Genomic DNA, 72,089 nt, shown 5'->3' on the forward strand with positions numbered 1-72,089 from the left:
TTTAAATTCCAAAACTTGAGGGCAAGTTTTGAAACATTTCAAAACATTAGGGTTTAGAATTTAAATATACATCAAAATTAATCTATTAATTCAAAATTTTAATTCCAAAACTTGAGGGCAAGTTTTGAAACCTTTTTCAAAACATTAGGGTTTCAACTATTTAAATTTCAAAACAACAAAACTTTTGGGTTCATATTTAAACTATAAAACCTAAAGGGGAAAATATGAGACTTTTCATAACAACAAGGATCAAATAACAAATAATCTAAATTAACATTTAATCACATAATTATCCATATTTGATTAATTTAAATGATTTCTTGCAAAACAATTTACCAATTTAATCAAAATAATTAATCAATTATCATATAAGGAAACAATTATCTTATTAATTGATAAGTATATATCTTCAATTAGATCCAGAATATAGTCAAATATATCATAAAATCGGATTAATATTGATCTAATATGATAAGGCAACTATCTTTAAGAAAAAACAACAAGAAATCCCGGTTTTCCCTCCGTCTGACCAGCCGACTCGCCGAGTCAGGCATGGACTCATCGAGTCACCTTGGACTCGGCGAGTTCATCTATGGACTCGGCGAGTTCATCTATGGACTCGGCGAGTCCAGCCTCCAGAACCACAAAAATCGAATTTTTCAATCACATAATGCATCAATACAATAGAAACCAGTCTAGGCTCTGATACCACTGATGTGTTTTGGTCCTAAGAACATCCTATGTGATCATACAAACCCTAATGCTTGGATCTAGGTTTCTCTATTGTACATGCAAGTTATCCAAGACTATAAACCCTAATTCTAGCATTCAAGTAATCATATTAACATGAAAATAGGTTTAAGATGTTACCTTGATTGTTATGTAGCAATAACAATCCCAAATCTCCTTTGTATTGACTTTAGAAAGCTTAGAGTCACAACTGTCACTCCTCTAATGGTTCACAAACACCATAAGCAAGAGGATGAAGAGGAGAGAGGATGGAGGCTACCCAAAAATGTCTACAAACCCTAGAGGAGTCTTTTCCACGTTTTGGTCCTTAAGGGATCTATATATAGTGAGGCTATTAGGGTTATCTAACAAGGAAACCCTAATTTGGATGCTTAAGCCCTAAGCAACCCATGGACCCCTTTCCTTAAGGCCTTGGACGATTTCCTTATGGGTTTCCCCATAGAATTCGTCCATCCCTTAATACAAGGCAATTTATGGCCCAAATTGCAATTATCTTATAATTACAATTCCAATCCCTTAAGTTTAATTAATCTCTTTTAGTCAAAACTAATTACTAATTAATTCTTGACTAATATTAATTAAACAATATGATTTCTCCTTTAATATATTACTCTCATAATATATTAATAAATCATATTTAATCATTTCTCTCTATAATTCATCCTATCAAGTTGCTTTGGTGAAGACATCCCAAAAGGACCATGCACCATCGGGTCAAGTACATACCAAAATAGTTATGGACTTAGATACTAATCCAACATGAACTCCTATTTGTTGGGGGTAAAGTGGGACAGAGGGTCATGGGGAGCACTAAAGTCGTGCTCAAGACGACAGGGCTTATACAATAAGTTCGACAATAGCTTTTGACTACGTAGAGCCGTCAAAAGAGTTATGCGGATCGGAGGCACTCAGAGCTAGAGTTCCATGTGGGTAATTTTGTGCTTCTGAAGGTGTCGCCCCGGAAGGGTGTTATCCGCTTCAGGAAGCGGGGCTAGTTGGGCCCCATATTCATTGGCCATTTTCGAGTATTGTCCTGTGTGGGCAAGGTGGCTTACAAGTTGGAGCTACTGGAGTAGTTGAGTCAAATCCATGATACTTTCCATGTATCCCAGCCGAGGAAGTGTGTAGCCAATGAGGCAACTGTGGTTCCCTTACAGGACATTTAGGTCGATGATCGCCTGGATTATGTGGAGAAGCCTGTAGCCATCTTGGATCATAAAGTGAAGACCTTTGTAACATTTATAAAATTCTCAAAATTTTAAAATTTTAAAGTTCACTCAAAAACCATCATTGTTTACAAATTGTTCTCAAGATAGATTCAACATCAGATAAATCCCAAAATTGTGAAACAAAACATGAGGAGGTGCACAATCACGCCTTCTCCTTCCCGCGATCCTCTGAAGTACCTGAAACACAATCCAAAATTGTAAGCCCAAAGCTCAGTGAGTTCACCCCAAAATACCAATACATAACAAACAACACAAATATAATAACAACATACTATAGGCCCAATCAACCATCGAGTTAAAATACCCTAGGCCCCTCAACTATCGGGTTGGAATGACAGCATGCTATCGGTCCAATCATCCTCGGGATGGAATACCCTATGCCCTCAACCATCGGGTTGGAATGCCCCTGCCTGTTGTCTTACGCACAAAGCAGTGAAGCCTCAGGCACTAACCAATCACGTGGACATAATACAGATAATCATACTATGAACCAGTCAGCAAACATACAGACAGGTCTTACAGGTCACTAAGAATAGCAACATCCTAAATACCAGGATACCGATCTAACCGATCACAACAATAATCAATCATGCAATAATGAGGATAACAATCTAAAAGGGTCGGCCTTGGTGCCTTCGACCCAACAAGTACAGTGATGAATACTTACCTCTCAAGTAATACATAAATGATAAGATCTGACTTCGAATCTCAGCTCCCGACTCAAATGTCTACAACCACCATGCGACCAATTCCATCAAAATCCTAAAATACCCATAATGCCCTAAAAAGTCAAACTTGGTCAACCATAGTCAAAGTCAAAGTCAACAGTCAAGGTAAATAGTCCATGTTGACCCAAATCGCCGAGTGCACCAATAAAATCGTCGATTTCCTACAGTAATCAGAAGTTCGGGAAAATCCCATCCAACACGCCGAGTTGGCTTGCAAACTCATCGAGTTTGCCCGAGCTTACTACATTCAGTTGATCCTATGATTTCAGGGACTCCAAGACTCAGATCGAACCTCAAATGCTATTAAAAAGGATAAAATTTCCAACTTTATCCTTTAGGTTTACTCCAAGTGCTCAAAAATCCATCCACAAGGCTTGAAGATTTAAGGGCTTAACCAATAAGCACAAAATCCTTGAGATCTGGAACCCAACCTTTCCAGAAGAGATTCTAGCCTCAAAATCGACCTAAAGGTTGGTGTTTTATAGACATGAATGTCCCATGCATTTCTTGTACCCAAAATGGGTAAAAAAGGGGAAATATGACTTAAACTCCATGCATGGCATCAAAACTTGACAAAAGGCCACATCCAAGCTACTACAAGGTTACCTTGACCTGGAGATTCATAAAGTTGCAAGCTTTATGAGGTCCATCCATTGCAATATCCAATAATAAGGAGAAAAGGGGACAAAACTCAAGATCTAGCTACATAGAGGAATAAAAATCAGATCTTGGACACTTACAAAGGTCCAGAAGAGTGCCAAACTAAAAATGAGAGCTTTTCTTGCTAGATCCTTGTTTCCTTCTTCCAACTCTCTTCTTCTTTTGCTCCAAAAACCACACTAGTTCACAAAATGAGAGGGAATGATGATTAGGGTTCACAAGGGCCGATATGACGGTTTGGAGGCTGATAAAAGATCATCCCTACGGACTTAAGGGGATTATATAGGGTTCAAAACCCTAAAATTTAGGATTTCTCATCCAGCCACCAACACGTCGAGTTTCCCCTCACCAACTCGTCGTGTTGGTCCATAAAAATATGCATCCCAAAAGTCCTTCAACACGCCGTGTTGAGGCTACCAACACGCCGAGTTCAAATGCAAAAACATGCTTAAGGAAATAAATCTCATACGTGGGAATCAGGATGTTTCAACCTTGAGGAACAAGGTAGTGTGACCAGTGTAGTCCGTTGAACGAGTCGGTTTGGAATTATTTTTGTAACAAGATTAAATCCTTAAATCTAAAAAAAATAGATCTTATGGAAAGAAGTTGTTGGATAAGGTGTCTAAGTCCACAACCATATTTAGTATGTACTTGACCCGGTTTGGCATGGTCCATTTGGGTTGCATGACATCATAATAATTGGATAGACAAAATGAGAAAAAATGACACTTATGGTTTGTTAATATATTATAAGTTCTAATATATTATTTAATTAGTTTTGATCAAGAATTATTTTGGATTTAATTTTGTGATCAAAAAGAGACTGATTAAATATATGGGGATTGATTTTTAAATCATTCATCATTACTTAGTAGGCTTATGGTTCATGATTCACTAGATTGGGCTAGGACCCATTGGCTGCTCCATGGATGCTCCATGGAGGTTAAAACCCATGATCATGGGGGAAATGAAAAGTCATGCACATTAGGGTTTACATGGTGTAACCCTACATGTGGAACACTATATGGCAAGAAAAATCGGTACTAAGACAAAAAGGGTGAGGGCTAGCCGATTTTGTGATCAAGTGCTCTTCTCTCAAGTTATTCCAAGAGTTGTGGTACTAAGACCAAAAGGATTAAATCCCATGAATTTATGGAACAAGAGACATTGTTTAGCTCAGATGTATAGTTGGAGTACTTGTCTTAATGGATTAAGACCAAAAGAAGTGAAGAATGGGAGTCCAAGGAGTACGTCGTGCGTACTCCCATTTATGCACTATGTAGAGCTGAAGACCCTCGTTGCATGCATGGCCAGCAGTACCCCCAACGTAGGGAGTTGTACGCCCAGTGTACTCGCTGGGTGTTGACTTCGGTTGACTTTTGTTGACCTTTAATGATTTTGACTTTTAGGTCAAAATTTAGGGTATGGACCTAGGGAGGGGCAATATGGTCCTTTTTGCCCATAGTGGGCTTAGCTGTGGACTTGGACTCGTGATATGGTTATGGGCCTTAATTATTAATTAAGGGTAATTTATTTGGACTCGTGATATTGCATAATTCTTAAGATATGACGTTTTGAGCATCACAAAATTACGATGATTCGAGAGTGGAATATGGGAGTTAGTTTTGGGGAATGAAATGTGGATATTGTGGGTGTGGATTAAAACCATACTGATATTGAGAAAGCCGAAATTGGTTATAAGAATATTGCATAGGAAGCTAACTATATTGGTGTTGATATTGTGGGTATTGAGGACGATTTGGGATGTAGGTTTCAGAACGTAAAATAAGAAATCTTGTGATCCGTTCTGCTTTTGTTTTGACGGTTTAGTCTTTGGCTTAACTTTTTTTTTCCTACTTTCCATAACTAGAATCCTAATAAAATGAAGTATATAAGATTATGTAACAGAAATATTAGAATGAAAATGGAGAGAGTTAGAATGAAATTGGAGAAAATTGAAATGAAATTGAAGATAAGGTTTGGTTTTTAAAGTGGTTTATATAGTTGGGAAAATTAAAAAAAACTAATATATATATATATATATATATATATATATATATATATATATATATAGAGAGAGAGAGAGAGAGAGAGAGAGAGAGATAGGTTCAAATGTTTCTAGCAACTATTGTGTGCCTAAATGCACCAATGAGAATTCAAGAAATAATAAATAATTAAATAAATCATTAAAGGGTATTTTGGACAATTTTTTACTTTTAATTAAGGAAATCATTTAATTGAAATCATTCAATTAAGGAAATAAAGTAAATATATTTGACCTAGTTATGTTTGTGGCCGAACACGTTCATCATCGGCATCAACACCATCACCATCGCTGATTCTGCTTCTTCTTCTACAATCGACGGATCCAAAAAGGAGCACATACTCTCGTCTCGCAATCGATGATGGACTCTAGGGTCGATGAGGCTGAAGAAGAGGATGCGGAGGAGCAGTGGCGCTGCTGTGGGGTCCGTGAACGCGAATAAGAAGCGAGGAGCGAACAGTGAGGAAATCCCAACGATTGCAGGTACGTGGACGGAGGTATGCTTCGACAGCCTCCTGTTCTTCTTTCTCTGGTCCGGTAATCCAACAACTAGGGGATATAACTGGAAATTATTTACGTCAATCGAGATTGACTTTATCTCGATTTTGATTCAAGATCGAGATTGTGTTCATCATCTTATTAAATTCGATTTCTTCAATGTTATATATTTGTTCGATTAAAGAAATATTCCGATACAACTTGCACTTCACAATCATAAGTTGGATTTTGTTTCGAAAAAGTCAAAATTGGTGTTCATATTTCTAAATCAATATTGTAAATGTGTGTTTGTTTCTTGAATTCATGATTGAGAATGAATGCAGATGTGTGTTGATGATTCAATCACAACTCTTGAATTATGTATTCAATCACAACTCTTGAATTCTGTATTCAATCATAGCTCTTGAATTATGTAATGTATTCTATTAGAATTTATTTATATAAATGTATTATGTTAGAATGTTTAAGGATAATTATCAACAACAAGTATATTTGTGTAAATGGTAATGAATTTGTGATACTTTATGGTTGACTTTATAGTCTCAACTACATTCTGTCAGAATTTATAGTTTTTATTTTATACTATATTCTGTCAAAATTTATAGTCTTTAATACATTCTATCAGAATTTATTGTTTTTATTCTCTTAGAATGCATTGAATTTTTTAATTTTTGAAACTTGATTATGTTTTCTTTATGAATTTAGGTTTTAAAGAGGCTAACATTGATGTGAAGAAGGAAGAAAACATAGAGAACAAGAGTGTATTATACCAGAATGTGTTATGCTACAATGTATAAAGTGTTGCTAAAAAATAATATTCTCTCAGAATAGATTAGTGTTTATGTTAGATTTTGATGTTTCTTTTCTTTTAGAATGTTGTTATTATTTAATGAATCACAATCATACAATGTAATTATTTGGTATATTATTAGTTCAATAATTAATTTTGTGTATTCTTTTCAAAATGTATTTACTAGTTTATGGTTGGCATTCTGTCATTCTGACAGAATAAAATCGAAAAATATATTTACTAGTTTATGGTTAACATTCTATCATTTCGACAGAATAAAATCGGATTTTTAATTTTGAATTAATTTAAAATATTCAGATTTTTAAAAATAAAGGAATTAATTATCCTTAAAAATCCGAGAATTTCCTTTTTTAGTATAGGTTAATTGACTAAAATGTCCTTATGCTAAAATTTGTGTGATTATATGGTATATGTTATCCTATTCAACTATCATAAACCCTCAGATCATGACCTTTGATTATATTCCATCTGATGGTCCAGATCTATGCATTCTGACACACAATAGTTACTAGAAACAAAATAACCTAACCCTATATATATATATATATATATATATATATATATATATATATATATATATATATATATATATATATATATATATATATATATATGGAAAAGTGAATATACCCTTAAGGGTATATAAGCTTAGGTACCCAAACACACCATAATACGAAGTTTTGTTTGATATATTTATTATAATGTTCTTAAACTTCAACCCCTAACTTGATTTACTTTCAAGTTTTTCGAAATTTCACTATTATCTTTCTCTTATATCACATCTTGTTGTCGAACATCTACTAGGCTATATATATTGTAGATGAAAATGAAAATTATGTAAAAGGAAGATAAATGTGTAATTTATAAAAATCAGGGAAGTAAATTAAGTTAGATGTTAAATTATAAGAACATTGGATAATTAGAATATATTATATGATACAAAACGATGTAGTATAGTGAGTGTGGATAAAGCTTATATATCCTCAAGGGTATATTCACTTATATATATATATATATATATATATATATATATATATATATATATATATATACATATATATATATATATATATATATATATATATATATATATATATATATATATATATATATATATATATATATAGAGAGAGAGAGAGAGAGAGAGAGAGAAAACTGCAATAAAGTCCCTAAATATTGGCCTCATAATCGATTTAATCCCTATATTTATTTTTTATTCAACTAAGTCCCAAATACCGGTAATTGTATTCAATTTAACCCTTTGACCGGTCAACAGGTCATCCAACTTTCAAAAATTACATTTTTGGCTCAAATTTCAAAATTTATTACAAATTTGGTCCAAATTTTACACTTTTGGCTCAAATTTTAAATTTTGTTACAAATTTGGTCCAAACTTTACCCTTTTTGTCCAAATTTTAGAGTTTTATTATGAATTCATCCTAACTTTAGCTTTTTTTACAACTTTTTTTTTTTCTCAAAAAATTGTTTCTAATATGTTTTTTCTTTATAAAATCATATTTATACAAAAAAAATGTATTTTCACATAAAAATCTTATATTTCCTATATAAAAACTTATTTGTATATGAAGTATCTAGTTATAAAAATATATATTTCTTAAGTATATAAATATATACAAAACCTTTTTTATAAAAAAATGTATAGAAAAATGTATTTTACAAAAAAAAAATGTATACAAACACCTAACACCTTTGTGTGTGTTTATATATATATATATATATATATATATATATATATATATATATATATGTGTGTGTGTGTGTGTGTGTGTGTATATATATATATGCACACAAATAGGTGTGTATCTATTTTTTTTTTATAAAATCGCGTTTGTTTATATATATTTTTATAAAAACGTGTTTGGCTAATTTTTTATATAATACGTGTTTGTATACATTTTATAAAATTGTGTTTGTATAAATTTTATAAAAATGTGTTTAAATAATGTTTTATATAATACGTGCTTGTATATATTTTATAAAATCGTGTTTGTATACATTTTATAAAATGTATACAAACACGTATTATATAAAAAATTATTCAAACAAGTTTTTATAAAATAAATGTAAACAAACAAAATTTTATAAAAAAAAATATAGATAAAATAGGTGTTTGTATACGTTTGTTTTTGTAAAATACATTTTTGTATACGTTTTTTTTATAAAAACATATTTGTATATATTTATATACTTAATAAATATTTATTTTTATAACTAGATATTTCATATAAAAACTTTTTAAAAAAGGTTTTTATATAGAAAATATAAGACTTTTAAGTGAAAATACGTTTTTTTTTTTTTTTTTTTGTATAAATATGATTTTATAAAGAAAAAGCATTTTAGAAACAATTATTTGAGAAAAAAAGTTGTAAAAAAACTAAATTTCGGATGAATTCATAATAAAATTCTAAAACTTGGACAAAAAGGGTAAAGTTTTGACCAAATTTGTAACAAAATTTAAAATCTTGGCCAAAAGTGTAAATTTGACCAAATTTGTAATAAATTATGAAATCTGGGCCAAAAATGTAATTTTTGAAAGTTGGATGACCTGTTCACCGGTTCAAAATGATTAAATTGAATACGATTACCGGTATTTGGGACTTAATTGAATAAAAAATATATATAGAGACTAAATCGATTAGAGGCCAATATATATATATATATATATATATATATATATATATATATATATATATATATATATATATATATATATATATATCAAATAAAAATAGTAAATAATGTGAAAACGTAAAAACACTATTTTTATGTTATTATTCTACAATGAATTTTTTATGCACAACTTTACGTCATTATTCAGCAATGAATAAATAAATAGTCACATGTTAAAATTAAAATTAGAATTTACTACAAAAATGCACATATATAAATTTATAATAGAATAATAACATTCTAATGAATATATGAATAATCAAACGTTAGTATTCATATTAGAATTACTTCAACAATACACATATACAACATTCATTACGAAATAACAACATAAAGATATTGTTTTTACGTTCTCACACTATTTACTGTTTTTATTTGAACTTTTATATATATATATGGGAAAAGTGAATATACCCTTAAGGGTATATAAGCTTAGGTACCCAAACCCACCATAATTAGTAGTTTTGTTAGATATATTCATTATAATGTTCTTAAACTTCAACTCCTAACTTAATTTACTTTGAAGATTTTCGAAATTTCAATATTATCTTCCTCTTATATCATATCTTTTTGCCAAACACCAACTAGGCTATATATATTATGGTTGAAAATGAAAAGTATGTAAGAGGAAGATAAATGTGAAATTTATAAAAATCTTAGAAGTAATCAAGTTATAAGTTGAATTATAAGAACAATTAGACAATTACAATTTAAATATATAATACAAAATGATGTAGTATAGTGAGTTCGGGTACCTAAGCATATATACCCTTAAGGGTATATTCACTTTTCCCTATATATATATATATATATATATATATATATATATATATATATATATATATATATATATATATATAGTTTGACCATTGGTGAACGGCCGTGAGAGAGAGAGAGAGAGAGAGAGAGAGAGAGAGAGAGAGCGAATGTGTAGACTTGTTGGAATCATCAACCTGTTCGTGCCACGATATTTTGGTACCACTTGGTGATGGATTGGTGGCTCTGATAGTAAACCCCAACCTATGCTCCAGCTGCCTAGACTCGTGCGCTCTTAGGGCTTCATTTTTTATTGCGATTTTTGTCGAAATTCTGTTGAAAATTTCCAAAAACTTTGTGATATTAGGTTATCAAGTTAGGGGCGGAACACGAGCAATATACTTAGGAGGGACCAAAACATAAAAATAAAAGTGTTTAAAAACAACTTGTAACATCCTAATTTTTACCATATTTTTTTTTTATTTTTAATATAGAAAAACCTCGAGTATTATACAAAACCAAGTCAATAAAATCTTAGGTGTATCAAATACAGTCATCCTAAATAAGAGTATCAAAATGCAAAAACCTTAAAAATTTGCAAGATGGAGTGTACAATCAATCATTCACCTTCCTGCGATCATCAGAAGTACCTGAAACGCATTTAATCCACAACTGTAAGCACAAAGCTTAGTGAGTTTACCAAAATACTACATAATGCACAACATAATAAATAACTATGGGTTATAAGCAACCCAAGGGACTATCAACAATCCCAATGGGCTAATAGCACACCCTGTGGATTAACAACATGTTTCAGGGGTTATCAGCAACCCTGGGGACTATCAGTAGTCCCTTGGACTCACAACTGTCCAAGAGTTATAAGCAACTCAATTTCACTTATAACAACAATAAACAATTAAGACCCAACTGATCAATACGCATACACTACCACAAATAAATATATTGAGAAGACCTACCTTGCGGATAACAGCTAAAACACAACTCACATACAGGGTAGACAGGTACAACGAGCCACCTAACAACAATAGAGAAGTACCCTCTCAGTCTACACCCTAAAACCCTAATTTAACCCGAAGTCAACCATGATCAAAAGTCAACGGTCAAAGTCAGCCCCAACTGATTGTCACATTGTGGCCACCCATTGGTCACGTCATGACAGAGTTAGGAAAAAACAATCGCGGAAATGCCAGTCGTCACGTTGTGATACATAACCCGTCACATTGTGAGAACCGATCTGGACAACTTACAACATTAAGTTGTTAGTCCTTCCAGCCAAACCTTCAAAATTTATAGAAGGCATTCTCCAACCCAAAAGACCATAAAAATCATATCTTTTTAGATTTGCATGAACTTGAGGACTTACAAAGGTCGTAAAGCAAATCAAGATGATGATGGAGAGGCTTTCTAGCTGAGATGATGCACCAAAGCTTCTTTATTTCTTCTTCTTCTTCTTCTTCTTCTTCTTCTAAGCTTGAAATCACCGAAAGAAGCTCACAATCAACAATGGAGGATTAAGGTTTCGTTGAGGGTGAATGGAGGAGGTGGAGGCTGTGGGTGTGCAAACCCTAACCCCTCACTTCCCTTTAATATGGTGTAAAACATGAAATTAGGGTTAACCCTAGGTGATCGTTACGTCGTGACCACTTACTCATCACATCGTGGCTCACGGAAAATCCATTTGATGTAAAAATTGTTATTGACCTTTTGTATGCCACGGAAAAAAACTAATACTAACAAAATATTTATTTTTCATCTTAAATTTTTTCATTAGTATATATAATAATAATGAAACATTGAAATTTTCTATAATTTTATGATTCTTAACGATTTAAGGTTAATTGCCCAAGATAATTATTGATAAATTACAAGTGATTTTAAAGTTAAGCATGATTAAGATGTCCATAATATTCAATAAAAAGTTTGTTACGTCAAAATTCAATAATAACATATAATATTTTATTTTATTTATACAATCGATCAACCTAAACCAAATCTATATCATTATTGAAGCTTAGGCTCGAGTTCGGCTTGAGCTTATTAAACTTGATCTCAAGTTGCCATATTAAACAATCGATCCTAGTAGTTTGACTCGCTTATATCTCTACGTCTAGTGTTCTTATTACTGAGTTTTGGAATGACTCGGTAATTTTATACGTCGATAGAGATTTGCCAAAAAGATTAGTTTAGATGAAATTGTCCAAGACTTAAAAAAACACAACAGGTCGACAAGTTCCACTTTGCTAAGCAATGTAAGAATATTTAAAGTTGTGTAACACTTATTTAAAGTAAATGGTTTAGAGTTTTGAGTTTAGGATGATCATTTATACTTTTGGTCTAAGAATATTTATATTGCATGGAAAATAAATACAAAGTAGGAAATAAGATAAAAAAAATAAAGTTAAAATGAAAAAGTAGTCTAACAAAAGAGGTTGAAAGTGATACATCCATTTTGTTTAACTAATAAGAATATACTATCTTAGCTTCAAAAATATCTTCTTTGGTTTGCATATTAAGTTAGAGTTAAAAATTTAAGAGAGTAAAGAAATTTAGTTTTTTTTTCATATTTAGATAATCATGTTTTTTTTTTTCATATACATTTGATTAATAAATTTGTTTCACCTGTTTAATATATGTTAATATCACTGGTTACATGTGATATTATCTTATTATGAACATATCAAACAAATTTCCTGGTCAAACATGTACGAAAAAAAAATTACCTAAATGTAGACAAAAATCAAAGTTTGTTACCCATTTTGGTAACATTTAGTTCTTTATGTGATGTGCAAGTAGAAAAAATCATATCTTCGGAATGCAAAGAAATATTAATGAATGTGTGCGTTTTAGAGGTTTGTGTACTTTATTATTATATTTATATTATTAGTGTGTTTTTGTGGGTGATTATGTTAGGTCCTTTGACATAACATAAACTGAATGACAACACTACTTGACAATACCACACGACTACACATCGTGGTGTGACAACACCGCCTGACAACATTGTCTGACAGCACATCTTAGCCCTTGACTAGCTAGGCTTCAACTGGGCTAGCCTAAAGTCTGACCTAATTGTCCATTGACCTTGATCTATAAATAGAACTTCTCCTCCTCCATGAGGAGGATCTCTTATTCTCATATATGAGCCTTCATTATGTACATACACTCTTCCGACCAAGATGGTTCTCTCCATCTAGGAGAAACCATCTCCTCATATAAATTGATCTATATAATTTGATCATTAGATATGCTCCTAGGGCACAGGGAGAGTCCCTGTGATGGTTCTAACTGTTTTGTGCTATGATGGCAGTTAAGAATCAAATCGGGAAATCATTAACGACACGTACTCCCGACCTATGATCCAGATCTGACACCAAGACCTGATCGTCCGATTCTATGCCACATTAGTGGGTCATATGCCTACTTGCACTTAGCATAAATAACCAAATATTATGAAAATGGATAACGAACTTTTGTTTTTGTCCACATTTAGATAACCATGTTTTTCTTGTATATGGTTGACAGTAAATTTTTTTAACATGTTCATAATAAGGTAATATCACTGATAATTACTAGTAATATTACCATATTTTAAACAGTTCAAACAAGTTTACTGATTAAACGTGTATAAAAAACATTGTTACATAAATATGGACAAAAACCAAAGTTCGTTACCATCTTAGGCCATTAACCCTTAAAGTTAATAATTAGAAAGCAAAAAAATGGGGAGTCTATGGCCCCCTTTGGCATCTGTTGAGTTCCGCCGCTGCATCAACATTAGGTATATTACTGACAACACATCACACAAAAAATGTTACCACCTCAATGTCATATTAACACTACACTTACAATATCACTATAGAATACCCATCCATCCACATCACTATATTTCTTTTATTTTTTTAATTATCTAATAAAAAAATTTAATTAACTAAATGTTACAAGTGTGAAGAAAACATGATTGGACAAAAGATGCTAGACCTCATGTGGTGCATACCATATTCCACTGCATGGTGTGGTGGTACATCAAGACCAGGGTGGTCTGTACACCCATTGACGGCCAGGGACGCATCTTTGTTAGGGTCAGGAGGGGTCTTCCCCCCCCCCCCCCCCCCCTGAATTTTGGGTTAGAAGTAGTCCAACTAAGAATAATTTTTTGAGATATAAGCGCAGGTGTATGTAAATTGGGCTTTGGCCCCTCCTGCCCAATCTAAATGACGTGAATTGAAGTATCAAACCCCAAATCGGCAAATCCCAATCCTCATCTTCTGTCAATCTGTTGAATCCGTTCTTCATTGGTCGTTGTTCTAGTCGTCGGACGCCTCAGTGCCTTACGCCTCAGTCCGCTCCGCCTCCGGCCTCCACAGACCACCGCAGTCCGCAGACGCAGCACGCCAACACAGTAGGCGACAACAACTAGCAGACTTTCAAATTCCAATCTTCAGTCTTCTCTTAATCTCTTCTGTAACTCTGTAAGTTCTATTCTTCCTTCGTGCAATCTGGAAGAAAAATCAGATAGTTAACTAGTCAAGAACTTAGAATCTCAAACAAATGAAACAATGTTATATGTTCCTTCGTGTAATCTTGTTCTGTTGTTTACTGTTTAGTCTCCATTTGCAAATTTGGTTAATTGATTGTTGTGGCCTTGTGGGAATTTCACAGTTCACACAGTTAAATGATTTCACACACTGTTGTTCCTTACTTCTTGTTTGTCCAAAACTCCAAATAAGCTAGGATTGTTGATTTGTTCCTTTAATTGTTTGTTGTTTGTCTTAAATGAGCTGAGATTGTTAATTAATTTGAATTGTTCCTCCATTTTATTGTTGTTGGAATTTAGGAATCAAGAAATTAGAATCTCAAACAATGTTATATGTTTTTTTTGCAGAAATTAAAGTTAATCGGTAGATTTTGAATGAATTGATCATACATTTTGATTTTTTTTATAGATACAATCATGGACAAGATGAAAACGGTAACTCTAGGTATTTTGGTGTTTAAATGCTGAATTTTTTTTTGATTTTTTGTGTAATAACATTTATTTTAGATTTTTTAACTTCCAGCCTCCCTAGTTATATGTTCAGGCTCCGTCACTGTTGACGGCCTTGTGGCCGTACGGTCATATGATCCTCCAATCGTAAGAGACTTCAAATTGAGAATTTTCTTTAATATTACATTACTAAAAAATTATAAGAAAATAATAATAATATGCTAATTAAAGTATAATTGCATTTTACAAATCTCATTTATATTATTAACATTAAAAAGTATGATCGTTAAAGTAGTGGACTTTTTTTGTTTTTAACGATAAAATTTTTTCTTAATAATATTTTTTCTAATAAATGAAAATAATTTTGTTACATGTCATTTTTTCCTTTAATTTGCCAAATGTCAATTTGTACTAATTTTGAGATATATATTTTCCACTTGTCACTTGTCATTTACTTTATTTTTTATTTTCTAATATATTATAAATTAAGTTTTCATAAATCAAATATATTATCATGACTATATTAAGTTCAAATTTCAATTTTCAATTTCAATTTCTAATAAATTACTGTTTAAACCATTATATTTAACATTTTATTATAATTAAGTTGTTTATTACTTGGGTTTGTCAAGTAAACAATTAATTTTAATTTATTTATTTTTCACATGTTTATTTTTTTAAACTTTTTTATCATAATTTTCAAATATTTCAAATTTCAAATATAAATAAACTTCTCCTTACTTTTTTTATATTTAACATCTTGTTTTAATCAATCCCCATACCTATAGTTTTACATAAAACATATGAAGATTTAATTGAGGATTTAATTTAATTTTTGCACGTATACCTCCACCACATTGCCATCTCTCATCTTATGTGGTGATGACCAAAAGCATGCAAGAGATTTGATAAAGCGGGATTCCTGTGAAAAGAATATAACATGGCATATACCTTTGTCCGAAAGTCCAAACACCATCTCCATCTTATAAATAAAAGCATCTTCTTCTATCCATTCTACAGAACACATCGAATTGCTTCCCAAGAATCAAACTTACAGGAATATCCAAGGCATAAACCCATCAAATTATTTCTCTTTATTTCTATAACTTGAGGAGCCACTGAACTGCAGTCTAGTGAGTCATAAGCGAACTAATTGCAGGGCGTCTCTCCTCTGGCAGAAAACCCTAATTAATTTTCCCATTGTCGAATGATTTTGGATATATGGAAGATTTAGAACGCTATTTGCCAAAGGAGAGTTGCCCTGTATCTGGTTTGCTTAATCGAGTCAAGAAAATGAATGAAGGTGTGGATAAGTTCATAAAGGTATGATCTATAATCGTAGACTAAAATGGTGTGGATTAACTCCTTTTTCAGTTAATTAACTCTCATCTTAACATACAACACGACTTCTGTTTATCCACCGTATCTAAGGATTATAGCTACAACCAACATGCACCAGAAACCCATGTCAAATCACATGATAATTAATAATAGATATAGACTACTAGCTTGTAGCTCCAACATAATCTAGACTGATTTAGTTGCTTGGATCATAAGCGGCGTTAGCTGAAAATAGTCGGGTTTTTTAATTATCAAGTTGTATATATCACCCCCTTCACTTGGTTGAGATATGTTATTGGATATTCAATCAGGGTATGTAATAAAATTTCTGCAAGGATGCAGCATATATAGATTTATTTTCTTATATATATACATCACAAGACACTTTATAAGTAATTTTCAGGGTATACATGATCAGGTCTTTTGTTTCAGGGAAAACCAAGCATACTATATAGAACATGGTACGCATTGTGGTGTGGCAACTCATGCACGATCAACAGATAAATATTGTCTCTAAAACCAGAATCATAACAATGTGGCAAAACAATTGCCACATTGTTTTTTTGGAGCCACAACCTAATTGTTGAATGCGTTAGCACGTCTTACTTATTCAAATAGTGGAATCTTTCTTAAGAGAATCATAAATTGTAACTTCGAACTTTAGGGTTGGATTTTAATTTGAGTTTGACATATATAATTTTTAGTTTGTACAAAACTACGTGTGTGATTTTGTCTATATGATGCACACATTATCATTGTTTTGAACTTTTTGATTATATCAATTTGTCTAAGACGAGAGAAATGGTTGTAGGTCTCGATCTTTTATTACATATAAAAGATATGTAATTAGAAAAATTGGCATCTAGCCAAATAATACTATCTATAATCAAAGATGTTTGATTAGATTCTGCCTTAGATTACTATTAGATATATGTGTATGCCCGGAGTTTGAAAATAACACAACTATTATTATATAATGGTTAAATTTATTCCGGTCTGAGAAATTTTTATATTCATTCTTATGTTCAGAAAAAACCGAGAAACGGTTAAACCAAAAAATAATTTTGAAAATTATGTGTCGACCAGTTGTGATAATAAATCCAATTTTGTATATTAATTATCAAGATTTTCCAGAAACTAGATCGATCATGTACTTATGATTATAAGAAATGTAGAAGGAAGATTGTGCTGTTGTCAAACGAAATTAAAAGCCTGAACCGTAATTAAAACCATCATTGTAGTTGTTGATCTTGACTAGTGTAAGACTGCATGTAAGAAGCTCTTATCCTTAAAAGTTTTTTCATCATTTTAAGGTTGTAAGCTTCAACATAAAACCTAGGATTTAATAAAGAATATCCTTCGTTCCACCAACTATGAAGGAATAGATAGACGCAAATCGATTACTCAATTAAACAAGAACACAAAAAATGAGAGAGAGAGAGAGAGAGACGAGAGAGACGAGAGTAGAAGGCTGTGTTTTTCAGGTGTGCAATAAATGAAACATCAGAGGGCCTATTTATATTAATATGAAATAAATTGAACCCCCAAAAAATGGAAATGATGACGTTATCTAGTATCTCATTTGATTCAACCTGGAGTTTATCTCGTCTTTCTTGAGGCTCCTACGATGTTCCTTCTGCTTATCCTTAAAGTCAACGGCGTGCCAATGTGTTAATCGAGTTGGTTCAACTGACTCGACTAGGACTCGCCAAAAATAAAGATCTCATTTGATTTAACCTAGAGTTTCTCCAATCTTCCTGGAGGCTTCCACAATGTTCTTTCTGCTTATCCATGAAGTCAATACAGGTCAACGTGTTGAATGGGTCTGTCCAACCGACTCCACTCAAACTTGCCAAAAATAAAAGTTCCTTAGCTCCTAATGATCGATGTGTCGTATGAGGATCCAAGTGCACTTCAATTGTGTCACTTCATGCACTCACATCTATGGCTATGCCATGTTCATGTGTGTGGGCTTAACCCATCTCTTGTCTCGACTAAATCTTTGAATTCCTATAAACATAGAAAAAACTTATAAACTCACACAAGGTTTCTTCCCCCTCCAATATGGGATAACGAAAAATTACCAACTTGTTTATTCCTTTAATTTCCAAAATCTTATTGATGCAAATATATGAGGAATGTCAATCTAATTGAGTACTCCGGTCGTAGAGATCGAAAGAGGGTGAATAGTTTTGGCAACAACATGTTGACGTACAAAGTGTTAGTCGATCACAATAAGTTTGGTAAAATATATCATTGTGGGAGATCTTAATAACACTGTGTGTCACATCCCCAAACCAGAACGGCGGAAACGTTCGGGGGCAGAGGACGTCATATTTAGTATCATAACAGTTCATAGAAAGGAAAGTACACACCACCATATATATTAAGGTTTCCAAAATGTTTACATAATTGTATTCGTTACATGTTCAAAAGATAAATACATAAACATTTATCAAAAGAAGTAATTAACGTCAGCACGTTTAATCCCCAAAAGTTGAATTCCAAACCTGCTTAGCGGTTCCCTGAGAATACAAGTTATTTCAAAGAGAAAGTGTCACAATTAAGTTGGTGAGTTCATAAGTAGTGTTTTGAGAAATGTACGCCATTCGAAAGTTCGTGTACGTTTTCCAGAAAACGCGGCATTTTCAAATGAAAAGAGTTATGATTTGTTGTGTTGAAAATGAATATATTAGATCCAGAAAATCCCATATTTTCCCTAATAGTTGAGATGTGATTTGTTGTGTTTTCCAAGAAAAACCCTTATTTTCTTATAAAAGTATCATATGAATGTTCGTGTTATAAGTTGTAAACAATTGCACCAGGAAAATCTCTTATTTTCCTATTAGTTGTTTGTTCTAGATGCGGGAAAACCCCTTATTTTCCTAAAGTAACTGGCAGTCTCTAAGACCGAAAATCGCAAGCAACCGACGTGCTTAAAAGGTGTGGCATAGTTTTATATAATAAAGCTATACGAAGATCGCACTTATTAGGTGAAGAATAGTTTTAGTAACTACTTGTTCATAAAAGCATAATACCATAATAATTGTATATCCAATGAGTTTTATAACCATACTGAACATAATATGCCTGTAGCGACGTTCTTCAGGCGTCGTAGCGTTATGACAAACTGTCACCCCAAAGGACGTACTGTAGCTAACAGTCAGGGCGCGGGATCATAACTTCCCGTATAGATCTATACACATTTGACACGTTCTCCGAACGGGAGACTCTGGTTATAGACAGGACTTGAAGCGGTACCTTTTAGCAAAAAGGTATGATTTGAAGATGTACACGTCTCACGGATTCTCAACTAAGTCTGTATTAAAGTAGTAGTTTTGTATGCAAAGTTTATACTTTTTCACAATGTTTGACAAGCATAAATCATAAGTTCTTTGAATGCATAAAATGATTTATTAAAGGATGTTACCCTTGATAAGATGTATTTGTATGTAAATGTATAAATAAAACATTATTTCTATTTATCAAAACATATTGTATCCCAAGAGGGTAAAGCTGTGTTGTGAGGTGTTTTGCATGATGATGATTTCATAAGATAGTTAAAACAACAGTATGAAAAGTATAGCAAAAGATCGATGTTTCACACGATTTTAGTCGTGTGTTTACTTGTAATCCCCCCCCCCCACCTTAAAAGTGTTTAAAAAGCATTTAAAGTGTGGTTGTAGGGGTATGAACTCACCTGATAGCTTGAAGAAAGCGAGACGAAAACCGAGCAGAACTTCTACTCGAGAAAGCGGATTTCTCGGGATTCTCGGGAGCGTAAAACTTCATTTCAAACTTGGATATGAAAACCGGGCCCTTGGGATGACTCCGAGGGTTGAAACGCAGAGCTTCGGTGCGAGAAAGGAAGGAAATTAGCAAATATGGTTGGCACCTTCGCATCCCTTTTATAGGGTCTGGAAGCCTCGCGTACGCGGGGCGTACGAGACGTCATGGCTTACCGCATCCTCGGAAGAAGCATCGAAGCGACGTGGACAATCCGGAGCCTAGCATCCGAGTACGCGGGGCGTACGACGGTACGCTGGGCGTACGAGGGATCGGACCGCTGACTCGTTCTTCGGATAATACCGGGGTTTAATTAAATTTATATTTTTATTATATAGCAAACTTCTAAAATTCATATCTTCGTCATAAGAACTCCGTTTTCGATGTTCTTTATATCCACGTGAATGTGAGACTACGATCTACAACTTTTGTTTAGACTCCGTCGGCAAATTTCGAAATTATTTTTATTATTTATTTTTAAAATGTCGTGATTAAGTAATTTATTTATAAATTCATAACTTCTTTATCTGACGTCGGTTTTTGCCAGACTTTTTACCGTTGAATTACCATTGTCGAGACCTTCGATTCTCGTTTAGGTCATTCCGGCAAAAAGTCGCTCGATCTCCGATTCGAGTTTTTAGCTGCCTACTGCTATATTCGTAACTTAGAATGGTCATAACTTCTTCGTTATAACTCGGATTTGTGTGTTCTTTATATGTATGAAAACCTTGTTACGATATCTTCCACTTAGTATACTTAATTACGGTTTAAAAAAAGTTTAAATTTTGACCTGAATTTTGCTGTTGTTACATTATCCCCCCGTTAGAGAGAATTTCGTCCCGAAATTCGCATTTTGACTGGGACTCCAACTCTTGCGGGCAGGCGTGAGTGCTTCTGGTCCATTTGTTCCTCTTGTTCCTTTATGAATCTAGATCCTAATGTGCGTGTTTCAGTGGTCCTTCATTACTCCGCCTATCACCTCGATTGATCAGGATTGTGTGGTTTTGGGTTTATTTACTTATGTTCTTCTAAATGTTAGCTTATTCACTCGATGCATTAGGGCAGCTACGTTTTCCAGCTAATGGTTGAATTCATTCCTAATTTCTGAGCTTGAATTTGTCTTGTTGTATGCGTGGTATTTCAATCTGTCGGATGCGAACTGTGTTGACTCCAGTGTTCGCATCATTCTCCTCAGTTCGATGGATGGTCGTCCGTCCTTGTTCACCAATGCGAGAAATCCGACGAACCAATATAGGGAGGGCTCTGTCTACTGAGCCTCCCTCGCTTAGATTGTAGAAGCTTCGGTCTTCGTTGAATGGAAAGGGGTTGATCTTGTTCGCAGCTCCACCTATTCAGGTTAGTTGCCCAAAGGGGCGTCGAGCCATGAAATTCCGGTCGAGGATTAGGATTTTGAATTGGAGCCGCTAAGGGTAGGTTATCGTCCTCGGGATCTGAGTCTGATTCTTCTTGCATTCCTTCTTCAGGATCATTCTCTATCCTTTCTCCATTATCTTGGTTGGGGTAGTAGGGGTCACCGGGGTGATGGAATCCGGCCATTTGAGTCTATACGAGAATAGGGTTAAGAATTGACTGTAAGCTAAAGCACATGGAATTTACCCTTAAGTTTAATGGTTGTAGGTATTCGAATACTCCCTTAGTATTCTTTAACGATATGTGTTTGGTAAGTTTTAAATTTTTTGTCCATTGCAGACACTCCTTGGCATACGTTAGACGGCTCTCGGACAAATATAGTTGATCATGCTATATTCTTCCCAGTTCTGATTACATGTCCCAAGGCATACCTGCACTGCACAACTTATTTATAATACTTCTATATTGCTTTAATTATGATACTGACCCTGTTGTAAATATGAAATGAATGCATGCCTACTTTACAAAAACTAAATAAATTTAATTTTTAAAAGTATGACTCTTACTCAGAGTGTTTTTGCCCGATTGTGTTTATAGTTGTATACCAAAAATGGTTTTGATATACTTAATTCACTATAAACCTGGCTCTGATACCAATCTGTCACACCCCCAAACCAGAACGGCGGAAACGTTCGGGGGCGGAGGACATCATATTCAGTATCATAACAGTTCATAGAAAGGAAAGTACACACCACCATATATATTAAGGTTTCCAAAATGTTTACATAATTGTATTCGTTACATGTTCAAAAGATAAATACATAAACATCTATCAAAAGAAGTAATTAACGTCAGCACGTTTAATCCCCAAAAGTTGAATTCCAAACCTGCTTAGCGGTTCCCTGAGAATACAAGTTATTTCAAAGAGAAAGTGTCAACAATTAAGTTGGTGAGTTCATAAGTAGTGTTTTGAGAAATGTACGCCATTCGAAAGTTCATGTACGTTTTCCAGAAAACGCGGCATTTTCAAATGAAAAGAGTTATGATTTGTTGTGTTGAAAATGAATGTATTAGATCCAGAAAATCCCATATTTTCCCTAATAGTTGAGATATGATTTGTTGTGTTTTCCAAGAAAAACCTTTATTTTCTTATAAAAGTATGAAACGCATATGAATGTTCGTGTTATAAGTTGTAAACAATTGCACCAGGAAAATCCCTTATTTTCCTATTAGTTGTTTGTTCTAGATGTGGGAAAAACCCTTATTTTCCTAAAGTAACTGGCAGTCTCTAAGACCAAAAATCGCAAGCAACCGACGTGCTTAAAAGGTGTGGCATAGTTTTATATAATAAAGCTATACGAAGATCGCACTTATTAGGTGAAGAATAGTTTTAGTAACTACTTGTTCATAAAAGCATAATACCATAATAATTGTATATCCAATGAGTTTTATAACCATACTGAACATAATATGCCTGTAGCGACGTTCTTCAGGCATCGTAGCGTTATGACAAACTGTCACCCCAAAGGACGGACTGTAGCTAACAGTCAGGGCGCGGGATCATGACTTCCCGTATAGATCTATACACATTTGACACGTTCTCCGATCGGGAGACTCTGGTTATAGACAGGACTTAAAGCGGTACCTTTTAGCAAAAAGGTATGATTTGAAGATGTACACGTCTCACGGATTCTCAACTAAGTCTGTATTAAAGTAGTAGTTTTGTATGCAAAGTTTATCCTCTTTCACAATGTTTGACAAGCATAAATCATAAGTTCTTTGAATGCATAAAATGATTTATTAAAGGATGTTACCCTTGATAAGATGTATTTGTATGTAAACGTATAAATAAAACATTATTTCTATTTATCAAAACATATTGTATCCCAAGAGGGTAAAGCTGTGTTGTGAGGTGTTTTGCATGATGATGATTTCATAAGATAGTTAAAACAACAGTATGAAAAGTATAGCAAAAGATCGATGTTTCACACGATTTTAGTCGTGTGTTTACTTGTAATCCCCCCCCCTCCCACCTTAAAAGTGTTTAAAAAGCATTTAAAGTGTGGTTGTAGGGGTATGAACTCACCTGATAGCTTGAAGAAAGCGAGACGAAAACCGAGCAGAACTTCTACTCGAGAAAGCGGATTTCTCGGGATTCTCGGGAGCGTAAAACTTCATTTCAAACTTGGATATGAAAACCGGGCCCTTGGGATGACTCCGAGGGTTGAAACGCAGAGTTTCGGTGCGAGAAAGGAAGGAAATTAGCAAATATGGGCGGCACCTTCGCATCCCTTTTATAGGGTCTGGAAGCCTCGTGTACGTGGGGCGTACGAGATGTCATGGCTTACCGCATCCTCGGAAGAAGCATCGAAGCGACGTGGACAATCCGGAGCCTAGCATCCGAGTACACGGGGCGTACGACGGTACGCTGGGCGTACGAGGGATCGGACCGCTGACTCGTTCTTCGGATAATACCAGGGTTTAGTTAAATTTATATTTTTATTATTTAGCAAACTTCTAAAATTCATATCTTCGTCATACGAACTCCGTTTTCGATGTTCTTTATATCCACACGAAGGTGAGACTACGATCTACAACTTTTGTTTAAACTCCGTCGGCAAATTTTGAAATTATTTTTATTATTTATTTTTAAAATATCGTGATTAAGGAATTTCTTTAGAAATTCATAACTTCTTTATCTGACGTCGGTTTTTGCCAGACTTTTTACCGTTGAATTACCATTGTCGAGACCTTCGATTCTCGTTTAGGTCATTCCGGCAAAAAGTCGCTCGATCTCCAATTCGAGTTTTTAGCTGCCTACTGCTATATTCGTAACTTAGAATGGTCATAACTTCTTCGTTATAACTCGGATTTGTGTGTTCTTTATATGTATGAAAACCTTGTTACGATATCTTCCACTTAGTATACTTAATTACGGTTTAAAAAAAGTTTAAATTTTGACCTAAATTTTGCTGTTGATACACTGTGTAGTCACACCATAGTGATGTAGGACGAGTTTAAGGAGCACCACCATGTTAGCCAAAAGCTAATGGATCCAACTAATTCTTGTTCATTCGTATCAGTAAGAACTCAATATTCAACTTTTGTATTTGAGTGAGCTATAAGATATTGTTTCTTACTCCTCCAAGATATTGAGTATCCTAAGATAAAGTAACATTAGAAAGTAGTCGATCATCGGTTAGGTCACCATTTTATTTTACTTTGGAGAATGCCTTTAGTAATATAGAGGAGTCGGGTTAAAAATGACTCCCATGAAGCATATAGTACATTTAAGGTGTCAAAGAATCTAAACGACAACTACATAGTGATCAAGATAAGTTGTAAGAACCCTCACATAGGCTATTTTAAATAATATTTTAGAAATACGAATTTCAAATTTAAGGGAGTTTATTTTGCGGCTCAAACCATGTTTTTAATAAAGCTAGTTAGTTTCAAGGTTATAACAATCAATACAAACCAAAATGTTAATGTAACATCCATAAATTTCATGAAAATTTTGAACTTTTAAAACCAACCCACAAATCATCATTGTTTACAATTTAGTTTTCAAAACATGTTTAATACCAGAGTTTTTCCCAAAATCATAAATCAAAACACGAGAAGGTGCATGATCACGCCCGTGCCTTCCCGCGATCATCTAAGGTACCTGAAACATGACCCAAAACGGTAAGCCCAAAGCTTAGTGAGTTCCCCCAAAGTACCAACACAACACATAATCATAATAATAATAGCAAACAACATGCATATAGAGCCTTCCATTTGACTGGAACGCCCCCACTGGCCTACAATCTATCTGGTATGCACACAGAACCTTCAGCATGACTGGTACGCCTCACCGGGCCTTCAGCCTATCTGGAACGTTCTCCAGGCCTTCGGCCTGACTGGTACGCCCCACTGTCCAACAGTCTATCTAGGACGCCTTGGGTCTCTTGGCCTTGAGCACATAGCAGGATCGACTCAACCCAACTTACCATCACATATAAACATATACCATATCAAACCCTAACTAGCATATACAGACAGTCATACAGATCTAACAGATCACTAAGCATAACATCATCATATATACCATGATACAGATCACCACAACATACAAGCATGTGATACACCAGAATAACAATCCAAAGGGGCCGACCTTGGTGCCTTCGACCCAAAAGTACAGTGAGGAAAACTCACCTCGCAAACTGAACAGAACTGATGAGGTCCGACTCCAAATCTCAGATCTCTAACCGATACCTATTTCCACCAAGTGACCAATTCCATTAAAATCCTAAATACCCAAAATACCCTCAAGGCAAACTTGGTCAAAGTCAAAGTCAACTGGTCAACCCACTAAGTCAACTGAGTCAACCCAGCCGAGTCAACTCAACGAGGCTGACCCTTGCGAGTACGCAAGGCGTACTACAGAGGTACGCTTAGCGTATGGAGAAGCCTTACAAAAGACCACCATCGGGGTGATTGACCGAGCATGTGGGGCGTACTCCCATGTACACGCAGGCGTACCCTCGCAGCCTCCAAACTTCATTTAGTGCTTAATGTCTTAAGCACTTAAGCCCATATTTCAGATCCATGACCAAAACACACCCTAGAGTCATAAAGTTTCCAAATTTATGACTTTACACGCCTAATAAGAGCTTAACACAAGGTCTTAATCCATTAAGACCTCATATAAGATGCATGGAGCAAATCCAACCAAAGGGACTTCATTTTTATGGCTAAGAACCCTTCAAAGGGTATGAAAGGACAACTCAAAATGACAAGAACAAACCATGCACAAAATGGAGCCATTGGGACAAGAAAAGCAACATAAAACACCCAAAAGTAGGATCTAACAACCAAGATGTCAATGTATTGACTTTATACCTTCTGGAGCTTCTCAAGAAGGCAAAGATCATAGATCCAGAAGCTTGCTTCCACTTCAAGGCTCCTTGATGCAACTTCTTCCTCCTTCAACACACAAAAAACACTCTCTTGAGCTCAAAACACACACACACTAGGAGGGCTATAGTTTGCAAAAACCTCTCAAAGGATGTGGAGGCTGAAAAGGTGAGGAGAAATAAGACATAATGTTGCTTAATACCAGTGAAACCCTAAAAATTTAGGTTACCTCCTGAAGCTAGTATGCCTCGCGTATATAGGTGTACGCCCAACATACACACATGTACGCATGATGTACTCCTCCTGCCATAATTATGAAATTTCCACTAGGGATCAAAGCATAACTTCTTGAACTTAAGGACCAAAATGACATGAAATAGAATTATAGGGATGAATTTAGAAGTACTCGAACATCGAGATGTTACAATTCTCCCCCACTTGAACTAGACTTCGTCCTCAAAGTCTGTTGTAGTGAATAACTCTGTATAATGCTCCCACATCTCATCCTCTGGCTCCAAGTCCACTCGGAGCCTCTCTGATGTTGCCATTGTACCTTTACCAAAGGTACCTCCTTGTTACGCAAGACCTTCATCCATCTTTCTAGAATAGCCACCAGCTTCTCAACATAGTTCAGGCGCTCATCAACCTGAATATCATCCATGGAAACCAATGCATCCTCGTCCAATACGCACTTTCGCAGCTGCAAAACATGGAAAGTGCTGTGAATCTGACTGAGCTCCCTAGAAAGATCCAATCTGTAAGCAACCTTGTTAACGCTAGCAATCACCCGAAAAGGCCCAATATAACGAGGGTCCAACTTCCCCCTCTTCCTGAAGCGTACCACACATTTCCAAGGTGAGACCTTCAGTGATACCATGTCGCCGACTTGAAACTCCAACTCGGATCGACGCCGGTCGGCATAGCTCTTCTGTCGACTCTGAGCGGTCCACAGCCTATGCCAGATCTTTTGAATCAGCTATGTGGTCTGAAGGACCACTTCGGTCTGTCACATAACCCTGTGGCCAACCTCGCCCCAACAAACAGGGGTACGACACCTCCACCCATACAAGAGCTCGAAAGGCGGAGCACCAATGCTGGAGTGATAACTGTTGTTGTAGGAAAACTCTGCAAGAGGAAGGTAGGAGTCCCAGCTCCCACCGAAATCGATAATACATGCCCGCAACATATCCTCAATGGTCTGTATCATCCGCTCACTCTAGCCGTCAGCCTGCGGATGATAAGCAGTGCTGAAGTGCAACCTCGTGCGTAATTCCTCAAGGAATGTAACATTCACAAAATTCATGAAAATTTTAAACTTTTATAACAACCCGAAAATCATCATTGTTCAAAAATAGTTTTCCAAAACATGTCAATATCAGAGTAATCCCAAAATCATGAAAAAAACATGAGGAGGTGCACGATCACGCCTTCGCCTTCCCGAGATCCTCTGAGGTACCTGAAACATAATCCAAAACTGTAAGCCCAAAACTTAGTGAATTCCCCCCAAATTACCAATACATAAGCAAATAGCACATAACATAATAACAACATGTAATGGCTCCACAACTAATAGACTGAATTACCCCTAAGCCCACAACATAAGTCTGGCTTGCCCCTAGGCCCACAACTTATGTTTGGCTTGCTCCCCGACCTGATCAGTCCTCGGGCTAACTACCACTAAGCCCTCAATACGAGTTTGGCATGCCCTTCCCGACCCTCAGCTCGTATTTGGAATGCTCATGAGCCCTCAGTATGAGTCTGGCATGTCGTCCCTGGCCCTCGACTCATAATTGGTATACTCCAGGGTTTGTTGGCTACAACACGGAGCAGTAAAACCTCAACCCAACCCACATAATATATCGACATATAAAATATAATATCATATACAGATAACAGACAGTATCACAGGTAGTCCTACAAATCTACCAGACTAGCATATCAAATCTAGCATGCATATCTATCTCATACTCCTCATATCAACAATATCAGGTCATTAAACCAATGGGTTAGCCTTGGTGCCTTCAAACCGAAAGTACAATGAGGAAACTCACCTCACAAGCAACACGGAACTGATACGGACCGACTCCAAATCTCATCTCTCTACTTAAATGCCTATAACCACCAAGTGACCAATTCCATCCAAACCCAATATTACCCAAAATACCCTTAAAAGTCAAACTTGGTCAAAATGGTTAAACTTGGTTAACTGAAAGTCAACTTGTTAAAATTATTTAACCCACTAAGTCAACCCAGCTGAGTCAACCCAACTGAGTCAACCCAACCGAGTCAACCCAGTCGAGTTAACTCAAAAGTGGTTGAACCATGCGAGTACGCAGGGGGGTACTCTGTACATACGCACATCATACATAAGCTTCGCATTTACTAACAAATGAGAACGTTGACCGCTTACGCTTAGCGTACTCCCTTCTACGCGGGGTGTACCCTCGCAGAGCCCAAAACCTCATTTAGTGCTTAATGGCTTGAGCATTTAAGCCCAAATTTCAGATCCATTGTCCAAATGCACCCCAGAGTCATAAAGTATCCAAATTTATGACTTTAGATGTCCAAAAAGTCCTTAATACATGGTATTAATCCATTAAAACCTTCTACAAGAAGCATGAAGCCAAACTAGCTAAAGGGATCTCACTTTTATGACTTAGAACCTTTCCTAGGGTCTGAAAGGATAGCCTAAAAATGTCCAAAACCAAACGTGCATATCAATGGGAATTTTGGGACAAGAAGAACATCATAAAGCTACCACGATGATATCCAAGCAAACAAAGCATAAAGGTAGCAACTTTTTACCTTCTGGAGCTTCCCAAGAAGGTGATGATCCCAGATTCACAAGCTTGCTTCAAGTTCTAATATCCTTGATGCAACTCCTTCTTCCTTAAGAACATAAATAACACACTTTTAGCTCAAAACAATCTCTTATGGGGTTAGGTTTTGCCAAAACGACTTAAGGGCTTGGAGGCTGAAAGGATGAGGCCAAAAGGTCCATAAATGTGTTTAAATACTCCACAAACCCTAAAAATTAGGGTTTCACTCGGACTTAAGTATGCCCAATGTACATATGTGTACACCCAGTGTACTACGGCGTGCCTTACTATGCTTAGTATACTCAAATGTACGCTCAACGTACAACCCCAGCTCCTAAAAATTATCACTTTGCCACTAGGGCTAGTTAGGCCTACATCTTTTACAACCCAAGGACCAAAATGATAAAACTTTAAAACCAAAGGAAGGATTTAAAATTACTTGAAACCTGGTATGTTACAACTCTCCCCCACTTGAACTAGACTTCACCCTCGAAGTCTGCTGAAGTGAGGAAATCTGGATAATGCTCCCGCATCTCGGCTTCCGGCTCCTAGGTCCACTCGGAGGCCCTCCGATGCTGCCATCGTACCTTTAATAAAGGTACTTCCTTACTACACAAAACCTTTACTTTCCTCTCCAGAATAGCTATTGGTTTCTCAACATAGTTCAGACGCTCATTGACCTGAATATCATATAATGACACCATGACATCCTCATCCAATACACACTTTTGCAGCTGCGAAACATGGAAAGTGTTATGGATTTAACTGATCTCCTCAGGAAGATCCAATCTTTAGGCGACCTTGCCAACCCTGGCAACAATTTGGAATAGTCCAATATACCGGGGACCTAATTTCCCCCTATTCCTGAAGCGAATCACAGCTTTCCAAGGCGAGACTTTCAAAAACACCATGTCGCCGACCTAAAACTCCAACTCGAATTGGTGCCAGTCGGCATAGCTCTTCTGTTGACTCTGAGCAGTGTGCAATCTCTTCCTGATATGTTGAATCATCTCCGTAATCTGAAGGACCACCTCGGTCTGCCCCATAACCGTGTGACCAACCTCGCCCCAGCAGACCGGGGGACAACATCTCTACCCATATAAGAGCTCAAAAGGCGGAGAACTAATGCTAGAGTGAAAACTGTTGTTGAAAGAGAACTCCGCAAGAGGTAGGTATGAGTCCCACATCCCATCAAAATCAATGACACATGCCCACAAAATATCCTCAAGGATCTTATTGTCCGCTCACTCTGGTCGTCGTTCTGCGGATGATAAGTTGTGCTGAAGTGCAACCTCGTGCCCAGTTCCTTATGGAACTTCTGCCAAAAACGGAATGTGAACAAAACATCATGGTCTGAAACAATAGAGACCAGAACCCCATGGCGAGCAACGATCTCGCGAATATAAACATTGGCCAACTTCCCGGTCGAAGAAATCTCTCGAATCGCCAGGAAACGGACACTCTTGGTCAATCGATCCACAATGACCCAAATATCATCGAAACCCTTTGTCGTCCTTGGCAGCTTGGTGATTAATTCCATCGAAATCTGCTCCCATTTCCACATAGGAATCTCTAGAGGCTATAGCTTGCCATGCGGCCTCTGATGCTCAGCTTTGACCATCCTGCAGGTCAAGCACCTCTCCACGTACTAGGCAATCTCCTTCTTCATACACGACCACCAATAACTCAATCTCAGATCCCGATACATCTTGGTGGACCCCGGATAGATAGAAAAGTGAGACTTATGAGCCTCCTCCAACACAATCTGTCTAACCCCACCAGACATAGGAACCCATACACGACCACAACGGGTCAACAATCCCCGGCTATCCGGAATAAATCTGGTGATCTCACCCCTGATCCTCTCAATCTTCTAGTTCTCTTCCTGAACACCCTCGACATGAGCCTCCTAATCAATCCTAACAACCGGTAATCCACTGATATCCTCATACACGATGCCCCATCTGAAGATCCAACTGACTTGCAGCTCAAGGCATCCGCCACCACATTTGCTTTACTCAGATGGCAACGGATCTCGCAGTCATAATCCTTGACTATGTCTAGCCACCTGAGCCGCCTCAAGTTTAGGTTCGGTTGAACCATAATGTGCCTCAAGCTCTTGTGATCTGTGTAGATAGTACAGCGGACCCCATAAAGATAATGCCTCCAAATCTTGAGGACAAAAACCACCGCCCCTAACTCCAGATCATGCGTGGGATACCTCATCTCGTGCAGATTCAGCTGCTATGAAGCATATGCTATCACCTGTCCTCTCTGCATGAGGACCACCTCCAAACTAGTGATGGAAGCATCACAGAAAACCACGAAATCCTCAATTCCCTCTGGAAGGGTCAAAATAGGGGCCTCGAATAGCCTCTACAGAAGGTTCTCAAATATCGACTGCTACTCAGGGCCCCATCGGATATCCACCCCCTTCCTCGTCAGACGAGTGAGGGGTACTGCAATCTTGGAGAAATCCTGAATGAATCTCCGACAGTACCCTTCCAATCCCAAGAAGCTCCTGATATCTGAGGGAGACCTCGGAACCTCCCACTACATTACGGCCTCGATCTTGGACGGATCGACCAAAATCCCATCCTGGTTAATGAGGTGCCCAAGGAATTAGACCTCTCGTAACCAGAACTCGCACTTCGAGAACTTGGCATAGAGCCGTTCTCGTCTCAAAACCCCCATAAGCTCACGAAGATGCTCCTCATGCTGCTCTCTGGTCTTGGAATACACCAAGATATCATCGATAAACACAATAACGAAACGATCGAGCATCGGCCTGTATACCCGATTCATCAAATCTATAAACACCGCAGGGGCATTGGTGAGCCCAAATGGCATCACCACGAACTCGTAATGCCCATAACAAGTACGGAACGTGGTATTTTCCATGTTCTCCTCCCTCACTCTAACATGATGTGTGACATCCCCAAAATCACGGCCAGAAAAGACCGGTTTGTTTATGCTTTGTTTAAAAATCAGAGTAACATTTTAAATAAAAGTGTTGCGGAATTTGTCCCAAAACAAAATATGATAAAGATTTATCAAAAGCATTTCCATAGAAATGTATTTCATTAAAAGACTTGGGATGTCATGTTCGTACAGATCAAAAGCATAAACAGTACAATATAAGCCTTACTACATTATTTCATATCTACAGGCCTATATCCGTAATCCCTCGTCCAAACATCATAACTATGCTCAAGCGCCACTACCTGTAATACATAAAACTGAGTGGGCCAGGCTTGGGAGCCTGGTGAGCACATAGGGTTTTCAACCCACAATAAATAAGTTTATTAACTTCATTAAATTAAACAAACCCGATTACCCGTTCCCATTATCCTCACATTACGTCCCTAAGCATCTATCATAAGGGACCTATCCTAAGGATTATCATCGGGACGGACACTACTGCTAAGGGGATTCCTCAGCAATAAATGTCCTTAAGGCAACCATGTGGGGGATGGAGTACATCTGGTGAGCACACAGTTCAAATAAACACACAGTTCGAATAAACACCTACAAGTTGCGAGCCTGCTAGTATTCCACTGGACTGTCTAGAATAGTCTGTGGTCGTTATCTATACTCTGCTAGATGAATGGATCATCAATAACATCTATAACGAGGCCTCTCATCGTTTTATCTTGTCACACAGCAACTATTACATCTACCCATGTTTTACCCAACACATTTTGTAGATATAAAATACATATACAGTTTAAATCATTGAAAACATGTATAAAACGTTCATCCAGCATAGATAGCAAGTATTCAGATAATATGCACACATAGCACGTAATTTATATAAAATATTTCATATCTATGTGTAAGCTGAAAGTAACTATGCACTCACTTGTTAAAGTGATGATTCCAAAATCGGGCAGCGCTTGCTTCTAACGATTCTATTTTCCGTCGACGAAACCTAGCATTATTATCGCTAAATTTTAGTCTAATATTTACCGTGACCAACTATTAGTCTTAGTATTATTATTATTATTATTATTATTATTATTATTATTATTATTATATAAGCGTTAAACAATATTTTCCAACCACTATGTACAGACAAGGGCCAGACATAAAACACCGGAGGGCAGGACCATTTTGGCATATAGCACTTCTGAAATCCAACAACCCTATGCGGCCCTTTAAACCAGATTCCCCGTACCGCGAGTAGTTAAAAAAAATATTATAACGACACTTATATAAGTTATAATAATAGCTCAAATATTTATTATAAGTTCATAATAACAATACTAATTTTAAATATAAGCTATATTAAAATAAGGTAAGCATAACTTACTTACAAGGAGGTTTTAGCTAGGAGTCGGGCTCTGCAGCGGCAGAACTTCGTCGTTGAATCTTTCTAAGAAAGATTCGTGCAGCGCTGAAGCGCTCACCTTACTATACTAAACTACAGAAAGAGAAGTCGAATCACGAGGGACCGAAATGCTCGGGGGATAAGGAGAGAAAGACTCTTGAATCAAGAGAATGGTGCAAGAAATATGAGAGCCCAAGGCTCTTATTTATACTAATTGAATTTTCAAAAACTACCCTCCATAATTACTTAATGACCTTTTAGTTATATAAACAACTAAATACCCCTCTATAATACTATTTTAAATGGATTTAATGATATTTATACTAAACTAACGTCGAAAGAACTCAACATTAGTCTTATAATGACCGCATCGTCGATACCTTTCTAATGATATATACATATGTATATATATGTGTACGTATACATGATTTATACTTTATTTTAATACGTAAATATGCTATTATAATTTGTAACTCGTTCATACGAACTCCGTTTTTGACGTTCTTTATATCCACGCGTAGGTGGAGATGTACTCTACAACTTTCGTTTAGACTCTGTCGGCTAATTTTGACTTTATTTTTTAAAGTTATATTTTTAACAGGCCGGGACAGGATTGGTCCATTAAAATCTCATAACTTCTTTATCCGATGTCCATTTTCGTCTGTCTTTTTATCGTTACGCTACTAATAACGAGATCTTCGATTCTCGTTTAGGTTGTGTCGGCTAAAAATCAATCGATCTAAAATTCGAATTTCGGGTTGTACACCGCTAATCCGAAACTTCGAAAAATCATAACTTCTTCATACGAAGTCAGATTTGGGCGTTCTTTTTATCGATGTTCTTAGTTTAACATATTCTACGACTTTCGTTTAGAGCACTAAGGCTAAATCTCGCTCTATCATAAATTTACTATTTATGCTTCCCGGTGCCGTGCCGGTTCCGACGCGAAACTTCGACGGGTCATAACTTCTTCGTTATAACTCGGATTTCGGCGTTCTTTATATGTACGGAAACCTTGTGACATATTCTACAACTTGGTTAAGATTATTTACTCTAAATAATCTTTTTGTCGAAAAGTTGTTTTCGACCTCTATTGCCTCTAAATTGACTAGCCCGGATCTACGGGCGTTACATGATGATACCGAGACCTCATATCTATCTTGGAGAACCAAGATGCCCCCTGCAACTGATTGAAGAGATCATCAATCGCGGGAGGGGATAAGGGTTCTTCACTGTTAACTTGTTCAACTCACGATAATCAATGCACATTCGGTGTAAACCATCCTTCTTCTTGACAAACATTATCGGTTTTCCCCACAAAAAACTGCTCGGTTTGATGAACTGCTTGTTAGATAAGGTGTCTAAGTCCATAACTATATTTGGTATGTACTTGACCCGACCCAGCATGGTCCATTTGGGTTGCATGGCATCATGCATTTGGATAGACTAAATGAGAGAAATAACACTTGTGGTTTATTAATATATGATAAGTTCTAATATATTAATAGTATTATTTAATTAGTATTGATCAAGAATTAATTTGGAATTAATTAAGTGATCAAAAGATACCTAATTAGATATATGGGTTGATTATGTAAATCATCCATAACTTGTATAATGGGCTAAAGGATCCATGAATTATCAAGTTGGGTTAAACCCATAGGATGCTCCATGGGAGTTACAAACCCATGGGTCATGGAAATGAAGAGTCATGTCACATTAGGGTTTACATGGTGTAACCCTAGATGTGACACACTATATAAGGAACATAATACTCACCAAAATCAGCTACACTAAGAACAAGAGAGGACAAGCCGATTTATACAAGTGTTATACATACTCTAAAGTTGTTCTAAAGCATTTGGTGTTGTGTGAAGCATTTGAGGCATCACACTTGGGGTGCTAGGCTCTCAAGGTTTTCAAGGAATCAAATCAACTATAAGGTATGTAATTCTAGTCATCTTTTAGATTAAAAGTTCCCTATGTGTGGTAGATAGGATTATCTTGGAAATCATATTTTGCATGTATTTTAGACAAACATAGATCCAAGGTTTTCTGGGGTTGCATGTACACTTAGGAGTGTTAGAATGCTCAAAACCCATCACTGCTTGCCTAGCAGCTCCTACAGCTGAGATGAAAACTCCTGCATCTCAAGCGGTGCCAAATGGTACGACGCCTTGGCAATCGGGGCTGCACCTGGCACAAGGTCAATCCTGAACTCGACCTGCCTCTTGGGAGGCACACCAGGAAACTCCTATGGGAATACATCTACAAACTCCCTGACAACCGAGACCTCTAAAATTGAAATCTAATTCCCAACACGTGTATCCACACATAAGCCAAGTAGCCCGCACACCCATGCTGAATATACTAACAAACCCTGGCAGCTAAACAAAACCCTGAACCTATCTTAGTGCCCTCTCTATAGATAATCAGTTCTCCCCACTTGGGGTTCGAACTACCATTTGCTGGCCCTCACAATCAATCATAACACCAAACCAACTCAGCCAATCCATGCCCACAATCATGCAAACATCCCCCATGTTAATAAAGTTGATTTGATATCTTATGTTTAATCTTAGACATTCTTTAAAAAGGAAGTCATATATCACAGTGTAGAGTTCCTTAATTTATTTTCTCTACTACTTAGTACAAATATCATTAGGAATCTTTTATATATAAATAGATTTCACATATTCAAATAAACTATATTATTTGCCTTCAAATATCCATTTCTTGAAGTTGGAATATGTGAATTCTATTTACATAATAATGATAACAATGTCAAAGATGGGTTTGATTTAAAACAAGTCAAAAGTTCTTGCATATAGAACTTGTTATTATAAAACATTGGTATTTACTTTATAATTATTATTAAGAGATCAAGTTTCTTAATCAGAATTTTAATTATTTCTGAATATAAAGGAAATCATTATGAAAATGATTTAAGTAGATAATCAAGCATTCATAAATTAATGGAAACATATATTTAGACAAGATAAATTAAAACATAATTAATAAACTAGACTTCGAGAATGTAGTTCAAAATTGATTGTGCTCAGCTGGTTACTCTTCTATAAATATCTGCAAGCCATTTAAAAATATTAGTTTAACATTTAAGTACCAAGTACTTGGGTGTTATATGACAAATAAGATTTCTATCTAGTAGATACCTAAAATACTAGTCTCTTCCAGACTTTCTTTCCAGATGAGAGGAGCAGCTCATCTTCCAGTGTCTAGTTTCTCCATAAAAGAAACAAGATCCATCTATGGGGGCCTTATTGGATTTCTTGGGCTTAAAAGTGTTCAGTCGATAAAACATAGGCATCTTAGATCACACGAGGTGACTCTTTTAGCCTTGCACTATTCCAGTATTTGAACTATTTTAAAACAAAATAACAATGTATTTATTAGAATATTGCTTAACCTGCTATATATATATATATATATATATATATATATATATATATATATATATATATATACACTAGGTTACAACCCGTGGGAACCACGGTAACAAAATAACAATGTATTTATTAGAATATTGCTTAACCTGCTATATATATATATATATATATATATATATATATATATATATATATATATATATATATATACTAGGTTACAACCCGTGGGAACCACGGTAACAAATTATAATTATTACTTAATTGTTTTCAATACATTATTAATTAATATATATTTTTTATTTATGTCAAATTATAATCGTTGATTCAAATAAAATACAATCAATCATGCAAACATGTATATTTTGATTACAATCTAAAAATATATGGAATATTTTCTCTATTGATGGATGGATCAGTTTTTCCGCCTATTGAAATAAATGAGCAGGATGTCCATGACGTGTACGTGTCGGATGAACCAAATCCTCGTTGAATTTTATTTTTCCATTAGAAGGGGCTCGCACATGTTCTGCAGTACCCCCTGTAAATACTCCGCCGGTATGAAAAGTTCTTAATGTTAATTGAGTGCCCGGTTCTCCAATAGATTGACCTGCAATAATACCTACGGCTTCTCCCAATTCGACCAGGTCGTCATGAGCTGGACTCCGGCCATAACATAATTGACAAATCCAAGATGTACTCCTACAAGTAAAGGGGGTTCGAATAGAGATTGGTTGTGCTCTAAAAGTTATGAATCTACTGACAAGTCCAACCCCAATATCTTGATTTCTAGTAGCAATACATCGCGAACCTATATATATATCATCTGCTAATACACGGCCAATTAATGTTTGGATAAAAATCCTGTCCGTCATCATTCCATTTCGAGGACTTACAGAAATACCTCGAACGGTGCCACAATCTGTTCGACGTACAACAATGTGTTGAACTACTTCAACAAGTCTGCGCGTGAGATATCCTGCATCTGATGTTCGGATAGCGGTATCCACAACCCCTTTACGGGCTCCGTAACAAGAAATAATGTATTCTGTTAAAGACAGTCCTTCGCGTAAATTGCTTTGAATGGGTAAATCAATCATTTGCCCTTGAGGATCCGACATTAATCCTCTCATACCTACTAATTGATGTACCTGAGATGCATTTCCTCTGGCTCCCGAAAAAGACATTATATGGACTGGATTAAAAGGATCGGTCATCCGAAAATTAGGATTCATTTCTTGTCGCAAATATTCACTTGTGGCATACCATATTTCGATCGATTGACGTAATTTTTCTACCGCGTGTACATTCCCATAATGATGGTGTTTTTCCAAAATAAAACTTTGTTGTTCAGCGTCTTGAACTAGCCATCTTTTAGAAGGTATTGTTAAAAGATCATCAATTCCTAATGAAATGGATGCGGCGGTAGCTTGTCGGAAACCCAGAGTCTTTACTTGATCCAGGATATGTGATGTATATCCTATTCCATAGTGATCAATAAATCGACTAATAAGCCGTTTCATGGCAGTTCCGTCTATCACTTTATTGTGAAAGACCTGAGTGGGCCGTTCTGCCATCAGTACCTCCATATTGCGCTGAGTAGAATTTTACAATGGGCTTGAGTCAGTGATTGGAAAACTTCCTTTTCTAGATCTTGATTCACGTAGAAATTCTGCACTTATGGTCCTAGTTAACCCGGAGAGACTCGAATTCCCGTTGGTAGCATAGAATTACAACAGCCCTGCCAAAACCCCTGTATGGCTTCTTCTATTTCTCGATAAAGGGAAATATGACCAAGAGTGGTTCGAATATATATATAAAGAATTTCTTTTTTTATACTTCGTACTATTAGATAGTGTCCATAAATCTCATAATAGGTCCCCACAGATTCATAGTGAATTTCGATGGGAACTTCTCTTGCAGCAATAACGCGTTGATCTAGTCGCCACCGCAGCCACAAAGGACTACCTAAATTGATTCGTTTTTGCCGATAAGCTCCAATTGCATCATAGGGATTACAAAAAAAGGGTTCTTTTTTTTTTGTATACTTATAGTTATTATCTTCATTTTGATAGTTTCTACGATTACATGGATTATACCTATTTACACAAATACCCCGACGATTTCCACTCGTTAAGACATAGAGTCCACTAAGCATATCTTGAGTTGGTGCCGAAATCGGATCCCCAATAGTTGGAGACAAAAGATTCATATGAGAAAACATAAGTAAACGCGCCTCTGCTTGAGCCTCCAAAGATAAAGGCACATGAACAGCCATTTGATCCCCGTCAAAGTCTGCATTGAAGCCCTTACAAACTAATGGATGTAAACAAATAGCGCGCCCTTCCACTAAAACGGGGAGGAATGCCTGTATGCCTAATCTATGCAGAGTAGGCGCTCTATTCAGCAATACAGGATGGTCATCCAGAATTTCCTGAAGTATTTCCCATACAATCGGTTTTTTTTTCCGAATTTGACTCTTAGCAACTCCTATGTTCGAAGCAAGATGTTTTCTAATTAGGTCACGAATTACAAATGCCTGGAAAAGTTCTATTGCTATTTCGCGAGGCAATCCACATCGATGTAATGAAAGTGAAGGGCCCACGACAATCACGGACCGCCCTGAATAATCGACCCGTTTACCAAGCAGAGTCTCGCGAACTCTTCCTTCTTTGCCTTCAATTACATCTGAAAGCGACTTGTAAACTCTATTATGATCATCCCTCATTGGTTGTCCGCAGATTCCATTATCAAGAAGTGCATCCACGGCTTCTTGTAGCAATTTTTCCTGAGATATTATTAATTCTTCTGGCGTAGCTATACTTGTTGTTAATAGATCTGTAAGAGTATTATTCCGATAGATAATTCTTCTATAGATTTCATTAATATCCGAGGTCACTAGTTTATCCTCATCTATATGATAGATTGGTCTCAACTCAGGAGGAAGAACTGGTAATAGACGCAAAACCATCCATTTTGGTTCTATATTTGTTCGAATAAAATGCTTAGCCAATTCCATGCGTCTAAGCAAAAAATCTTTTCTTCTTCCAACTTTTCGATCTTCCCATTCGTTCCCTGTGGGTTCCTCTTCCTCCAATTCTTTCCATTCTACCAATGAATAGTCTATAATAATTCGTAAATCTAGATTGGCTAATTGTTGTCTGATAGAACCTCCCCCGGTAGACATCTCTCGATTTCGAAATGTATCGAAGCTCCGGGTAGTAAAAAAAATGGGGATCCTGTATTTCCAGGGTTGAATTTCATATTCTAATAAACCCCGTAATCGTAAAAAAGTAGGTTTTTTATCTATGGGCCTAGCAAAATAAAAATTGGGATAGGATCTCCCCCCCTCAAAATCGGACGTGAAAGTTTCCTTTCATCCGGCTCAAGTAGGTATACCAAAAAAAGAAAAAGAAAGGAGTTAACATAGAATTGAATTGCAACGTGAATGTTCTTTAAGAAGTTATTTCTTTTAAAATCTAAAGATCTATAAAGATTCTCATGATCAAAGCTTGGTGGAAATCACAATTGAGAAAGAAAAATACTATTGAATATTCCAAGTCCTAATGAATAAGGAATGTAACATAAAAACTATAAAAATAATAATCATTAATCATAAATTTGCATACAAATATTTGTATACAACATTAAACAACATTGGATGTTTTGTTCATACGTCAATCATCGTTATTTTTAACTAAAATGTAAATTGGATTCAAAACTTCAACAATATTCTTTTAAGTCAAGATCAATAATAAAATCATCATTTTGTAAATAAAATGAAAAAGAAAGACAATTATATATGATAATATCATTTTTTTATTTAAAATCAAAAAGCAAGGTGATATAAGAAACAAACATGAACATAAAATGAAAAACAAATTATAGGAAAAACTAAAAATAAAGATTTCTAAAATAGTATTTTAAAAAAAGATATAACTAAAATGAGGAATTATTGGTTTCTTTAAGTAATAATTTATTGGGGGATGAGTAGGCCAATTAGATAATTGGGATGACCAAAAGATGATAAAAATCCATAAACTGATTTATTTATTATATATAAATGAAATGATATTTTTACATATGGTTGTAACATTAGCACCACGTCAACTTGAAATAAGTGTACATTTTATGAGGAAAAGCATGTTCAAAAACATTTTTTCCTGTAAAAACTACCCTAAGAAATATATAAAAAAAGGTATACAATAGGATTGTTGTGGTAAAGACAATAATACCCACGGTTTGTAGAAGAAAACTTCAGCTACTGGAGATGCATGTCTCAAAGGTTCCTGCAATGGAACAAAGCTAGCTAAAGGCTTTTGGGTTCAACCTAAACTCCTACAAAAATTCAGATAAATATCATTTAATGGGTTTTAAAATGAGGTTTTTGTACATGGTCAATGCCAATACCATATCTTAAAAAACATGAAACTTATTAATTAGTTGCATCTCTTGTTGACACATAAATAGAAGAAATTTCCAAATTCTCCATAAAATTAATGCATTGGAATTTTAAATAAGAAATATCAAGTCATAAAGAGGTCTAATACACATAAAGTGCAAACACAATCTGTTGCAGAAAAGATTGTGCCTCTGGCCTGAAAGAATAAAGTTGGAAATAATTGAAAAAAAATAAGGAGTAAATAATACCAAGAAAATCTCCTAGGTCAACAGAGCCAACATTCATTCTTTTGAAAATGTTTATAGTCTCTGTAACAGAAGTTACACAAAATTTTATCATATGATTAAAAAAATGAAATAGATATTGTATTAGAGTGAAGATATTGAGTTTCTACCATTTGAGATGATGGTGAACTCTGAAAGATATTGAAGTACCAACAACAAATAGCACAATGGTCATGAAATTACACAAAAAAAAAATCAGTTTCTTCTTTACCTGAAACTGTTGATTTTTTATTGCAAAGAAAACAGAAACATTGCAAGAAAACCTATCATAATCATATATAAATGTATATTAAACTTATAAACAAATAATTGCAATGTTTATACATTGTTTATTTGATTTTTAAATTTGACATATCCGGTGACATAACTAACATTTCCAAAGTTTTACTCATAAGCTAATGGTAGGTTTTGTAAAGAACTAAAGACAATCAAGATGGTTAGATAAGACATCACACGACCTCCAAACCCGTCATTGAAGAGATAGTCCCTTAGAGATATATGTCTTTTTTTTGAATTTGGTCCCCTAAAGATTAAACAATTTTTTTTATTTTTTTATTTTTTATTTTTTATTTTTTTATAGATTTTTGTTTTTAAATTCTATGTAGATGCCTACCAACTAAATGTGGATGAAGGTGGTCAAAAATTGCCTACCTGGCAGGTAGGTAACAGTTTGAAGCCTAATATATCATTTCCCAATGAGTAAATGATGATAAACTGAAAGTTTAAAGATTCAATTAACATGATTAGAATTTTAGTAGTCAAATGACAATTTTAAGACTTTAATGGTAAAAAAAAATCAATACTCCTTCAATAAAAGACTGAAAATATTAAGAATTTTTTGAAAATTTCCTTTTCATATAAAAGAAATAACAAACATTACTTGAAGTAAACAAATGAAATAAGTTTAGGGTTGTAATATACGAACATATAGGTGGTGTTTCTTTGTTTGTTTTCTTTTGTATAATATCTTTAATGTGTTTCAAAGACGATGTCTGTTTTTGAAGAATCAAAAAAGGCGTAAGAACATTTTCCATTACTTGCACTTGCAGCGTCAACTTATTTTCACGTCTCACTCTTTTTAACCCCACGCCCTCCCGACTTCACGAGAACACACCCTCACCGGCCTTTCCTCCATTTCCGTCGGCGACACCTCACGTCTCCGCCGGCGACTACTCCACAGGTACGAGCGGCTCTCTTCTCTTCGCCGGCGACACCCATCATTAAAGAATCGATTTTTGATGTGTGTTTCAGCTGTAAAGAAATCTTGATTTGGTGATTTGGTATTTGGGATAAGCTCTCTATTCTTACCCCAAAAACCCTAATACAATTTGATTCTCCCAATTTCACTATTAAATTCGAAGCTCAATTTTATTCTGAATTATGTGCTTTATTGTGTTTGTTGCTTTTGAAAGACACAGCGAAATCAATCAATCAGAGTTTTACTCCATTGCATGCAGGGAAAGAAGGAGATATCATAAGTTCAGTAAAAGTCCAATACGCCAAATAAACCATAAATTCGTAAAAATCAAGGCAGGGGTAGGGGTATATACGGTGATTGAATATCCGATAACTGAAGTGTGTATCGAAGGGGTTAACCTTGCCATGTTATGTCCTTCTGTGGGAAATAGGGGCTTACATATACACATTGAGAAGCAAAAACATACCGAAAGGATTGTAGTCGCTGATTGAATATCCGATATTTGAAGCGTCGATGATGCAAAACCTACCGAAAGGATTGAATTCGTTGATTGAAACACGATGCTGTAAAGAAAGATTGATATCACATGTTTCAAGTATATATTGAGCATAATACGATGAAATCGACATAATATAATGAAAATTAAATGTAATCGATTTGATTGATATGGATTCCATAATAAGCAGCTCTTAATCGGGTATCTAATGAAATCGAGTTATTGAATAAAGCTGTTATCAACGATAAAAAATTGAAATAAAAGAGGGCGTTATATGGATTCCATATTCAATTCAATATCCATATTCCATATTACATATTTCCATATCGAATCCGACGTGAAGCAAAGAAGGGGTAAAATCGGTATTGTACGTTTGCAGAATACTGATGTTTTGAATGGACACGTGGATATATGGTTTTGTTTATTAGATATATATATATATATATATATATATATATATATATATATATATATATATATATATATATAAATTATCCAAGACTTTCTGGAAGTCAAAAATAACTAGTCCTAGTTTGATCTTAGAAACATCTTAAGCATCACATTGATGCCTTTACTAGGTATCATGTTCAGAACTATTACTCAAAACAAGTTGTTTGGGACTAAGACCTTTATGTGTATAGAATTTCATATATCTCAAAAGATTGTCTCTCGATACATGACCATATTCTTTAAAGTTGTATCTATTGAATGTTGTTGTTTCATTAAGTCATTAAAGAAAATGACAATTCATGGTTATGAGAATGGATTATTTGTCTACAAAATTTTAAAAAAGTTTATTTAGTATTTTCAATATTTAAACTCTTTAATAATTAATACCCTTTTAGTTTCTAAAATCATTAATTACCAAAGTCTAGGATCCAAGTTGCAAAACAAATAAGTGGTTAGGTATCATTTATCCCATCTATTTGAATCTAACCCGGAAGATATTGATTATCAATTGTATCTTAGATATAATTCATAGATTTATAGGATTGCTACTAACAAATTTAATTAGACATGTTTGATCTCATCTATGCCTCAAATTTCTCTTATTTAAGTATCCTTTATCACAAAAGATTTCCGATCAAATCTTCTAATTTGAAAAACTTGTGTAATCGGCCTATAACTTGGCTATAGAAATCGAAAATACACCCGAACCATCAAAAGATACCACTATATGGTTAGGTATCCTTTATCCCATTAGTGCATACAAGAGATGTGTGAGTGTTCTTTAAAATAGATTGTATAGACTTGAGGTTTGTAAGGGGTCTTTTATGTGTTTTATAATTATAGTATTAAAAACATATGATATCATGGTTATTACATGTATATAATAAGCCATGATACCAATTTTTAAAAAGAAAATCACTTTTGAAGGTTCTATATAAAAAGCTAGTTTTTATATAATTTGATGCGATTCAATTTTAATAATTGGTATTAAGTTTGACTGCATTTGAACATTTATATCTATAATAAAACTTCATTTTATTACTTATATATTTGGAGATTGTATAAGTTACAAAAATCACAATTTTAAACTTATAATTGAGTTTTTCAAAATTTGTCGTTGTTAACGTTTTTATAAAATCCAATTTTATTTTAAAACAATAACTTTTTACATCTTATGTTCACTTTATAAAATTTGAAAAACCAAACTCCATGTGATGTTTATTTTGTCCAAAATTATTTTAGCATGTGAAAAACTAATTTATCAACCACACACAATAATTGCATAAAATAAACAGCACAAACATGTATAAAATATATGTGCATAAACATAACCAACTAATGACATTTTTGTGAGCCAACAAAAAAGAGTCCATTCCTAAATGAACATTTAAAGGGACCACAAAATCTTCTTGTAATGTTGTTGTAGAAGCTCTCACTTAAGGAAACACCAATTGTTTGCAAAAGATTGAATTAGATCCAACAGCTCCCAAAGAAGCTGCCAACAGCAACACCTTTTGCAACAGTTTACACAAATGTTGATTTTTCCCCTGCACACTTTAAAGTTGCGAAAATTGCCTTCTTCTCTTTAAAAATGGCTTCAACTTCATTTGTTGTTACATTTTTGTATTAATAAATTATTTCTAAAAACTAATATATTACTTACAAAAATAAACCAAGTAAACTAATCTATTTAATTTATTACATACCATATAAATAAATAAATTATTACAACCATTTTTATAATAAAAAATAACAAACATAACAACACAAAGGTCATTGACTAGTTTATGCACATCATACATATCAACATACACATAAAACAACATTTGTTTTTCTAAGATAACTTTAAATGAAAAAAAGATGCATGAAACTTTTGTCACAAAAATAATAATTATAAAGTTGTCATAGAAAATACGTATGAACTCATATTTTTACAAAATCAAGATATCATATTTTTCAAAAACTAAGATTTCCAAAATTATAAAATCTAACCAAACTTGCAAGGTGGCTCTGATACTTGTTGAGTTTTTATTCATAAATTAGTTTAAAAACATTAGATTTAGCAACGGAAGACTTTGATTTTGAATAACATAAAACAAGTTTATAACTAACCATGGATCTTCTTGTAAATTTTGGAAAGAAAACAAGCTCCAAAGAAGAAGATGAAGAAGTAACAACCTTTATAGTTCTTTGGGTCATCTTGAGAGGCATGGAAGTTGATGCAAAATGTGGAACCTTTGAGACACCAACATGAAGCTAACTTGATGTAGATGCTAGTTAAAACTCTTAAGCTTTATGTACATATCCAAATATGACTGAAAGAGAGAAAAATGCAAACAAGTAATCTTCTAACACTTCTTTGCAAGAGAGAATATGAGAGAGTATAATGGAGCTATGGTTTTGGCAAGTAAAAATTGAATGAATGAAATCTTTTATAAAGCTAAATCATTATCCTAAGAGTTATTAATACATTAAGCACTCCATTTCCTAAAACCTACATGTCTCCCATGCCTCTGAAGTCATGCTTGCTTTCCCTTATTATATTCCAAAGACAATGTGTTGTTTCCTAGAAACTATCTCACATTTATATATAAAAAGAGAGAGAGAAATTTAAAAAATTATTTTAACTCTTTATAAGATATATACTTTAACTTTGAGCTAAAAGACAAAAGAGTATTTCTAGTCCAAAATAATGTACATGACATAATAAATCATAACATATAATATATTATGTTACTTACTAATGAAATTAATATTTCCATGAAATAATTAATTTCCAATTAATTATAAGAGTTTATTGAATATTTATTAAAATCAGTTTCTAATAAATAATCAATTTTATCAAGTTGTTGTTAGTGTGACTCATTAGTATCATATGTTAATTAGCAATATCACTTTAATATGACTCTTGAGCATACTAGATCTTTCAATATATGCAACTAACTACTTCTACCCCGATAATGCCAAAGCATTAGATCAACATAACCTTAAAATTGTACAAGTCAAATCCATTTACCCCTCCCCCCGATATCTAAACCATGAAGACAATGACTTACAAAATAGAGACAAGGACAAACAAAACCATTTCAATCCATTTTAGTTTGGTCCTTAACTTTTTCACTTCTAAAGCCAACTGCAAAACCTATGATTCATGCTTCACCTTCTCCTTAATCCTTAATCTTTCAACATCCTTCAATTTTTTTTGAACCTTGGAAACATATCTCAGTTCTTCCTTTTTGTTCAATTCAAACTTTAGTTTATGAATTTTGCTTGTGTGTTGTTCATCCTCTAACAGTTCATCAATCTATTTAAAGTAGTCACAATTCTTTATGTTACACTAGAAACAAAGACATGAAAATTGGGTTTTATTAGTCAATATATGCTACTAACTACTTCTACCCTGACAATGTCAAAGCATTAGCTCAACATAAACTTAAAATTATACAATTCAAATCCATTTACGCTCCCCTAGTATCTAAACCATGAAGACAATGACTTACAAAATAGAGACAAGGACAAACAAAACCAATTCAACCCATTTTAATTTGGTCCTTAACTTTTTCACTTCTGAAGCCAACTACAAAACCTATGAGTCATGCTTAACATGCTCCTTAATCCTCAATCTTTCAACATCCTTCAATTACTTTTGAACCTTGTCAACATATCTCAATTCTTCCTTTTTGTTCAACTCAAAATTTAGTTTAAGAAATTTTCTTGTGTATTGTTCATCCTCTAATAGTTCATCAATCCATTTAAAGTAGTCACAGTTCTTTATGTTACACTAGAAGCAAAGACATGAAATTTGAGTTTTATAAGTGTTACATTGACAAAAAAAAAGCACCATAAATTAGTGCAAATACATGTATAAATTGACTAGTTACTAGTGAAAATTGATAGATAAAAAACATTTGACATGGATTGTTGAAGCTCCAATATATTCTTTCCTTAGCTCTATAAGGGCATAAACAACTATGGATTTCATCAAGTCGATTCACAAACGATGAAAGTTTGTTCTTATTCCATGAATTTCAGGTAAAAGACGAAGACATTCTCATGATTTCTTTTACGGTTCCTCAATATTTGGTTGTTAGGATAATGTATATGGATTTAACAAGGATTTTTCATGGAAGTTTATTTAATAAGTTAAGATACATTGGGGCTTACGTGGACTATGTATATGGATTTAACAAGGTTTTTTCATGGAAGCTTATTTAATAAGTTAAGATACGTTGGGGCTTATGTGGACTCTATATATATATATATATATATATATATATATATATATATATATATATATATATATATATATATATATATATATATATATATATATATATATATATATATATATATATATATATATATAATTACTTCCACCTCTGCAACCTTTTAAATTAGAATGAAATATACTTGTTGCCTTATTTAATAGGCTAAATACTATTTCAGGGGATCCATAACACAAAAAGTTAATTCCTTGACCAAAAAAGACCGAAATTGATAGGTTAATGGTGCTACAATATTGTTAACCCTAAATAACCTAGTGAAATCTTCTTTTTTTTTTTTATTACCATAACCATGTTCGTACAATGTATATCTAGTAGATCAAAGTAAGGATGGAAATGGGGCGGGTTTGGAACGGGGTTGACCATCTCAGTCCCCATCCTTGAGTGTCTAACCTCATCCCTATACTCATCCCCTCCGGATGCGGGGAATCAAATCCCCTCCCCTTTGTATTTTGGACTTTTCCCCAGCTCATCCCTGACCCATCCCTAATCTTTCAGCATAATAAACTCAACTTACAAAAAAATAAAACCAAGTTTAATAAGTGATCAAAACCATATGCCATAATCAGATTTTGTTTACATCAATCACAAAGTTTAACAAACATCAAAATGAAAAGTGATGATTTGGTACATAGATCACGACAACATTGTCATGATTTGTTTTAGGGTTCTTCACTGTTTGATTGTGAGGCTGAAGCGAATAAAATTTCTATGTGAATTTACTAAGGATTTGTCGTGGAATCTTACCTAATAAGTTCAGACACATTGGGGTTTATGTGGACTAGAGATAGATATACTGAGGCTTACATGGATTATAGTAAGCCACATCATTACTTCCGCCTCAAAAATGCAACCTTTAAGCTTGGACGGTGTATACTCATTGTCTTATCTAATAGGTCAAATAATATTTTAGGGGATCCATAATATCAAAAAATTAGTTTGTTGACCAAATAAGACTGAAGCTATAGTTTATTGTGTTACAATATCATTAATCCTAAATAAAATAGTAAAATCTTTTTTATTACCATAACCATATCCGTACAATGTATACCTAAGTACATCAAAAGGGTGTTTGAGATTATTTATTTAAAACAATGTTTTTTTAAGTGTATTAATTTATCCGGTGTAAAAATAGAGGTTTAAGACAAAAATATTTGGATTAACTTATAAGTATCAAAAAATAATAAACTAATATATTGTTTTTAAATAAGTTAACAACTTATCAAAATATATTTATTATTGGTACCATAATGTAATAAGCAGATTTTTTTTTTGGCAAACCAATCACTTAAAAATGCTTATATCTAAGCTAATACTCCCTTTAAATAAGTAAAATCCCTAAAGACCCCCTAACTTAGACTCCATTTTACATCACCATATCTAGGCAATACAAGTCTTCAACTTGGTTAATCCAACAATTGAGGTCTTTGTACAACCCACAAAGTCCATATTGTACAAGACCTTATGTTATTTCATATTGATCAAATGAATCAAGAACTATATCATTTCCCACATACTTATTCATAATCAAGATAATCCCGATAATACAACAAGAAAAATACACTATATTGTAAGAAATCCTCATATTAATCTCACAATCTCAACATATTAATCAATAACATAATCAAGAAAAGGAAACAAACAAACCAAAATAACTTCAAACCTTACGGTTATGCCACAACGGGTGTCTTTCGGTTAGGCTCAAACACAAACTTCACAAGCGATTCTTTGATCGATAAAAGCTCGGGGAATTCTTTTTTCAACTTAGTGGTGTCAAGTTCATTGTTGCTTCTTTGTGCAATTATAACCTTTGCTTGCTCTTCAAGAGTAAAGTTCTTCCATGTGTAGCTTGAATCAATGTACTCTTTATACAACTCCAAGACCTCATTGTGGCTAACACAACCAGGGTTAGTGAAGTTGTAGATACCAGTTAGGTTTCTTTTTGCCATTTCAATGGAGATTGGGAGGAGTTCATCAAGAATGGTCATGGAGTTTGGAATGTCTACAACTTTTTCATATCGACTAATTTTTGTGATGAAGTTTCGGGGGTTTGTAAGATCGGATGAAATTGGCATTCTTACACGCAATGTGCATACATTTTCATAGTTTTTGAGCAATTCCTCTACCTGTGGATCAAACAAATTAGTTTTCATTGGTATAAATTATAATTGGGTAGATTTTTAAAAAGTACAAGTGACTTAATATAAGAATTTGGATAAGTGGCAACATGCATGAAGTGTTTTTCATAAGATTTTTGAAGTGCAATGTTGTAACAAAAAGAAATGAAAGTAGGATGTTAAAATACACAACAAAATGAAAGTGTGTACTTGTTCATGATCTTAGGTATCCAAACATATTTTTATTTTGTCTAATATCAATAAAATTGAAATAAATATGGCAGATGGAAGTAGATTAAACTAAAAAAGTTTTCACTTTTTGACAAAATGCAAACCAAGATCTTCGATCTACCACGTTTTATGAACAAATTCACACAAAAACGTTATAAAAACACAAATTGTCAAAAGGTGTATTAAAGTATGAAAAAAGAATAAATCTTCAAAATTGAAGTAATAATGCATCTTCAAAATTGAAGTAATAATGCAGTAAGTCAACTTAGGTTAATACTTTCATTTTGTGGGTCCCAAATTATACTTCTCTATAAAGTAAGAGGTCAAATTGACCATGAAACAAGACACAAAACAAGCTTAAGCTAATGAAAGATTTTATTTTATTTTTCTTGAAAACGTACATCAAGATTTTAGATCCACCACATTTCTATCAACATATTCAGTTATTCACACAAAAATATCATACGAACACAAAATCTTCAAAGGTGTACACTAAAGTATGAAAAAAAAATGGAATATTGAAATAAATATCAAATCTTCTTACAATTTATCTTTGTCCTATGGTTTTTGTTTCATGGGTCCCATATTATATTATAGGTCTCATTTAAGTAAAAACTAGTATGGACACATGAAATGAGGCATAAGTGTAAAAGTAAACTAACAAAAGCTTAGATTTTTCTTTATAATGCCTATATAGATCTTATATCCACCATTCTTTTATCAACAAATTTTAAACAAAAATATCTAAATAACACAAAATCCTCACATGGGTCATTGCTCAAAATCTTCAACATTATACTAATGTTGAATAAATTGGAATCTTGAAGTAAATATGAAGTTTTCTTACACAATCATAGCTTTACCCATTGGTGGGCCCCAAATCATAGCTTTCGTTATGGTAAAAAGTTAGTATGGACCCATGAAATGACACATAAACCATAATGAAAGCTTGGATCTTTCTTTAAAATGCACATCAAGACCTTAGATCCACCACATTTTCATCAACAATTTCACACAAAATATATCATAAAAGCACAAAGTTATTACAGTACATTGCAAAACTTTAATATTGTCCTAAAAATGGAATCTTAAAGTCAATATCAAATTTCCTACACAATAGATTTACTCATAGGTGGGTCCCAAATTAAAGCTTTCTTTTAGGCAAGAAGATAGTATAGATCTATGAAACGAAAATGTCAAATAGAATGAAAACTAAATATTTATTTAAAATGCACATCAATATCTTAGATCCACCACATTTTTATCAAGATCTCACCCAACTCTTTAACATTATACTAAATTTTATACATAAAAAAACTAAGTTTTATTATTTTGAGTCCTAAAGATAAATACGACCCATGAAAGGAGGCACAATTTTCTATATGCAAATGAAAGCTTTTAGATTTGTTTTAAAAATTCACATCAAGATCTTTGGATCCACCTCATTTTTCAAGAAATTCACATAAAAATATCACAAAATCATCAAATGGGCAATCGAAATCATCAAGATTCTACCAACATTTGAAAAAAAATGAAATCTTGAAATATTAATACCAATTTTTCTTAGAATATTACCATTGCTTTAGTCTTGGAGTAGTAAGATCCGACGAAATTTGGAGTATCCTCTTCCTTAAACCCGACACCCGACCCGAGTTGATGCTCCGAATCATACTCAAATATACATCCAGTAGCATAGTTGATCAAAATCAACCCCTTTTCACGGCAAACGTCGGCGAGAGTTAGGGTTCCGACGACGTTAGTACGTATGGTCTCCACCTTGTGTGACTCACACCAGTCAACGTTTGGGCGGCCGGTAACTCCGGCAGCGTTGAATACATGGGTAGGATTGACGGCGGTGATGTCAGCGATAAGGGTGTCGCGAGACTCAAGACGGCCGGAGCCGTAGGTGTACTCGATGCCTTGAGCGTCGCAGAGTTTGCCCAATAGACCACCAATCCAACCGGTACGGCCGTAGATCAAGAACTTAAATGGCGTCGCCGGCGTGCCGTTGGATTGGGAAACCATTTTGAGGTGGTGAGAGTGAGAGTGAGAGAGAGAGAGAGATTTACCGATGGGGTGAATCTGACTCCGGCGGGTGTGTGATTGTTTATAGGAAGAGAGATATTCGCCAGCTGTTTTTATTTGTGTTGTTTACTTGAGATGAGATCTTGACACAGTGTCGGTTTGGAGTGAAGTTAGCAAAGTTGAAATCGATAAGATCATTTATATTTATAAAAAAAAAAAACAAACACGTTCAAAATGTAACATTATGCAATTAATTTAATAATTAGGGAAGAACCCTTTTGCAAGATTGAATTGGATTTCATTTTATTTCTTTTGAAAGAAAAATGTGATAAATTACAATTCTTTCATACTCTTTAAGAATAAAATCTATTATCACAATTTTAATCACAACCAAGACAGTTTTCCTCACCTCAGTCGGTGGTCCTAATGATGAATCAATCATAGTATATTGTTCAACCTATAAAGAGTACAAAACACAAAAAATACTATCATTTGAAGGGGCCACTTGGAAATAAGTTGTAAATGCTACAACCAACAATCCAAATCTGATCATTTTTCCTTCAAGGGCAATTACAATGAGAGTGCTATCACAAGGTCAAATAATTCATTTTAGTTGCCACCTACAAAAAAAAATGAATGTTCATATGAAAAAGTTTAGAACGCATCACACTTGGTCATTTTGTTTAATACCAATGTCATTATAATTTTATGTTAAGTCGAATGTCAAAGAGATTGGATAAATATTAAAGCATTATGAATAAATTAAAGATAAAGTAATGTAGTTACATTACTTTTTATCAGCAAGCACTGCCACCATTTGCGAAAATCAAATCCATTAACCTCATCTACGAAATTAAGCCAAACCTTTATCTACTCTTTGAAAAAGTGATTGTCCTTCGGTTCCCTCATTTAGTCTCATTTGAAATGGTTAGTTCAGTCTAGAAAAAGAAACAGAAAAATATCTATGTAAAAAAAACACTTTATCCGGTCAGAGATCTATATGCATGAGAGGCTTTCTGCGTGACAGTCCTAAATGAACAGTTATGTGAGCACATCATATAATGTAAACTCTATTATATAAGTATACCATTATAACAGGTAATTGGATATTTTAATGTTAACTGTTTATATCAAAGAATACTTGTTGGTTGTGTCGTATCCTCCACCAAAAAACAAATCCATACCTGAAAAGTAGCAAACAAAAACACCACTGGCTTGTTCCAAATGCTAAAGGATATGTACCTGTAAATGGAAGGTTATTTTAGTAAATTCAACCAAATGAAAAGGCATTTGACTCGAAAGATTAAGGTTTAAAGTTTTTTATTAAAGAGATTACGCAAATGTGAGTTTGGTCAAGTTAGCCATCACTTGTGGAATTGGTCCTCTTAGACTGTTGTTATTTAGCCTCTTGGTATTAGTTCAAACTCCAAAAGTTCAATAAACTAAAATCATCATAGGTGATTATTAAAAAAAAGGTAAATAGCTAATTTTACTACTTAAAAATATTGTAAGGTGTTAATATTAGTTAAATAAGGACGACGATTTTATCCTTGTAGGAGTTGATAAAAATAAAAAAGAACAACAACTAAACTTGTTTCAAAGGAGACATATATTACCAGTTACAACAGCTGATGAAGAACCTCCAGAAGCAATATGGACAGCTTTCTCAGCAGCTAGAGACTCAATAAATGAGGGAACACTCTGATGTTGTCAAGATCCATGTCTACCATACCCTCAACAGAGCACCCAACCAACATCTTTCAAATAAAAAAAACAATAAATCATATCAGTGGAAATATTGTTAAAACTGTTTGTTGGAATATAAGGGTAAAACGGTCATTAAAGTTAACAAAGGGGACAAAAAGTGTTACCAAAGATGATTTTAGGGGCAAAATGGTCATGTTACATGAACTTCACACCACAGCGGAAAAAAAAATTTACCAGACTGCAACAAATAGCAATGTCCTTTTACTTTCATTTATTCATGTATTGTAGCATCTTTGATTAAAAATTAAAAAAAAAAATTAAAAAAATACCTGAAATCGCTTTAATGCAATGGTAAGCACATTTGGCGCTTCCAACAATGTCAATTTCATTTTGGCTTTCTCATAGGATTTACACCCGTAAGTTAAAAAGTTAATAAATAAATAAATAAAAAGTTTGAAGGTAAGATTAGATGAGAGATTTTGAACAAACCTGCTGCATTTGTACTTTTTTTCACCATCTAGTACTTCAGTGCATGTAAGCTTCTTTAAGAGTTGCTATATCACCTTCAGTTTCAACAGTGAGATCCATCATCGGCTCATGTCGCTATGATTTTCCACCACATTTCATTCACTTTATCTACAATTCAAAAGCCACAGTAGCTTTAGAAATTAGAAGCTTCTTGTGTTTTAGATAAAGATGATTTGAAGTAGTTAATAAAAGACATTGTTACCTTAGATCTTAGATAACCACCAAATGTAAGTCCGATTAGAGTTGTTTCTTCTTCTAAGGAGTTGGAAGATTTTGTTCCAGCTTCCTTAAGACTGGCGGATTGCAAAGTATCAATAGCATACCTGTAATAACATCACTTGATAACTGAGTCAACTCACTAAGAGACTATTACAACAATTTAAATGGCATAAATTATAAATGCAAAAGTATAAGTCACTTTACCTTAAAAATTCATGTGCATCTTCTTCTTTCCCATGGCCAAGATTGCTTCACCGGAAGACCTTCAATCGATCATCGTTTTTCAGAATTTCTGATAATCGATCATCGTTTTTCAGAATTTCTAATAATCAATCTTTGCAAGTCGATGCTGATAGAAGCATGAAAGAGAAAGAGAAGTACAGGCACCGATTCAAAGTAAATCACATACCTCAACGTTGTGGTTGTCTTTGACCCCATCATTCCTTCTTGCTCATCTAAGATTGCTAGGATTTACTTCAATCTCAATGAGAAACCTCTGTATATCCAACCTGAGAAAGCAGCAGACAATTTAGATTTTATTTGGGCTTATCAAATAGCGAAGAAACCAACCGCATCTTAATTATAATACGAAATCGGTGATGATGTTGAACAGGTAAGCAACAGACAAACCCTAGAAATTTAGAAAAAAGAAATCAAGTCGACATATGTGAAGAATATACCCAAGATTAGGTAAACCGATCGGGAAATCGAAACAGATCAAATTGCTTCGTTCTCTCGTTTGTGTCCTTCAGACGACAAATTAGAAGGGTGGAGAGGGTGGTCTAGAGTTGCTTCAGACGGAATCCGGTGGAGGATCAAACCAAGGTGGGAAGGTGAGTAGTAGAGGCAGAGAAGAAGAGAGAGGTATATGGATGGATGCTTATTGAGTCGGTGGACATTGAGTGTAGGTGGACACTAATCTCTTTTCCACTGGCTTCTGTAACACGTGTATTTGTAAACACTTCCATATATCAACAAAAAAAATTAAAAAGCGGTTAACAATGATCCAAAGGAAAGCAAAAAACAAAAAAAAAATCCCCACCAATGAGAAGCAAGTCCTGTTCACCTGTCACTTCAAAATTAGTATATATATATATATATATATATATATATATATATATATATATATATATAAAATTAATAATAGAATAATCGATTTTTATAATATTTTTAGCTGTTATTTTTATAAGACACGATATGAACTAGATGTTTGAAAATTATTAAGTGGTCAAATAATTAGTTGTAATAAAAAAATTGAAAACCACCATTTATAAATATTGTAGTATCTGAAATGGTTATCATCAATAATCAATGACAAAATTGCAAATTTGGTCCCTATGGTATGTCAAAACTAGCATGTTTGGTCCAAAATGGGTTTGGCTTGCAAAGATGGTCCAATAGTTTCTATTTGTTGTGAGTTTAGTCCAATGGCTTAACAGCCGTTACCAAGCTCCCGTTAATTTACCCATGCCCCTCTCACTTAAGGGTATTTTAGTCCATTCATCCCTGTAACCGTTCCCGCTAAAGCTCAATAAAAGCAGTTCGTCTCCTCCTCAATAAAGTAGACCGTCGTTCTTTACCAAGATCAATAAAAGCCCTAGACACAAAATCAGTTATGTTAGTTAAGCTGCGATTTGTAGAGATTATCGGTGGATGAACATACCAATATGGCACGTAAGGTTGTTAAACACACCCTTCAACCCCAAGGTTGTTTATGGTACGTAATTTGCCCTTTTTCATCTTGTGATTTCTTGATTTTTTTTTGAAGTAAGTCCAACTGAGGTGTTTTTTTTCTTGTTTTGAAGATGGACACCCAACATTGTTTACCATTAAGTTGTACCATGGAGGTGAGTTCACCAAGTACCCTGATGTCCGTTACATTGATGGAACTGTAAACTATGTTGACATGGTAGACATAGATGAGTTTTCAGTTCATGAGCTCGATGCAATCATGAAGGGTTTTAGATATGGGGTTCCTCCTGTTATACACTACCATTTTCTTGTGCCTGGTGGAGACTTCCACTTTGGTCTTCGCCCTTTAGGAAATGATCAAGATGTTGCAAACTTTTCTCAATATGTCAGTGAGCACAAAGTGATGAAGGTATACACAGAACATGGTGAAACAAGACTACTCACCTATTTCTTGAATCCTAAGCATGTTATCAAGGTTACCCTTGTACAGTTAGATGAACCACATGAGGATGTGCAACACATTGATGAAGCTCCTGATGACCAATCAAAGGAAACACCTGTGATGACTACACCTACTGATAATTTAGTTGATGTGGTGCCCACTTAAGCAAACCAACCTGAAATCCAAGTCAATGAAATAGTTCAAGTCGTATCCTTATCACCTGGATATAATAGGAGAAGGGGTATGATAAAGGATGGAGTGATGGCATCTTGCAGTAAGAAAATATACTTTGATGATATTGGTGAGACTGAGCAGATAGCCAAAGACTTTGTTGAGGCAGCTACTGATTTTGATATTGGACTCTACCAACAAATACTACAAAGTAATGTTAATGGAGTCAATGGCATTGATGTGACAACCCGAAATTCTATTCTGTACAAACAATATCACTTCAATAGAAGTCAGAACAGTTGTAGTAAATTTTCAGACTTTTTGTATAAGTTTGAGTATTTCAGGATTTATACTTAAAGAGATATCAGGAGAGAGGATGCACTAGCGTTTCGTGCAACTCTGTTATTTCAAAACTCTATGATATTAGAGTTCATTTCTTGAATAAAAATATTTTCTGCCAAAAATCCCAGGACTATATATATGATTCTTAGCCATATTATTTCATTAGTTCCATTTCCAACTAGAGAAAAGCAGATTCTCTCTCACGGATCTTCGGACTTTCGTCCCAAAACGTGAGTACATCTATCTAGTTGTATTATATAGCTTATTAAGTGCTTAATAACCTAGATTTCATGTCAAAACAACAAGATTTAAGAGTTTACCGCCCAAGAACATCTTGGACCGTAAACCCTCTTATAAGGGACAAATGAGTGCCTAGTCCTTTCCTCTTTATATGTAACTATCTTAGAATTGTATCTTATTGTATATAGGACTAGAAAACACACAAAAACACCAAGAGTAAGGTGTTCACGGCCCAAGAAGTTCTTGGACCGTGAACTCCAAACTCAAGGGCCAAAAGGTGCCTTAATCACTCCTAAAGCCTTGGACAATAGCCTTGATTTACTCCTAGTTAATTTAGGGACTTTAAATCATCAAAAACCCATACCAAAGAGAGATTATGGCCGTAATCTCTAATGGTTTTGGTCATTGGGGCCGTGAACTCCTTAAAGGAGTGTATTTAAGCCCTAAACCCTTCCAAGGATTAATCCACCAAGTAGGAATGCTTCTAGGGATCATTTAGAACTTCAAAACACCAAACGACATAAAGCTTAGGAGCTTACAGCCGTAAACTCAAGGGTTTACGACCGTAAACTCCTTGTGTGAGGGTTATTGGAGAGTAAACTCATGTATGGGGTCCTTTGGAACCCTAAACTCACTAGCCATGTCCTACAACAACTTAGATGCAATCCTTAGGGCTAATAACACTTATTATAGGTGTTTAACATGTTCTAAGAGGTCTAAAAATTTTCAATTAGTAGTTCAAAGCTAATTGGGTACATATATGTGTGATTATATGTTAACTAGGATCATAGAGTGTGTTCAAGACTTCACATGACACCTAGCAATCCTACGTCTTCAGTACATCAGTACCACTCACTACAGGTGAGTTCATACCCCTTAATCAATGGTTTAAATGTTTTTAAATGCTTTTATGGGGGGGGGGGGGGAATACAAGTCAAATACTTATAGTTATTACATCAATCACATGTGATTAATAACTACAAAACCAGAGAATTTCTTACTGTTCAAACTGTTTATCAAATTGTTTTGCTTCAAACTGTTTTACAAATTCTTATACTTATCAAATACATTTACTTAAGCTCTGTTTTACTTATTATCAATTGCATGTCTAGGTATGTATAGTTATATAAGCAATGTTTAAAAAGCTTAGGAAGGCCTGCCCGCCCTATTTCCTTTTAGCCGTTGAGATGTGGTCTGGTGGGATATCAGGTACCCGTCTGAAGGTCGTTTAAATATTAGTTATATATCATGTGTACATATATAGTCATAAAGGTCCTTCCAGTTCATTCGATACTCTTGGGTAGCAAGGGTATACTTCCATGTTCATACGTACCAATTACATCACTAGTAAGTTACCATAGGGGTAGCACAGGAGGATACTATTACTATTACTAGAACAATGAAACATACAATGAGTCAGTTCATTCATGAGTCAGTACGAGTAATACATACAGTACATTTCTATACATGCTAGATAGAGAGAACATACATTACAGCTAGCGCACGCAGAACATTTTAGTACATACAGGCTAGACAGAGAAAAAGTACACCTTTCAGTTAGCACATTCATTACATGTACATTTATGCAGTTATGTGAACCATTAAGCGGGGCATGGCACTTCCTGCCATGACCGTTTTTGTATCCCGAATCTCCTTAATTGGGGAGCATATGATTTTGCGTATAGATCTATACTGGATTGACTATCCTACACCTTGTTGCTCGCTACAGTGGGACTTGCAAGTCTACGGGTGCCAAATGTCATTTCTTACGGTGTCTTACATCGTCGTTTTACTAGAGTCGGTAGCAGGATACAGGTCGATCACATGTTACATTGAACACCTTTTGTTTTTAAGGTAGTTAGTACAGCGGTAGTCACTTATTACAAATACTACGGTACTTTGATATTTTCCCATTACATTCACTTCGTGAATATTCACACGATGCACGGTAATGTAGTAACTATATTTTTGGTTAATGATAGTCTTAACTGGGAAAACACACACTCTAACAAGAGACATACGCACAGACACTAGATGCCTTGGTAAAAGGCTACAGTTAGTAGGAAACATAGGGTTTTCTAGGAGAGTTCAAACATTTTACAAAACATTGTACAAAACATCTTACAAATGCTTTCATACGAAGACAGAAATTAATATACTTATGATCTCACCAGCATTAAGCTGATACTTGCTTTCAAAATAACTTGTATTCTCAGGTCACCACTAGACAGGTACAAGTGCCAGGCTTTTGAGAAGATGGAGTTCGTTCAAGACTCATCTTTTATTTTGATATGTATATTTTGGTGTCTATATAACTTGACAGAACACACATGTTTGAAAATATATTATTAATGCAATGGATGATGTTGTTGCTTGTTTACTACTATTCATTGTTTGTGATATTGTACATGACGTCCTCCGCCCCAGAATGTTTCTGCCATTCATGGTTTTGGGGTGTGACAACTAACATGCATGATGTCAATGAACCTCAGATGGATGAAGAAAGCCAACCTCAAATGGATGAAGAAAACCAAGCTCAGATGGATGAAGAAAACCAACCTCGGATGAATGACTTTTGGGATTTTGACTATCAAACTAATGCTTTTGTCCAAGATGGAAGTGAAAACCAACCTCAGTCTAACATGGATAGTAGTGGAAAAGGAAATGTAAGTGAGAGCAACCACAGAAATGCTGTTAAACAGCCTTTGTGAGGTGTTTAATGGCTAGCTAGTTGAAGGGAGAGACAAACCAATTATTAGCTGCTTGGAGTTTATTAGGGAATATATGATGAAGAGGATATGTAATGTCCTCAAGGTGCAACAAAAGTGTGTAGGCCCACTCACCCCAACAGTAACAAAGATCATGGAGAAGAATGAAGCAGATGCTACTCAGTACATTGTAGAATGGTGTGGTGATGAAAAATACCAAGTCAAAGGCCCATGGAATGATCAACATGTTGTTGATATGCATGAAAGGGTATGCAGCTGCAGGAAATGGGAATTAACAGGTATCCCTTGCAGACATGTGATTTCTGTGTTGTATAACAAAGTAGATCATGGTGAGTGTGTAAACGAGCTCCATATTTATTCCACAAGGTGCACTGGCTACAAACATGGAAAACTGCATATGGGTACAAGGTGGAACAAATTAAAGGTCGCACACTGTGGCCTAGAAGTGAGTGTCCAATGCAGATCACACCTCCCCCACACTCTAATCAACCTGGGAGACCCAAGAGGAAGAGAAGGCAATCCAGGGAGGAGAAAAGTCATGTGACATCCCCAAAATCACGGCCAGAAAAGACCGATTTTTGTTTATGCTTTATAAAAATCAGAGTACTTCATTTTATAAAAATGTTGCGGAATTTGTTCCCAGAAAAACACGATAAATACGTTATTAAAACATTTTCGAAGAAACGTATTTATTTCATTTTAAAACGTTTGGGATGTCATTGTTAATACAGAAACATAAGCATAAACAGAACTTACAATTATTTACACTAGTGATCTACATCTCTTTAAATCTCTCAGTGTAATGTCACTTCATATCGTCACCTGTGATGTAAATAAACTGAGTGGGTCAGGTTGGGAAACCTGGTGAGTACATAGGGTTTTCAACCCACAATAATATAATTGTTATGTTTAATCATCAAACAATTAACCCCATTACCCATCCCCGTTATCTTCTTTACTCTTAAGGATTTAACCTAAGAGTCGTCTATCCTGCATTCGTTTATTCCGAAGTCCCTTACTTCCAGGGTTATAGGACTGGCACTAAATCCATAGCTGCCAATGTTCGTTCATAAAGCACTAATTCCATAGCTGCTATAGTCTATTCATCGGGTACTAAATCCATAGCTACCAGTCTTTATCTAATAGGTACTAAGTCCATAGCTACCAATGTTCAACAGGTACTAAATCCTTAGCTACCAGCGTCTAACTAATAGGTACTAAGTCCATAGCTACCAATTCCCAACAGGCACTAAATCCATAGCTACCAGCGTCTAAAAGGTACTAAGTCCATAGCTACCGGTGTTTGTGCCATAGGCACTAAGTCTATAGCTGCCAATGTATACTCACGTCATCTTCTATCTCTCATCATTCATCTACCCATCTCATACCCAACATTTTCGTATATATAAAATACGTATACAGTTTAAGTCCTTTAAAACATGTATAAAACGTTCAACCAGCATAGACAGCAAGTATTCAGATAATGTGCACACATAGCACGTAGTTTATATAAAATACTTCATATCTATGTGTAAGATGAAAGGGACTATGCACTCACTTGAAAGGTGGTGAGTCGGCACTCGAACAGCACTTCGTTACTCTTAAAACAATTATCCCTTGACGAAACCTAGTATCATTACCACTAGAGTTTAGTCTAACGCTTGACGAGACTAATTTAATAGTCTAGCTATTATTACTATTATATAAGCGTTAAATAACACTCAATATAACTCATAATAATAGCCTAAATAATTATTTTAAGGTCCTAACAATGTTACTATAATTAAATAAAATCTATATTAAATATACTATAGGCGTAGCTCACTTACAGCGGGTTTTTATTAAAAATCGGGCTTCGCTGGAGCAGCGTTTCCCAGCCGAAAGCTTTTCTTCTCGGAGCCGTCGGGCGCTCCGGGGCTTTCTTCTCGTGATAGGGAGGTTCCCTAGACTTGGGAGGGGTTTAGGGAGGCTAGAGAGAAGTTAGAGAGAGAAAGAAAGGCTTATGGTGTGAAGAAAATATGAGGAGTTCACCCTTGTATTTATAGGAAGTGTATAGTAAAGTAGTCTCCAAGCTTCGTCCGTAACTTTTGCATACGAGCTCCGTTTTTGTCTGTCTTTTTACTGTTGAGTTCCTATTAATGAGATCTTCAACTTTCATTTAGACCTCGTTGGCTAATTCTCATTCTATCTCGGATTTACAAAACTGTATCAAATTCGCCGCGCTCGAAAAGTAGGGACTAAGCTTCGTCCATAACTTTTGCATACGAGCTCCATTTTTGTCTGTCTTTTTACCGTTGAGTTCCTATTAATGAGATCTTCAACTCTCATTTAGACCTCGTTGGCTAATTCACATTCTATCTCGTATTTACAAAACTGTATCGAATTCGCCGCGCTCGAAAAGTAGGGACTAAGCTTCGTCCATAACTTTTGCATACGAGCTCTATTATCGACGTTCTTTATATCCACGCGTTGGTATTTACGAGTACTATAACTTTCATTTAGATCCCGTCGGCTAAAAATCGACCGATCTAAAATTCAGATTTCGGGCTGTGCACTGCTATGCTAAATCTTAGAAAAAAATCATAACTTCCTCATACGAAGTCAGATTTGGGCGTTCTTTTTATCGATGTTCTTAGTTTAACATATTCTACGACTTTCGTTTAGATTGCTAAGGCTAAATCTCGCTCTATCGTAAATTCACTATTTACGCTTCTCGGTATCGTGCCGGTTCCGTCGCAAAACTTCAACGGGTCATAACTTCTTCGTTATAACTCGGTTTTTGGCGTTCTTTATATGTACGAAAACCTTGTAACATACTCTACAACTTGATTAAGATTATTTATTCTAAATAATCTTTTGTCGAAAAGTCGTTTTCGACCCCTATTGCCTCTAAATTGACTAGCCCGGATTTGCGGGCGTTACAAGTCAAAGCAAGAGTCAAAGTCAAAGTCAAAGGTCAGATGTTGGTCCCAATGAGATTCATGGTCATGGTCCACATGGTAGTGGGAAACTAACAAGAAAGTTTGTTAGTGTGACTTGTAGTAAGTGTGGAAACAAAGGGCACAACTCCAGGATATGCAAAGGTCAGGGAGGGACTTGATGGTCTATGTTGGTTTTATCTTTTGGTTTGACTGTATTGAACAACTTTGGTTTGATTCCTAGATGCAGGATGTCTTTTGTTGCAATAACTTTGTTTTTAATTAACATATGACATGTATTTTGAAGATGGTAATAGGTATTATGTCTTTAGTATGCTTTTGTGTTAACTACATATGGATGCATTATATGTTATCTTTAGAAGGTTATGTATGAACAATAGAACAAATCCATAATTGGTCAATAGATACCAAATTTTCATTAACCATTACTTTGCATTACAAAAATGTTCCACATTAGCAAAAAAATACTTAAACCAGACACATATACCCCTATCCTATTACAAAAGATAACCACAATCAACCTGTGGACTTACAACAAGAACACCAACACAGCAACAAAAAAAATCCAACTATAGACTAGGTAATACTTTTACATAGTTGCTTGTTCTTTGATCTTCTCCATTGCTTTTTCATGCTTGCTTGCTTGTTCTTTTATTTCATCCATTGCTTTTCGTAGCTTATTGATTGTCCTAAGCAACCCTGGTATTATAACTTTGGAACGAGCACACATGGGTTCATCATACCACCCAATAAACCCACATGATGAATTCTTGAAAAAAAAAGAAGAAAGAAACATTAGATCATCAGGGAGCAGTCTTCAAAATAAAGTTTAACACACTTACCGGGTCAGGACATCCCTAAAATCGGCGCCCTGGGTTGTTATATGTCCACGATGTCCGAACTATCACCCACTTTCTGCAGAAGCATATCACCATTGTCGATGGAGAAGATGAAATCACAGGGGGTGATCGATGGAGAAGATGAAATCAGAGAGGGAGTGATAGTTAGGGCTTGTTGCTGGAGACGAGAATAGAGACGTTTTAGTCTCTTTATGGACTAAATAATAATAAAATAATAAAGGAGCTAGATGAATGGATTAAAATACCCTTAAGTGAGAGGGGCATGGGTAAATTAACAGGAGCTTGGTAACGGCTGTTAAGCCATTGGACTAAACTCACAACAAATAGAAACTATTGGACCATCTTTGCAAGCCAAACCCATTTTGGACCAAACATGCTAGTTTTGACATACCACAGGGACCAAATTTGCAATTTTGTCATAATCAATTGTTTGATCTTTCTTGAAAAAGTTTAATTATTTAGATTATGAATAGATAAAATAAAAAAATGAATTTATATATTATTAAATTAGGCTAGAACTCATAGTTTTCACGATTAAAAAAGAAAAATGTTATGGATAATTAAATTTTTTTATAGAATAAGTTATGGAAAATTTCATAATACAGCTTCAACACCACCCAACACACCTACTCCAAATTAAAAGTCACTAAGGTATTGTGTCATTTCATTACCAACTCCTTTCATAGCAACCTTTAAGACCAAACGCCCACATATAGTGCCTACAACAATAGGACGAGTTTCATTGTCAGGTTTTAGGAGCAAAGTAAGAGGTGCAGACGCTACAAATTCTGCCAGACTCGGGATGAGTGGCCACCTTGTTAAGAGTTGTTTGCAACGCTTGAGAGAAAGCTATACGACAACTATGAGGGATACTTTTGACGGTCGTGATAGGTGCCTTGAAAACACGATCAAGCAGCACAACATCCAAAGCCATCCCTTTAAGTACCACGGTTTCATGCCCTATGGAAGCTGGCTTTAAAATGCTAGTAATGTGTCCACTCATGTCATCGACCCACCAGTAAATTATACAAGGCCATTAGGGTGGTGGCTGTTAGCAGATATATATATATATATATATATATATATATATATATATATATATATATATACACTTGTATGTATGTTATTATTGTATCCATTTAGTTAGCCCCGTGTATCTTGGCCCATGTGGCCCTCCTTGTATTATACTTATACGTTTACTGAATGTTATTGGGCATTGGGGAAAAATACCAATCTTCATGGCATCAGAGCGTATTGGGAATTAAACCCTAGCCGATCCTTTCATTCTGTTAGCATACCCTGTCGGCATATTCAATCCCTCCTTCTCCTCTTCTCTTCTACCTTCTGTCGACTTCTGTTCCTATCTAATCATGACCAGCGAAGAAAGCAGCCACTCTAAACCTACCCACCGTGCTTTTGGTATCACCAACATCAAGTCTTACGTTCCACTGATCTTAGACTTGTCAACCCGCAGTTATGAAACCTGGAGCGACTTGTTTCAGACTCACTGCATCGCCTATGGCGTCGTTAACCACATTGATGACACATTAGACCCACTAAACAAACCTCCTACTGACCTGGAATGGCAACAACTTGATTATGTGGTCAAACTATGGATCTTTGGATTGACTTCTCAAAAGCTTATCTCATCTGCATACTCCACTAATGCCTCTGCACGCAAGGTCTGGCAGAATCTTCACTCCCTCTTCTATGAGAATGTTGAATCAACTACTATACAACTTGAAGCTGAATTAAGGAACATAACCTTGGGAGATCTATCTATCCATGACTACTGTGAGAATGTCAAGAGAATTGCAGACCTCCTAGAGGGACTTGGTGAAAAGGTTAAAGATAGAAACGTGGTTCTTCATGCTCTCAACGGGCTTCCAAGCAAATATGATAATGTCGCCGGTATCATACGGTTCACCAAGCCTTTTCCCACATTCTTTGAAATTCGGGCTATGTTAGCTGTGGAGGAAACACGCCTCTCCAACACTCGTGTAATCAGCCCTTCTCATGAAAATAATGCTTCAGCTCCATCCTTGCTTCATGTTGGGTCTTCAACCTCGAACTGTGGGGATGGCTGGGGATCCACTCATGAAAACTTCAACAATAGACGGAGTGGTGGTGGCCACAACCAGCAGTGTCGCCGCTAGCAGTACCACAACCCACGCCAACAACCTGTTGGGTGGGTCTTCTACCCTCCACCGAACTCCATTCAGTAACATTGGACACATGCATCATCGACACACCAGCAGTGGGTTGCCCCATCTCCCACCTAAAACCAACAGCCATCCTGGACCAGATCAGCTCCTAACTCGTTCGGTATCCTCGGCAGCAGACCTGGACCGGTCCATCAGTAACCCTCCTCCAGCCCGTAAGCTCACCTTCAGACTACCACTATGGATCAGCCTCCATGGACATTTCTCGTATAACGACCCAAAAATCACGACTAAAAATTTCTTTTAAAACATTACTAAAACTGGATTTATAAAACGTATCATAAGTCAAACATAACTTTCGAGTATTAAATTCAAAACATAATATTATTATCAGAGTCAAACATTCCCAGGCTAACTGACTATGGCGTGTGCTCTGCAATCTTCCCGAGCTCCTCTTTTGAAAACCGAGTACCTGAAACCAAAACTGAAAACCGTAAGCACGAAGCTTAGTGAGCTCCCCCAATCTACCACATAACACACAAAACATATAAACACATATTGGGCCTTGCCCACTGCATCGGACCGAAGTCCGGACTAACGGGGCCTTGCCCCCTACATCGGACCGAAGTCCGAAGCTGGCATCGGACCGAAGTCCGAAGCTAACTGACTGGGGCCTTGCCCCCCCCCCATCGGACCGAAGTCCGAAGCTGACTATCTGGGACCTTGTCCCCTCCATCGGACCGAAGTCCGAAGCTGACTATCTGGGACCTTGTCCCCTCCATCGGACCGAAGTCCGAAGCTGACATCGGACCGAAGTCCGAAGCTAACTGACTACAGCATATCATAGCATATCAACTGGCATAAACTCACATATACTGCATACTACATCGGGCCGTAGCCCGGAACACATAACACATAATTCCTGTTTGAGCCACGAAGGCATCAAACATACTAACTGCTGCATCAGATCAACATCCGAAACTACTGCTAGCTAAACGGGCCGGCATTGTGGCCTTAGACCCGTTCCTACTGGAAGGAAACTCACCTGAACTGCTGAGCCCTGCTGATAAACCTCTGGCTGCTACTCGACAATCCCCTGAACCGCTGCTCCTCTAGCTCTCCGAGCTATCAATATCCATATAACACTTAGTCTGACAGTCAACTAAGTCAACTCTGGTCAAAGTCAACCTTCCAGGTCAACCCTACTCGCCGAGTCACCCCACTGACTCGCCGAGTTCATAAATCCAAAGTCCTTCCACTCGCGACTCTACTCGCCGAGTCAGCCCCTGACTCGCCGAGTTTACCGATTCCCGATTCCTGTCCTGACCAACTCACTGAGTCCTGGCTCGACTCGCTGACTCGAGTCTTAACTCGAAGGGTTTGGGACCACTCGACCTGACTCGCCGAGTCTAAGAACAGACTCGCCGAGCACACGACAAACTTCATCCAACTCGACGAGTTGTTCATCCAACTCGCCGAGTTCATGCCCATCTTCATCCGACTCGACGAGCTGTTCATCCCACTCGTCGAGTTCCTCCTCATCTTCAAGCTACTCGCCGAGTCCACTCGAAGGACTCGTCGAGTCCACTAAGATCCACTTACATGCAGAGGACTTCCGAGTCATGCATGAGCTCCAAACTATAGATCTACCCTCCCCAAGCCTATTTCCCACGTAAAGTTGCAAACTTTACGTGTAGAGAATGAGATCTAGGCAAAATACACCCATAGCTAGGGTTTTGGACCAAGAGACTCCAATTTCCACTCAATGGCTGATACTTTATGGGATTACATACCAAAATAAACATGGATCTGAGGTAGCAACCTCAGATCTGGACCTCAAGCTCAAGATTGGTCTTAAACATGGCTTAAAAGCCCCAAAACTCATAACCAAAGAAGATCTAAAGGAAGGAAACGAATTGATACCTTCCAATGCTCTGAAATGTTCCCCAAACTTCAGATCCAAGGCCACTCCTTGATGCCTCCAAGATTCCCACTCCTTCTTCTTCCTTAAAACCACTCAAAATGGCTAAAAGCTTGAATGAACACAATGGGGCTTAAAGTGCGGCGTTCTGGGTGCAAGAGGCTATAAAGGAGCCCTAGGAAGAAGATTAAGATGCTTAAATAGGCTCCAAGCCCCAGATTTGGGGTTTTCCTCGCACAGACCAGACTCGCCGAGTCCACTTGGCCGACTCGTCGAGTTGGTCTCTTTCTTATCGACCCGGATCCCGCTCCGACTCGCCGAGTCCTTCCTTTGACTCGTCGAGTCCCTCTTAAATTTAGGGTTTTCTTTACTTTCTTGGCTTTCAAAATCTTGGGTGTTACAACTCTCCCCCACTTAAACTGAACTTCGTCCTCGAAGTTTGCTATGATCAACTGCCTGCGAACTGCCTCCAACTCTCTGTCTGGAAAATCTAACACCCCTTCGTCCGACACTCCAGCCACTCACCATGCCGATCATTACCGATGGAACATATTGGATCCTTCTCTTTCCCATAATCTCCTCAACGTTACTTCCTCCGACTGACAATTCTGATGCCTCCCATCCGCCTACCGGATGTACTGAGACTACTCTGGTCTAACCAATCTCCCTATATCTGAGTTACCGGACTCCCACCGGTCACTACACTCCATCGCAAACTCCTAGTCTCTTCCCGCGACTTCTAAAGATACTTCGATTATCTATAATTGTTCTATCCATCCTGCCGCTCATACTGAAACGATGCTGCTGGAACCAGCTTGCTTTTATCCCACCTGATTACTCATCTCCTACTTACTCGAGCCTTTCCTCCTGAATGAAAAGCTACCTGCCTAGCTATCCTTACAGACCACTTACACTTGGCAGAAGGTTCAACTGATCCTGCTGAGAGAGACTTGCCATTTCCAAATCAACCAACTATACCGTCAGCACTTGCATTCCAACACCAAACTAATACTGACCCAAAACCCTGAAACCTTCCAAACACTGAACTACCTGCAATAATGAACATGCCTGAAGCACTAAACTGCCTGAAACGCTGAACCGACTGAAACGCTGAACGGCCTGAAACACTGAACTCCAACCCAACTGTGGAGTCAAGGGACTCCTCACTTAGTCGCTTCCACGACTCCTGAACGAAATCTTCCTCTAGGACTAGTTTCCACTAGTTATCCTGTCACTGTGGCTCTAGCAACCTTCCGATCCAACCGATCGGGTTCATACGTCACCTCCTGACATCATCAATTCCACGACTAACAACATGATGGCTCCCAGACTGACGGTAGCCCACAACATACCCGAACCCCAGCGGTCCACTGCGACTCTGATCTCATAACTGATGTGACGATCTATAGCCCAAATTGCTGACTTAGCCATAACTGATCCCTTTGGGAAATCCGAAAGCTAACCCGTGGATTCCCATATCCTCACTGCTGCACCCGAACTGGTGGGTACAACTGCTTTCCCGCGTCTAACACGCGCTCATGCTACCTACCAATCTGCTAAAAGGCTGCGACTACGCTCGCGGACTTACAACTCTCTAATACTATCTGGCTGCTAGTGGATGCTACGGCTACCCCCGCAGACTTACAACACCACTGCTACTACCATCTGACTGCTAGTGAATGCTACGGCTACCCCCCGCAGACTTACAACACTACTACTGCTATCTGACTGCTTGTGAATGCTACGGCTACCCCCGCAGACTTACAACACTACCACTATCTCGAGAACATCCTGACTATCCCTAGTCCCGCTAGTGATTCCTCATCCCGATTTCAAAAAAAAATAGTCCTTAGACTTTGAATTCTGCATCATCCTCGACATCTTATATCCTTGATATACTTAGCGCTTCGTCGAGGAATCCTTCGGCTTGGTTCCCAAACCAACCGTCTACTAATCCGGATACAAGAAGCTATTGTTGGGGAGTTTCCAACCTCCCAAGTCCTGAATCTACGCAACCTGCATGCTGCCTCAGACACTGGCTACTAATACGAAAACATCTCTTGTTACCCGTTCTCAGGATCTTCATTCCGACTCTCATGCGTCCGACAGGTGGTCCTCCAATCCTGGATTCCCAACCAACTTCTAACCATCTCGATTACATGAACTAACTGCTGGGAAAAGTTCTCGAACTCCCCAAATTCTGAACTTCTCAATCCATCCAAAACTGTGCTACTACCATTTCTTCTCAGAGGCCGCACACTCATCCTGAGTCTACGAGACTCTTATCCATGTATCCCGGGAGGGTTCTCCCCCACTTCGATCCTGCTTACCCCTTGCTGCTTCACACTCAAAAGAGATCCCGATCTTTGCTGCCATTCTATAATCATTCTGCTAAGGAGCCCAAGCCTGCCATAGCTAGGGATCTAACCAATCCATCCCAACACTAACCACTCCGAACTAGCGAAACGAACCAAATATCTCCCAACCATGCTATAGTTATTGCATCCTCCGAAACCTTCTCCACAAGAGCACATCCCCTAACTACCAACCAATTATCCGAGGTATGCAAATGGCATATAACATAATCACAAGCAAGCCACACAATAACACAATACTTATACCACAATTTGATGCAGAACCATAACAATATAATCATGACATAAGCTGACAGAAAAACAAAAGTTACGCACCTTCATTACTCAGTGCTGCTCGAATTCCTGCTGAAATCTACCGGAAAACTCGGCTCTGAGCCGTGGGCACCCTTGCCGGGCCTCGACAACTGCTGGCGGTACTCGAAGTCCCAAGGGCAGGAGCTGGCACCTGCCCTGCTGGATACAAACTCGGACAGTGGGCCTTCTTGTGGCCCCTCTGACTGCAATGGAAACATAACGGATCAAGCCCCTGGACGATGGTAACAACACAGTCTCTGCTAAAATGACCGATCTGGCCGCACTTGAAACACCCAGCATCGCCACCACTCCTACGCCTACACATACCCATGTGCGTCCTTCCGCACTTCCCGCATCGACTGCGGCTCTGATAGTTCCTCGTCCTCAAATCTGGACCCTTGGGCCTCTTACCCGAACCTGTAGCTACCTGAGTCTCATCGATTTTCCTTTTCCCTTCTGACTCCCTGCCCGACTCTCGCTCCTGCGTTACCCCAACGGCAACGCCTGCTAACTGAACAACAGATGTCTGATCCTGAAGCCTCGCTATTAATCTATCAGTGATCCTCGCAACCATGTCGGGCAGCTCCTCGCAAATGGTTCGCGAAACTTCCTCAACTATCCAATCATGCAATGGTCTCTCTTGGAGACAGAATTCCCCACTCACCCCTGCCCCCCGATGGCAGGAACTCGAAATGGGATCTCCCTCCCTGATGGATCCCTGAACTCCAAAAGATTCGGGACCTAGACGAGCCCCAATCTGTCCTGAAACTAACCCGGCCTTAAAGGCCTCAAGATGACTGTCCATGAGCTCCACGATGGCCTCTCTAACCGAACCGAAAATCACTGGAGTCTGATCAATG

General features: G+C 36.1%; 4 protein-coding genes and 1 long non-coding RNA gene across 5 annotated transcripts; 2 read left to right on the forward strand and 3 right to left on the reverse strand.

Moving 5' to 3' along the window:
• Positions 1-16,162: 16,162 nt before the first annotated feature.
• On the forward strand, positions 16,163-17,416 carry LOC111901230 (uncharacterized). Its single transcript, XR_002853444.2, has 2 exons — positions 16,163-16,495; positions 16,946-17,416. It is a non-coding gene; the product is annotated as an uncharacterized LOC111901230 (long non-coding RNA).
• Positions 17,417-37,550: 20,134 nt separating this feature from the next.
• On the reverse strand, positions 37,551-38,711 carry LOC128126902 (DNA-directed RNA polymerase subunit beta''-like). The gene has a single exon (XM_052765068.1). The coding sequence runs from the start codon at positions 38,709-38,711 to the stop codon at positions 37,551-37,553; it is 1,161 nt and encodes a 386-aa protein (XP_052621028.1).
• Positions 38,559-40,498, reverse strand: LOC122194862 (DNA-directed RNA polymerase subunit beta'-like; the record flags this gene model as incomplete). The annotated part of the gene is made up of 1 exon (XM_042896147.2): positions 38,559-40,498. A coding segment is annotated over one exon (1,686 nt), but the record flags the coding sequence as incomplete, so codon positions are not given.
• Positions 40,499-49,721: 9,223 nt separating this feature from the next.
• Positions 49,722-52,778, reverse strand: LOC111901165 (bifunctional dTDP-4-dehydrorhamnose 3,5-epimerase/dTDP-4-dehydrorhamnose reductase). Its single transcript, XM_023897044.3, has 2 exons — positions 52,159-52,778; positions 49,722-50,361 (listed from the first exon to the last, which is right to left on the reverse strand). The coding sequence occupies exons 1-2, from the start codon at positions 52,606-52,608 to the stop codon at positions 49,906-49,908; spliced, it is 906 nt and encodes a 301-aa protein (XP_023752812.1). The 5' UTR covers positions 52,609-52,778; the 3' UTR covers positions 49,722-49,905.
• Positions 52,779-65,847: 13,069 nt separating this feature from the next.
• On the forward strand, positions 65,848-66,633 carry LOC111901100 (uncharacterized). The gene has a single exon (XM_023896966.1). It carries the CDS (start codon positions 65,848-65,850, stop codon positions 66,631-66,633), a length of 786 nt encoding a protein of 261 aa, XP_023752734.1.
• The last annotated feature ends 5,456 nt before the right edge of the window (positions 66,634-72,089 follow it).

Source organism: Lactuca sativa, chromosome 6 (assembly GCF_002870075.4).
Source record: "Lactuca sativa cultivar Salinas chromosome 6, Lsat_Salinas_v11, whole genome shotgun sequence".
Lineage (NCBI taxonomy): Eukaryota > Viridiplantae > Streptophyta > Magnoliopsida > Asterales > Asteraceae > Lactuca > Lactuca sativa.

Bases quoted from the DNA above. Each gene is read 5' to 3' on its own strand.
- LOC128126902 (XM_052765068.1), bottom strand. From the start codon at position 38,711: ATGGAGGTACTGATGGCAGAACGGCCCACTCAGGTCTTTCACAATAAA.
- LOC111901165 (XM_023897044.3), bottom strand. From the start codon at position 52,608: ATGGTTTCCCAATCCAACGGCACGCCGGCGACGCCATTTAAGTTCTTG. The intron at 50,362-52,158 runs GTAATATTCTAA...TTTGATCCACAG, and splicing joins ACTCCAAGACTAAAGCAATG to GTAGAGGAATTGCTCAAAAA.
- LOC111901100 (XM_023896966.1), top strand. From the start codon at position 65,848: ATGACCAGCGAAGAAAGCAGCCACTCTAAACCTACCCACCGTGCTTTT.